We start from the raw sequence: 72,089 nt of genomic DNA on the forward strand, positions 1-72,089 counted from the left end.
GCCCAGCTAGGAGGCAGCCTCCTCCACTACCACCACCTTTAGAGCAGGGCCCAGCTAGGAGGCAGCCTCCTCCACTACTACCACCTTTAGAGCAGGGCCCAGCTAGGAGGCATCCTCCTCCACTACTACCACCTTTAGAGCAGGGCCCAGCCTCCTCCACTACCACCACCTTTAGAGCAGGGCCCAGCCTCCTCCACTACTACCACCTTTAGAGCAGGGCCCAGCTAGGAGGCAGCCTCCTCCACTACTACCACCTTTAGAGCAGGGCCCAGCTAGGAGGCAGCCTCCTCCACTACTACCACCTTTAGAGCAGGGCCCAGCTAGGAGGCAGCCTCCTCCACTACTACCACCTTTAGAGCAGAGCCCAGCCTCCTCCACTACTACCACCTTTAGAGCAGAGCCTAGCTAGGAGGCAGCCTCCTCCACTACTACCACCTTTAGAGCAGGGCCCAGCTAGGAGGCAGCCTCCTCCACTACTACCACCTTTAGAGCAGAGCCTAGCTAGGAGGCAGCCTCCTCCACTACTACCACCTTTAGAGCAGGGCCCAGCTAGGAGGAAGCCTCCTCCACTACTACCACCTTTAGAGCAGGGCCCAGCCTCCTCCACTACTACCACCTTTAGAGCAGAGCCCAGCATCCTCCACTACTACCACCTTTAGAGCAGGGCCCAGCCTCCTCCACTACTACCACCTTTAGAGCAGAGCCCAGCCTCCTCCACTACTACCACCTTTAGAGCAGAGCCCAGCCTCCTCCACTACTACCACCTTTAGAGCAGGGCCCAGCCTCCTCCACTACTACCACCTTTAGAGCAGGGCCCAGCCTCCTCCACTACCACCACCTTTAGAGCAGGGCCCAGCTAGGAGGCAGCCTCCTCCACTACCACCACCTTTAGAGCAGGGCCAAGCTAGGAGGCAGCCTCCTCCACTACCACCACCTTTAGAGCAGGGCCCAGCTAGGAGGCAGCCTCCTCCACTACTACCACCTTTAGAGCAGGGCCCAGCTAGGAGGCAGCCTCCTCCACTACTACCACCTTTAGAGCAGAGCCCAGCTAGGAGGCAGCCTCCTCCACTACCACCACCTTTAGAGCAGGGCCCAGCTAGGAGGCAGCCTCCTCCACTACTACCACCTTTAGAGCAGGGCCCAGCTAGGAGGCAGCCTCCTCCACTACTACCACCTTTAGAGCAGGGCCCAGCTAGGAGGCAGACTCCTCCACTACCACCACCGTTAGAGCAGGGCGCAGCTAGGAGGCAGCCTCCTCCACTACTACCACCTTTAGAGCAGGGCCCAGCTAGGAGGCAGCCTCCTCCACTATCACCTTTAGAGCAGGGCCCAGCTAGGAGGCAGCCTCCTCCACTACCACCACCTTTAGAGCAGGGCCCAGCTAGGAGGCAGCCTCCTCCACTACTACCACCTTTAGAGCAGGGCCCAGCTAGGAGGCAGCCTCCTCCACTACTACCACCTTTAGAGCAGGGCCCAGCCTCCTCCACTACCACCACCTTTAGAGCAGGGCCCAGCCTCCTCCACTACTACCACCTTTAGAGCAGAGCCTAGCTAGGAGGCAGCCTCCTCCACTACCACCACCTTTAGAGCAGGGCCCAGCTAGGAGGCAGCCTCCTCCACTACTATCACCTTTAGAGCAGGGCCCAGCTAGGAGGCAGCCTCCTCCACTACTACCACCTTAAGAGCAGGGCCCAGCTAGGAGGCAGCCTCCTCCACTACTACCACCTTTAGAGCAGGGCCCAGCTAGGAGGCAGCCTCCTCCACTACCACCACCTTAGAGCAGGGCCCAGCTAGGAGGCAGCCTCCTCCACTACTACCACCTTTAGAGCAGGGCCCAGCTAGGAGGCAGCCTCCTCCACTACCACCACCTTTAGAGCAGGGCCCAGCCTCCTCCACTACTACCACCTTTATAACAGGGCCCAGCTAGGAGGCAGCCTCCTCCACTACCACCACCTTTAGAGCAGGGCCCAGCTAGGAGGCAGCCTCCTCCACTACTACCACCTTTAGAGCAGGGCCCAGCTAGGAGGCAGCCTCCTCCACTAATACCACCTTTAGAGCAGGGCCCAGATAGGAGGCAGCCTCCTCCACTACCACCACCTTTAGAGCAGGACCCAGCTAGGAGGCAGCCTCCTCCACTACTACCACCTTTAGAGCAGGGCCCAGCTAGGAGGCAGCCTCCTCCACTACCACCACCTTAGAGCAGGGCCCAGCTAAGAGGCAGCCTCCTCCACTACTACCACCTTTAGAGCAGGGCCCAGCTAGGAGGCAGCCTCCTCCACTACCACCACCTTTAGAGCAGGGCCCAGCTAGGAGGCAGCCTCCTCCACTACCACCACCTTTAGAGCAGAGCCCAGCTAGGAGGCAGCCTCCTCCACTATCACCACCTTTAGAGCAGGGCCCAGCCTCCTCCACTATCACCACCTTTAGAGCAGGGCCCAGCCTCCTCCACTATCACCACCTTTAGAGTAGGGCCCAGCCTCCTCCACTACCACCACCTTTAGAGAAGGGCCCAGTCTCCTCCACTACTACCACCTTTAGAGAAGGGCCCAGCCTCCTCCACTACCACCACCTTTAGAGCAGGGCCCAGCCTCCTCCACTACCACCACCTTTAGAGAAGGGCCCAGCCTCCTCCACTACTACCACCTTTAGAGAAGGGCCCAGCCTCCTCCACTACCACCACCTTTAGAGAAGGGCCCAGCCTCCTCCACTACCACCACCTTTAGAGAAGGGCCCAGCCTCCTCCACTACTATCACCTTTAGAGCAGGGCCCAGCCTCCTCCACTACCACCACCTTTAGAGAAGGGCCCAGTCTCCTCCACTACTACCACCTTTAGAGAAGGGCCCAGCCTCCTCCACTACCACCACCTTTAGAGCAGGGCCCAGCCTCCTCCACTACCACCACCTTTAGAGAAGGGCCCAGCCTCCTCCACTACCACCACCTTTAGAGCAGGGCCCAGCCTCCTCCACTACCACCACCTTTAGAGCAGGGCCCAGCCTCCTCCACTACCACCACCTTTAGAGAAGGGCCCAGCCTCCTCCACTACTACCACCTTTAGAGCAGGGCCCAGCCTCCTCCACTATCACCACCTTTAGAGCAGGGCCCAGCCTCCTCCACTATCACCACCTTTAGAGAAGGAACCAGCAACGCCAGGCTGTATCTTTCACATGGTATCCTCTCTAATCCTGCATCCTAATTCATTAACTGCAGAAGCTGCCCAGCTTTACTGGGACCATTTTCCCTCCCTCCCTCTCTCTCTCTCTCTCTCTCTCTCTCTCTCTCTCTCTCTCTCTCTCTCTCTCTCTCTCCTCTCTCTCTCTCTCTCTCTCTCTCTCTCTCTCTCTCTCTCTCTCTCTCTCTCTCTCTCTCTCTCTCTCTCTCTCTCTCTCTCTCTCTCTCTCTCTCTCTCTCTCTCTCTCTCTCTCTCTCTCTCCCTCCCTCCCTCCCTCCCTCCTCCCTCCCTCCCTCCCTCCCTCCCTCCCTCCCTCCCTCCCTCCCTGCCTGCCTGCCTGCCTGCCTGCCTCCCTCCCCTCCCTCCCTCCCTCCCTCCCTCCCTCCCTCTCTCTCTCTCTCCCTCCCTGCTTACCTACCTACCTACCTACCTACCTACCTTCCTCTCTACCTCCCTACCTCCCTACCGCTTTGCATAGTATGTGCAGGGAATCTGTAGACTGGTATTCTCCACTGTAAAACAACACATCTAAAAAAGGCCCTTTTGATTCAATCTTCCTTCTAGTACTGTAATATATGAAGTGCTATTTCAGTTCAACAGCAGTATAAAGGTAAAGGCTTTGAGGTGAACGGTCTTACGTAAAGGGACCGAGGGCGTTCTCCTTCTTCCTTAATGAAGAGCCGTGTGGTTTCTAATTGTGTTGAAAGCAGCTGTCACGCTGTCACGAAAGCAGCTGTCACGCAACCCTCACAAAGGAGGAAGCCAACATCTAACAGCCAGGTGCAGCTAGCTTCCAGTCATTCCAGTGTAAAGACATGACAGACTGCAGAAAGAAGCTCCTCACCTCTCCTTACATCTCTCCCTCCTCTCCTCTCCCTCACTCTCCTCAACTCTCTCACTCCTATACCTCACATCTCTCCCTCCTATACCTCACTCTCCACACATCTCTCACTCCTATACCTCACATCTCTCACTCCTTTCCTTCACATCTCACTCCTATACCTCACATCTCTCGCATCTCTCACTCCTCTCCCTCACTCTCCTCACGCCTCTTATATATACAGTGTTGTAATGATGTGCAAATAGTTAAAGTACAAAAGGGAATATATATAAACATCAATATAGATTGCATTTTGGGTCAGAGGGTAGTGCGTATGGCCCAGTACATCACCAGGGCTAAGCTTCCTGCCAATCAGGACCTCAATATCAGGCGGTGTCAGCGGAAGGCACTAACAATTGTCAAAGACTCCAGCCACCCTAGTCATAGACTGTTCTCTCTGCTACCGCACGGCAAGCGGTACCGGAGCGCCAAGTCTAGGACCAAGAGGCTTCTAAACTGTTTCTATCCCCAAGCCATCAGACTTCTGAACATCTAATCAAATGGCTATGCATAGTCACTTTAATAACTCTACCTACATGTACATATTAACTCAATTACCTCCACTAACTGGTGCCCCCACATAATGATTCTGTAAAGGTACCCCCTGTATATAGCCTCGCTATTGTTATTTTACTACTTCTCTTTAATTTTTTGCTACTTTTTTTTTTTTTTTTAAATGTGTTTTTCCTGAAACTTCATTGTTGGTTAAAGGCTTGTAAATCAGCACTTCACTGTAAGGTCTACACCTCTTGCTTAGGGGACTTCTCCAGGTTCATCTCTCTGTAGGTGATGGCTATGTTATGGAAGGTTTGGGAATCACTTCCTTTTAGGTGGTTGTACAATTTAACAGCTCTTTTCTGGATTTTGATAATTAGTGGGTATCGGCCTAATGCTCCTTTGCATGCATTATTTTTACAGAATTCTGCATGCAGTCTCAATTTGGTACTTGTCAAATTTTGTGAATTTTTGGTTGATGAGCGGACACCAGACGTCACATTTATAAAGGGCAATGGGTTCTATAACTGATTCAAGTATTTTTAGCCAGATCGTAATTGGTATGTCAAATTTTATGTTCCTTTTTATGGCATAGAAGGCCCTTCCTGCCTTGTCTTTCTGCTCGTTCACAGCTTTGTGGAAGTTACCTGATGTTTAGGCCAAGGTACGTATAGTTGACTGGACCTTTTTTGGAACACCATTATTTTTGTCGAACTGAGATTTACTGTCAGGGCCCAGGTCTGACAGAATCTGTGCAGAAGATCTAGGTGCTGCTGTAGGCCCTCCTTGATTGAGAACAGAATCACCAGATCATCAACAAACAGTAGATATTTGACTTCAGATTCTAGAGGCTGGGGGCTGCAGACTGTTCTAGTGCCCGCGCCAATTCGTTGATATATATATTGAAGAGGGTGGGGCTTAACCTACATCCCTTTCTCACCCCACGGCCCTGTGGAAAGAAATGTGTGTTTCTTGCAAATTTTAACCACACACTTGTTGTTTGTTTACATGGATTTTATAATATTGTATGTTTTTCCCCCAACAACACTTTCCATTAATTTGTAGAGCAGACCCTCATGCCAAATTGAGTCAAAAGCTGTTTTGAAATCAACAAAGCATGAAAAGACTTTGCCTTTGTTGTGGTTTGTTTGTTTGTCAATTAGGGTGTGCAGGGTGAATACGTGGTCTGTCGTACGATAATTTGGTAAAAAGCCATTGTGACATTTGCTCACTGAGGAAATGAACTAGTCTGCTGTTAATGACAATGAAGAGGATTTTCCCAAGGTTGCAGTTGACCCAAGGTTGCAGTTGACGCATATCCCACGGTAGTTATTGGAGTCAAATTTGTCTCCACATTGTGGATTGGGGTGATAAGTCCTTGGTTCCAAATATTGGATGCCAGAGCTGAGGATGATGTTAAAGAGTTTAAGTATAGCCAATTGGAATTTGTCTGTTTATGTTATCATTTCATTGAGGATACCATCAATACCACAGGCCTTTTTGGGTTGGAGGGTTTGTTTTTTGTCCTGTAGTTTATTTGATGTAATTGGATAATCTAGTGCATTCTGGTCGTCTTTAATAGTTGACTCTAAGATTTGTATTTGATCATGTATATTTCTTTACTGTTTGATCGTTGTTGGGCCAAAAAGATTGGAGAAGTGGTTGACCCATTTGGATAGATAACTCTTCGTGTTGCTATTTTTTTAAGTGTTTTTCAATTTTCCCAGAAGTGGTTAGAGTCTATGGATTCTTCAATTACATTGAGCTTATTTCTGACGTGCTGTTCCTTCTTTTTCCGTAGTGTATTTCTGTATTGTTTTAGTGATTCACCATAGTGAAGGCATAGGCTCAGGTTTTCTAGGTCTGCATGTTTTTGGTTGGACAGGTTTCTCAATTCTTTAAGTTTTTGCATACTTCATCATACTAATTGTCATTGTTGTTCATTTTCTTTGGCTTTCTGTTTGAAATGTTGAGATTTATTAGGGAAGCTATGAGGTCAAATATACTGATTACGTTTTCTACTACCTTTACTATTACAGTGGAACGTTTTGTCCAGGACTTTGTTTAAAAGGGATTGAATTTGTTGTTGCCTAATTGTTTTTAATTAGGTTTCTACACTACTTTCCTTCCAGCTATAGCATTTCTTAGTATTATTCAGTTCCTTTGACTTTGATACCTCATGATTGAGTTTTGCTCTGTTCAAGTAGACTGTGGTTTTGCTTTGTGATAGGGGTGTCAGTGGGCTGACTGAACACTGAGAGACTCTGGGTTGAGGTCAGTGATAAAGTAGTCTAGAGTGCTACTGCCAAGAGATGAGCTATAGGTGAACCTACCATAGGAGTCCCCTTGAAGCCTACCATTGACTATGTACATACCCAGCATGCAACAGACTGCAGGAGCTGTGACCTGTTGTTGTTGGTTATGTTGGGCATATGGGGAAAGGAATGCGGTCACCTGCAGGCAGGTGTTTGTCCCCCTGTGTGCTGAGGGTGTCAGGTTCTTGTCCGGTTCTGGCATTCATGTCGCCACAGACTAGTACATGTCCTTGGGCCTGGAATTGATTGATTTCCCCCTCCAGGATGTAGAAGCTGTCTTCATTAAAGTATGGGGATTCTAGTGTGGGGATATTGGTAGCACACAGGAGGACATTTAAGATAATTTCCTTTTGAATTTCTAGCCAAATGTTCCTGTTTTGATTAATTTAATAGAGTGAGTTAGGTCTGCTCTATCTCAAATTAACATACCCCCTGAGTCCCTTCCCTGTTTCACACCTGGTAGTTTGGTGGATGGGACAACCAGCTCTCTGTAAGACAGAGGGCAACCAGTGGGTCCGTCTCCTCTATACCATGTTTCTTGTAGGATGACAATGTCTGTACTTCAAATTTCTTTGATGAAGTCCGGTTTCCTGCTCTTTAGGCCAAAGACAGATGACCTCAGGCCTGGGATATTCCAGGATGAGATGGTGGCTTGTGGTCCATAAAGTTTAACCTAGTCTAACCTCCACATACTGTAACACCAGGGTCTAGTTTAACCTCCACATACTGTAAATCCAGGGTCTAGTTTAACCTCCTCATACTGTAACACCAGGGTCTAGTTTAACCTCCTCATACTGTAACACCAGGGTCTAGTTTAACCTCCACATACTGTAACACCAGGGTCTAGTTTAACCTCCTCATACTGTAACACCAGGGTCTAGTTTAACCTCCACATACTGTAACACCAGGGTCTAGTTTAACCTCCTCATACTGTAACACCAGGGTCTAGTTTAACCTCCACATACTGTAAAACCAGGGACTAGTTTAACCTCCTCATACTGTAACACCAGGGTCTAGTTTAACCTCCACCTCCTCATACTGTAACACCAGGGTCTAGTTTAACCTCCTCATACTGTAACACCAGGGTCTAGTTTAACCTCCTCATACTGTAACACCAGGGTCTAGTTTAACCTCCTCATACTGTAACACCAGGGTCTAGTTTAACCTCCTTATACTGTAACACCAGGGTCTAGTTTAACCTCCTCATATTGTAGCACCAGGGTCTAGTTTAACCTTCACCTCCACATACTGTAACACCAGGGTCTAGTTTAACCTCCTCATACTGTAACACCAGGGTCTAGTTTAACCTCCTCATACTGTAACACCAGGGACTAGTTTAACCTCCACATACTGTAACACCAAGGTCTAGTTTAACCTCCACATACTGTAACACCAGGGTCTAGTTTAACCTCCACCTACTGTAACACCAGGGTCTAGCATGTCCACAGACAGACAAGAGCTACATTCGTCTCTACCATTTCAAGTTTCCAAGGAAAGAGAGGACATACTGTTTTAAACAAGCTGTTTGTCTTAATCCCACACATTTATCTGGAATAATAAAACAGCAGATAGACAAATCAGTTACCACGGAGACATGAGGCTGTTCTATCCCACACAGGAGCTTTCATGGGAAGGGTTTTCTTTTTAGAGCGGAGCGTCATCGTAGCTGACCTGAACAGCGAGAGCTGAAACCTAATGCAGGAAACCCCACTGAGAGACAGAGAGACTCGGGTCAGAGGAGCTAGAGGACTGAATCAGCTTCTAGAGACCAGCCAGGCAGCTCCACAACACACCACATTCCTGACAGGATTTTCTTTCTCGACATGCCGCCATGTCTCTCACCCAATTATTAAAACACACTACCGGTACAGCACAGTGACCTGATTACCTACGAGCCAGCCTGTGTCCCTGTCTGTCTGCTTGCTAGCCAGCCTGTGTCCCTGTATGTCTGCTTACCAGCCAGCCTGTGTCCCTGTCTGTCTGCTTACCATACTGTCTATTTTCCCTGTCTGCCTGCTTACCAGCCTGCCTTTCCCTCTCTCCCTCTTTCTGTGCTTCCTCTCTCCCTGCTTCCTCTCTCCTTCTCTCCCTTTTCCCTCTCTCCCTGCTTCCTCTCTCCCTCTCTCCCTGCTTCCTCTCTCCCTGCTTCCTCTCTCCTTCTCTCCCTGCTTCCTCTCTCCTTCTCTCCCTGCTTCCTCTCTCCTTCTCTCCCTGCTTCCTCTCACCCTCTCTCCCTGCTTCCTCTCTCCCTCTCTCCCTGCTTCCTCTCTCCTCTCCCTTCTCCCCCTCTCTCCCTGCCTCCTCTCTCCCTGCTTCCTCTCTCCTTCTCTCCCTGCTTCCTCTCTCCCTGCTTCCTCTCTCCCTGCTTCCTCTCTCCCTGCTTCCTCTCTCCTTCTCTCCCTGCTTCCTCTCTCCCTCCTCTCTCCTTCTCTCCCTGCTTCCTCTCTCCCTCCCTCTGTGCCCCTCACTCCCTGTTCCCTCTCTCCCTGCTTCCTCGCTCCTTCTCTCCTTGCTTCCTCTCTCCCTGCTTCCTCTCTCCTTCTCTCCCTGCTTCCTCTCTCCCTCCTCTCTCCTTCTCTCCCTGCTTCCTCTCTCCCTCCCTCTGTGCCCCTCACTCCCTGCTCCATCTCTCCCTCTCTCTGTGCTCCCTCTCTCCCTGCATTCTCTCTCCCTCTCTCCCTGCATCCTCTCTCCTTCTCTCCCTCCGTCTGCTCTGCACGGGAGCTAAGCTTCTACTCGCCAGTCATAACACCCCAGACAGAGAGAAACATGCTGTAGTCTATTAAATAACACAAAGAAAGCAGTAGCAGCAGCGGCGGCATTGACGTTAAAGCATTACTTACTTGGATGCTAGCTAGCGATGCAACGATATCACCTCACATCCAGTAGAGAAGATAGGAGAGAGGAATCCTGTTCATAGGTAACCTGGAGCTCCCTGTTCACTCAACACACACAGAGAGAGTCAACGGTTGACCATGGAGTGTGTGTGTGTGTGTGTGTGTGTGTGTGTGTGTGTGATCAGAGAAGTGAGAGAGAATGTCCTCGTCTCACATTGCAATGACAACTCTTCCCCAGGGACTGTGCTGTGAGAGGAGAACCACCACCTGGGAGATAGCTCTTCAGATGGGAAGGAGGGGACGGGGAGGAGAGGGGAGGGAGGAAAGAGGGGGAGAGGGGAGGGAGTGAAGAGGGGAGGGAGTGAAGAGGGGAGGGAGTGAAGACAGGAGAGGGGAAGGGATTGAGAGAGAAGGAGGGAGGGAGGGAGGGAGGGAGGGAGGGAGGGAGGGAGGGACACACACTTGGTCAGAATCATGTCTGTCTGTTCTAAGGCAGGTGCCCAGCTAAGCACAAACGTTCCCACAACTTTAGAGAACGTTCCCTTAAAACCTTTACTTCATACCCATCCCATCCTGCAGAATCACTCCTTTTTTGGGGGTGTCTTGCTAATTGCCTATAATTTCCACCTTTTGTCTATTCCATTTGCACAACAGCATGTGAAATTTATTGTCAATCAGTGTTGCTTCCTAAGTGGACAGTTTGATTTCACAGAAGTGTGATTGACTTGGAGTTACATTGTGATGTTTAAGTGTTCCCTTTATTTTTTTGAGCAGTGTATAATATCATTTTCATGAAATCACAAGTCCAATACAGCAAATGAAAGATAAACATCTTGTGAATCCAGCCTTCATTTCCGATTTTTAAAATGTTTTACAGCGAAAACACAATATGTATTTCTATTAGCTAACCACAATAGCCAAACACACAACCGCATATTTTCACCATGTTTCCACCGCATAGGTAGCTTTCACAAAACCCACAAATAGAGATATAATGAATCACTAACCTTGAACAACTTCATCAGATGACAGTCTTAGAACATCATGTTATACAATACATTTATGTTTTGTTCGAAAATGTGCATATTTAGAGCTGCAAATCGTGGTTATACATTGTGAATACGTAGCAACAATTCACCAAAATCTCCGGAGACATTTTGGACAGTCACCTAATCTGACCAAAGAACTCATCATAAACTTTACTAAAAAATACATGTTGAACAGCAAATGAAAGATACACTAGTTCTTAATGCAACCGCTGTGTTAGATTTAAAAAAATAACTTTACTACAACATACAAAATGGTTATTGTGAGACAGCGCTCACCTATTCTCCGCCGAGTTGGAGTCAACATATTACACAGACATACGAAATAACATCATAAATTGTGTCTTACTTTTGCTGAGCTTCCATCAGAATGTTGTCCTATTTCCAGAATAAATCGTTGTTTGGTTTTAGAATGTCCATTTCTTCTGTCGAATTAGCAACCTTGGCTAGCATTGTGGCGTGCACATGCCCATCATCTCTTGGCGCAAAGAACGGAAAACTCCAAAAGTCCCAATAAACGTTGAATAAACTGATAAAACTCGGTTGAAAAATCCTACTTTATGATGTTTTTCTCATGTATCAAATAAAATCGGAGCCGGAGATATTCGCCGTGTAAACCGAACGCTTTTCAGAAGACAATGTCGAGTTCCCTCGCGCAGACCTGTCTAGAGCTTTAGACACTAACATGCTGCTCTGTGTGTGGACCTGTCTAGAGCTTTAGACACTAACATGCTGCTCTGTGTGGACCTGTCTAGAGCTTTAGACACTAACATGACATGTGCTGCTCTGTGTATGGACCTGTCTAGAGCTTTAGACACTAACATGCTGCTCTGTGTGTGGACCTGTCTAGAGCTTTAGACACTAACATGCTGCTCTGTGTGTGGACCTGTCTAGAGCTTTAGACGCTAACATGCTGCTCTGTGTGTGGACCTGTCTAGAGCTTTAGACACTAACATGCTGCTCTGTGTGTGGACCTGTCTAGAGCTTTAGACACTAACATGCTGCTCTGTGTGTGGACCTGTCTAGAGCTTTAGACACTAACATGACATGTGCTTCTCTGTGTGAAGACCTGTCTAGAGCTTTAGACACTAACATGACATGTGCTGCTCTGTGTGTGGACCTGTCTAGAGCTTTAGACACTAACATGTGCTGCTCTGTGTGTGGACCTGTCTAGAGCTTTAGACACTAACATGTGCTGCTCTGTGTGTGGACCTGTCTAGAGCTTTAGACACTAACATGTGCTGCTCTGTGTGTGGACCTGTCTAGAGCTTTAGACACTAACATGCTGCTCTGTGTATGGACCTGTCTAGAGCTTTAAACACTAACATGCTGCTCTGTGTGTGGACCTGTCTAGAGCTTTAGACACTAACATGCTGCTCTGTGTGTGGACCTGTCTAGAGCTTTAGACACTAACATGCTGCTCTGTGTGTGGACCTGTCTAGAGCTTTAGACACTAACATGCTGCTCTGTGTGTGGACCTGTCTAGAGCTTTAGACACTAACATGCTGCTCTGTGTGTTGACCTGTCTAGAGCTTTAGACACTAACATGCTGCTCTGTGTGTGGACCTGTCTAGAGCTTTAGACACTAACATGACATGTGCTGCTCTGTGTGTGGACCTGTCTAGAGCTTTAGACACTAACATGACATGTGCTGCTCTCTGTGTGGACCTGTCTAGAGCTTTAGACACTAACATGACATGTGCTGCTCTCTGTGTGGACCTGTCTAGAGCTTTAGACACTAACATGTTGCTCTGTGTGTGGACCTGTCTAGAGCTTTAGACACTAACATGTGCTGCTCTGTGTGTGGACCTGTCTAGAGCTTTAGACACTAACATGCTGCTCTGTGTGTGGACCTGTCTAGAGCTTTAGACACTAACATGCTGCTCTGTGTGTGGACCTGTCTAGAGCTTTAGACACTAACATGCTGCTCTGTGTGTGGACCTGTCTAGAGCTTTAGACACTAACATGCTGCTCTGTGTGTGGACCTGTCTAGAGCTTTAGACACTAACATGTGTTGCTCTGTGTGTGGACCTGTCTAGAGCTTTAGACACTAACATGTGTTGCTCTGTGTGTGGACCTGTCTAGAGCTTTAGACACTAACATGCTGCTCTGTGTGTGGACCTGTCTAGAGCTTTAGACACTAACATGATGCTCTGTGTGTGGACCTGTCTAGAGCTTTAGACACTAACATGCTGCTCTGTGTGTGGACCTGTCTAGAGCTTTAGACACTAACATGCTGCTCTGTGTGTGGACCTGTCTAGAGCTTTAGACACTAACATGCTGCTCTGTGTGTGGACCTGTCTAGAACTTTAGACACTGTTGTAGTTGACTGTGTTGTTGTGTATATTAATGTGTGTCTGTTCAATGTGTGTTGTGTATATAGTGTATATTAATGTGTCTGTTCATTGTGTGTTGTTGTGTATATTAATGTGTCTTTTCAATGTGTGTTGTTGTGAATATAGTGTATATTAATGTGTGTCTGTTCAATGTGTGTTGTTGTGAATATAGTGTATATTAATGTGTGTCTGTTCAATGTGTGTTGTTGTGAATATAGTGTATATTAATGTGTGTCTGTTCAATGTGTGTTGTTGTGAATATAGTGTATATTAATGTGTGTCTGTTCAATGTGTGTTGTTGTGAATATAGTGTATATTAATGTGTGTCTGTTCAATATGTGTTGTTGTTAGGGTATCATTACAGGTAAAATAAAAATAAACATTCTCTCTCCCTGTAAATATTAGCTGCAGTACACACACCTGTCACACACACATCTGTCAAACACATACACACACCTGTCACACACACATCTGTCAAACACATACACACATCTGTCACACACACATCTGTCAAACACATACACACACCTGTCACACACAAACAGTTCGGCAGGAGTCTCAAACTCCCCCAGAGCATACCAGTGTGTTCATCTCAGGACACACAGTGAGCACACAGACACACACAGACACACACAAACAGTGAGCACACAGTCACACACAGACACACACACACAGTGAGCACACAGACAAACACACACACACACACAGACGCACACTGACACACACAGACACACACACAGACGCACACTGACACACACAGACACACACAACTAGAAACACAGAAATACACAAACCTGTCATGCCACGTCTCAGTGATATTCATCTGGGCAACATGCCACGTCTCATTGATATTCATCTGGGCAACATGCCACGTCTCAGTGATATTCATCTGGGCAACATGCCACGTCTCAGTCACATTCATCTGGGCAACATGCCACGTCTCAGTGATATTCATCTGGGCAACATGCCACGTCTCAGTGGTATTCATCTGGGCAACATGCCACGTCTCAGTCACATTCATCTGGGCAACATGCCACGTCTCAGTGATATTCATCTGGGCAACATGTCACGTCTCAGTGATATTCATCTGGGCAACATGCCACGTCTCAGTGATATTCATCTGGGCAACATGCCACGTCTCAGTGATATTCATCTGGGCAACATGCCACGTCTCAGTCACATTCATCTGGGCAACATGCCACGTCTCAGTCACATTCATCTAGGCAACATGCCACGTCTCAGTGGTATTCATCTGGGCAACATGCCACGTCTCAGTCACATTCATCTGGGCAACATGCCACGTCTCAGTGATATTCATCTGGGCAACATGCCACGTCTCAGTGATATTCATCTGGGCAACATGCCACGTCTCAGTCACATTCATCTGGGCAACATGCCACGTCTCAGTCACATTCATCTGGGCAACATGCCACGTCTCAGTGATATTCATCTGGGCAACATGTCACGTCTCAGTGATATTCATCTGGGCAACATGCCACGTCTCAGTGATATTCATCTGGGCAACATGCCACGTCTCAGTGATATTCATCTGGGCAACATGCCACGTCTCAGTCACATTCATCTGGGCAACATGCCACGTCTCAGTCACATTCATCTGGGCAACATGCCTCGTCTCAGTGATATTCATCTGGGCAACATGCCACGTCTCAGTGATATTCATCTGGGCAACATGCCACGTCTCAGTGATATTCATCTGGGCAACATGCCACGTCTCAGTGATATTCATCTGGGCAACATGCCACGTCTCAGTGATATTCATCTGGGCAACATGCCTCGTCTCAGTCACATTCATCTGGGCAACATGCCACGTCTCAGTCACATTCATCTGGGCAACATGCCTCGTTTCAGTGATATTCATCTGGGCAACATGTCACGTCTCAGTCACATTAATCTGAGCAACATGCCTCGTCTCAGTCACATTCATCTGGGCAACATGCCACGTCTCAGTGATATTCATCTGGGCAACATGCCACGTCTCAGTCACATTCATCTGGGCAACATGCCTCGTCTCAGTCACATTCATCTGGGCAACATGCCACGTCTCAGTCACATTCATCTGGGCAACATGCCTCGTCTCAGTCACATTCATCTGGGCAACATGCCACGTCTCAGTCACATTCATCTGGGCAACATGCCACGTCTCAGTGATATTCATCTGGGCAACATGCCACGTCTCAGTCACATTAATCTGAGCAACATGCCACGTCTCAGTGATATTCATCTGGGCAACATGCCACGTCTCAGTGATATTCATCTAGGCAACATGCCACGTCTCAGTGATATTCATCTGGGCAACATGCCACGTCTCAGTCACATTCATCTGGGCAACATGCCTCGTCTCAGTCACATTCATCTGGGCAACATGCCACGTCTCAGTCACATTCATCTGGGCAACATGCCACGTCTCAGTGATATTCATCTGGGCAACATGCCACGTCTCAGTGATATTCATCTGGGCAACATGCCACGTCTCATTGATATTCATCTGGGCAACATGCCACGTCTCAGTGATATTCATCTGGGCAACATGCCACGTCTCATTGATATTCATCTGGGCAACATGCCTCGTCTCAGTCACATTCATCTAGGCAACATGCCACGTCTCAGTGATATTCATCTGGGCAACATGCCTCGTCTCAGTCACATTCATCTGGGCAACATGCCACGTCTCAGTCACATTCATCTGGGCAACATGCCTCGTTTCAGTGATATTCATCTGGGCAACATGCCTCGTCTCAGTCACATTCATCTAGGCAACATGCCACGTCTCAGTGGTATTCATCTGGGCAACATAACACGTCTCAGTGATATTCATCTGGGCAACATGCCACGTCTCAGTCACATTCATCTGGGCAACATGCCACGTCTCAGTGATATTCATCTGGGCAACATGCCACGTCTCAGTCACATTCATCTGGGCAACATGCCTCGTCTCAGTCACATTCATCTGGGCAACATGCCACGTCTCAGTCACATTCATCTGGGCAACATGCCACGTCTCAGTCACATTCATCTGGGCAACATGCCACGTCTCAGTCACATTCATCTGGGCAACATGCCTCGTCTCAGTCACATTCATCTGGGCAACATGCCTCGTCTCAGTCACATTCATCTGGGCAACATGTCACGTCTCAGTCACATTCATCTGGGCAACATGCCTCGTCTCAGTCACATTCATCTGGGCAACATGCCACGTCTCAGTCACATTCATCTGGGCAACATGCCACGTCTCAGTGATATTCATCTGGGCAACATAACACGTCTCAGTGATATTCATCTGGGCAACATGCCTCGTCTCAGTGATATTCATCTGGGCAACATGCCACGTCTCAGTCACATTAATCTGGGCAACATGCCTCGTCTCAGTCACATTCATCTGGGCAACATGCCACGTCTCAGTGATATTCATCTGGGCAACATGCCACGTCTCAGTCACATTCATCTGGGCAACATGCCACGTCTCAGTCACATTCATCTAGGCAACATGCCACGTCTCAGTCACATTCATCTGGGCAACATGCCACGTCTCAGTGATATTCATCTGGGCAACATGCCACGTCTCAGTGATATTCATCTGGGCAACATGCCACGTCTCAGTCACATTCATCTGGGCAACATGCCACGTCTCAGTCACATTAATCTGAGCAACATGCCTCGTCTCAGTCACATTCATCTGGGCAACATGCCACGTCTCAGTGATATTCATCTGGGCAACATGCCTCGTCTCAGTCACATTCATCTGGGCAACATGCCACGTCTCAGTCACATTCATCTGGGCAACATGCCTCGTTTCAGTGATATTCATCTGGGCAACATGCCTCGTCTCAGTCACATTCATCTAGGCAACATGCCACGTCTCAGTGGTATTCATCTGGGCAACATAACACGTCTCAGTGATATTCATCTGGGCAACATGCCACGTCTCAGTCACATTCATCTGGGCAACATGCCACGTCTCAGTGATATTCATCTGGGCAACATGCCACGTCTCAGTCACATTCATCTGGGCAACATGCCTCGTCTCAGTCACATTCATCTGGGCAACATGCCACGTCTCAGTCACATTCATCTGGGCAACATGCCACGTCTCAGTCACATTCATCTGGGCAACATGCCACGTCTCAGTCACATTCATCTGGGCAACATGCCTCGTCTCAGTCACATTCATCTGGGCAACATGCCTCGTCTCAGTCACATTCATCTGGGCAACATGTCACGTCTCAGTCACATTCATCTGGGCAACATGCCTCGTCTCAGTCACATTCATCTGGGCAACATGCCACGTCTCAGTGATATTCATCTGGGCAACATGCCACGTCTCAGTCACATTCATCTGGGCAACATGCCTCGTCTCAGTGATATTCATCTGGGCAACATGCCACGTCTCAGTCACATTAATCTGGGCAACATGCCTCGTCTCAGTCACATTCATCTGGGCAACATGCCACGTCTCAGTGATATTCATCTGGGCAACATGCCACGTCTCAGTCACATTCATCTGGGCAACATGCCACGTCTCAGTCACATTCATCTAGGCAACATGCCACGTCTCAGTCACATTCATCTGGGCAACATGCCACGTCTCAGTGATATTCATCTGGGCAACATAACACGTCTCAGTGATATTCATCTGGGCAACATGCCACGTCTCAGTGATATTCATCTGGGCAACATGCCACGTCTCAGTCACATTCATCTGGGCAACATGCCTCGTCTCAGTCACATTCATCTGGGCAACATGCCACGTCTCAGTCACATTCATCTGGGCAACATGCCACGTCTCAGTGATATTCATCTGGGCAACATGCCTCGTCTCAGTCACATTCATCTGGGCAACATGCCACGTCTCAGTCACATTCATCTGGGCAACATGCCACGTCTCAGTCACATTCATCTGGGCAATATGCCACGTCTCAGTCACATTCATCTGGGCAACATGCCACGTCTCAGTCACATTCATCTGGGCAACATGCCACGTCTCAGTCACATTCATCTAGGCAACATGCCACGTCTCAGTGATATTCATCTGGGCAACATGCCACGTCTCAGTGATATTCATCTGGGCAACATGCCACGTCTCAGTCACATTCATCTGGGCAACATGTCACGTCTCAGTCACATTCATCTGGGCAACATGCCACGTCTCAGTGACATTCATCTGGGCAACATGCCACGTCTCAGTGATATTCATCTGGGCAACATGCCTCGTCTCAGTGATATTCATCTGGGCAACATGCCACGTCTCAGTGATATTCATCTGGGCAACATGCCTCGTCTCAGTCACATTCATCTGGGCAACATGCCTCGTCTCAGTCACATTCATCTGGGCAACATGCCACGTCTCAGTCACATTCATCTGGGCAACATGCCACGTCTCAGTGGTATTCATCTGGGCAACATGCCACGTCTCAGTCACATTCATCTGGGCAACATGCCACGTCTCAGTCACATTCATCTGGGCAACATGCCACGTCTCAGTGATATTCATCTGGGCAACATGTCACGTCTCAGTCACATTCATCTGGGCAACATGCCACGTCTCAGTGATATTCATCTGGGCAACATGCCACGTCTCAGTGATATTCATCTGGGCAACATGCCACGTCTCAGTGATATTCATCTGGGCAACATGCCACGTCTCAGTGATATTCATCTGGGCAACATGCCACGTCTCAGTCACATTCATCTGGGCAACATGCCTCGTCTCAGTCACATTCATCTGGGCAACATGCCACGTCTCAGTCACATTCATCTGGGCAACATGCCACGTCTCAGTCACATTCATCTGGGCAACATGCCACGTCTCAGTGATATTCATCTGGGCAACATGCCACGTCTCAGTCACATTCATCTGGGCAACATGCCTCGTCTCAGTGATATTCATCTGGGCAACATGCCTCGTCTCAGTGATATTCATCTGGGCAACATGCCACGTCTCAGTGATATTCATCTGGGCAACATGCCACGTCTCAGTCACATTCATCTGGGCAACATGCCACGTCTCAGTCACATTCATCTGGGCAACATGCCACGTCTCAGTCACATTCATCTGGGCAACATGCCACGTCTCAGTGATATTCATCTGGGCAACATGTCACGTCTCAGTCACATTCATCTGGGCAACATGCCACGTCTCAGTCACATTCATCTGGGCAACATGCCACGTCTCATTGATATTCATCTGGGCAACATGCCACGTCTCAGTGATATTCATCTGGGCAACATGCCACGTCTCAGTCACATTCATCTGGGCAACATGCCTCGTCTCAGTCACATTCATCTAGGCAACATGCCACGTCTCAGTGGTATTCATCTGGGCAACATGCCACGTCTCAGTCACATTCATCTAGGCAACATGCCACGTCTCAGTGATATTCATCTGGGCAACATGCCACGTCTCAGTCACATTCATCTAGGCAACATGCCACGTCTCAGTGGTATTCATCTGGGCAACATGCCACGTCTCAGTCACATTCATCTAGGCAACATGCCACGTCTCAGTGGTATTCATCTGGGCAACATGCCACGTCTCAGTCACATTCATCTGGGCAACATGCCACGTCTCAGTCACATTCATCTGGGCAACATGCCTCGTTTCAGTGATATTCATCTGGGCAACATGCCTCGTCTCAGTGATATTCATCTGGGCAACATGCCACGTCTCAGTCACATTCATCTGGGCAACATGCCACGTCTCAGTGATATTCATCTGGGCAACATGCCACGTCTCAGTGGTATTCATCTGGGCAACATGCCACGTCTCAGTCACATTCATCTGGGCAACATGCCTCGTCTCAGTCACATTCATCTGGGCAACATGCCTCGTCTCAGTCACATTCATCTGGGCAACATGCCACGTCTCAGTCACATTCATCTAGGCAACATGCCACGTCTCAGTGGTATTCATCTGGGCAACATGCCACGTCTCAGTCACATTCATCTGGGCAACATGCCACGTCTCAGTCACATTCATCTGGGCAACATGCCTCGTTTCAGTGATATTCATCTGGGCAACATGCCTCGTCTCAGTGATATTCATCTGGGCAACATAACACGTCTCAGTGATATTCATCTGGGCAACATGCCACGTCTCAGTCACATTCATCTGGGCAACATGTCACGTCTCAGTCACATTCATCTGGGCAACATGCCTCGTTTCAGTGATATTCATCTGGGCAACATGCCACGTCTCAGTGATATTCATCTGGGCAACATGCCACGTCTCAGTGATATTCATCTGGGCAACATGCCACGTCTCAGTCACATTCATCTGGGCAACATGCCTCGTCTCAGTCACATTCATCTGGGCAACATGCCACGTCTCAGTCACATTCATCTAGGCAACATGCCACGTCTCAGTGGTATTCATCTGGGCAACATGCCACGTCTCAGTCACATTCATCTGGGCAACATGCCTCGTTTCAGTGATATTCATCTGGGCAACATGCCTCGTCTCAGTGATATTCATCTGGGCAACATAACACGTCTCAGTGATATTCATCTGGGCAACATGCCACGTCTCAGTCACATTCATCTGGGCAACATGCCACGTCTCAGTCACATTCATCTGGGCAACATGCCTCGTTTCAGTGATATTCATCTGGGCAACATGTCACGTCTCAGTGATATTCATCTGGGCAACATGCCACGTCTCAGTCACATTCATCTGGGCAACATGCCACGTCTCAGTGATATTCATCTGGGCAACATGCCACGTCTCAGTGATATTCATCTGGGCAACATGCCACGTCTCAGTCACATTCATCTGGGCAACATGCCACGTCTCAGTCACATTCATCTGGGCAACATGCCACGTCTCAGTGATATTCATCTGGGCAACATGCCACGTCTCAGTGATATTCATCTGGGCAACATGCCACGTCTCAGTGATATTCATCTGGGCAACATGCCTCGTCTCAGTCACATTCATCTGGGCAACATGCCTCGTCTCAGTCACATTCATCTGGGCAACATGCCACGTCTCAGTCACATTCATCTGGGCAACATGCCACGTCTCAGTGGTATTCATCTGGGCAACATGCCACGTCTCAGTCACATTCATCTGGGCAACATGCCACGTCTCAGTCACATTCATCTGGGCAACATGCCACGTCTCAGTGATATTCATCTGGGCAACATGTCACGTCTCAGTCACATTCATCTGGGCAACATGCCACGTCTCAGTGATATTCATCTGGGCAACATGCCACGTCTCAGTCACATTCATCTGGGCAACATGCCACGTCTCATTGATATTCATCTGGGCAACATGTCACGTCTCAGTCACATTCATCTGGGCAACATGCCACGTCTCAGTGATATTCATCTGGGCAACATGCCACGTCTCAGTCACATTCATCTGGGCAACATGCCACGTCTCAGTGATATTCATCTGGGCAACATGCCACGTCTCATTGATATTCATCTGGGCAACATGCCACGTCTCAGTCACATTCATCTGGGCAACATGCCACGTCTCATTGATATTCATCTGGGCAACATGCCACGTCTCATTGATATTCATCTGGGCAACATGCCACGTCTCAGTCACATTCATCTGGGCAACATGCCACGTCTCAGTGATATTCATCTGGGCAACATGCCACGTCTCAGTGGTATTCATCTGGGCAACATGCCACGTCTCATTGATATTCATCTGGGCAACATGCCACGTCTCAGTCACATTCATCTGGGCAACATGCCTCGTCTCAGTGATATTCATCTGGGCAACATGCCACGTCTCAGTGATATTCATCTGGGCAACATGCCACGTCTCAGTGATATTCATCTGGGCAACATGCCACGTCTCAGTGATATTCATCTGGGCAACATGCCACGTCTCAGTCACATTCATCTGGGCAACATGCCTCGTCTCAGTCACATTCATCTGGGCAACATGCCACGTCTCAGTCACATTCATCTGGGCAACATGCCACGTCTCAGTCACATTCATCTGGGCAACATGCCACGTCTCAGTGATATTCATCTGGGCAACATGCCACGTCTCAGTCACATTCATCTGGGCAACATGCCTCGTCTCAGTGATATTCATCTGGGCAACATGCCACGTCTCAGTCACATTCATCTGGGCAACATGCCACGTCTCATTGATATTCATCTGGGCAACATGCCACGTCTCAGTGATATTCATCTGGGCAACATGCCACGTCTCAGTCACATTCATCTGGGCAACATGCCTCGTCTCAGTCACATTCATCTAGGCAACATGCCACGTCTCAGTGGTATTCATCTGGGCAACATGCCACGTCTCAGTCACATTCATCTAGGCAACATGCCACGTCTCAGTGATATTCATCTGGGCAACATGCCACGTCTCAGTCACATTCATCTAGGCAACATGCCACGTCTCAGTGGTATTCATCTGGGCAACATGCCACGTCTCAGTCACATTCATCTAGGCAACATGCCACGTCTCAGTGGTATTCATCTGGGCAACATGCCACGTCTCAGTCACATTCATCTGGGCAACATGCCACGTCTCAGTCACATTCATCTGGGCAACATGCCTCGTTTCAGTGATATTCATCTGGGCAACATGCCTCGTCTCAGTGATATTCATCTGGGCAACATGCCACGTCTCAGTCACATTCATCTGGGCAACATGCCTCGTCTCAGTCACATTCATCTGGGCAACATGCCACGTCTCAGTCACATTCATCTAGGCAACATGCCACGTCTCAGTGGTATTCATCTGGGCAACATGCCACGTCTCAGTCACATTCATCTGGGCAACATGCCACGTCTCAGTCACATTCATCTGGGCAACATGCCTCGTTTCAGTGATATTCATCTGGGCAACATGCCTCGTCTCAGTGATATTCATCTGGGCAACATAACACGTCTCAGTGATATTCATCTGGGCAACATGCCACGTCTCAGTCACATTCATCTGGGCAACATGTCACGTCTCAGTCACATTCATCTGGGCAACATGCCTCGTTTCAGTGATATTCATCTGGGCAACATGCCTCGTCTCAGTGATATTCATCTGGGCAACATGCCACGTCTCAGTCACATTCATCTGGGCAACATGCCTCGTCTCAGTCACATTCATCTGGGCAACATGCCACGTCTCAGTCACATTCATCTAGGCAACATGCCACGTCTCAGTGGTATTCATCTGGGCAACATGCCACGTCTCAGTCACATTCATCTGGGCAACATGCCTCGTTTCAGTGATATTCATCTGGGCAACATGCCTCGTCTCAGTGATATTCATCTGGGCAACATAACACGTCTCAGTGATATTCATCTGGGCAACATGCCACGTCTCAGTCACATTCATCTGGGCAACATGCCACGTCTCAGTCACATTCATCTGGGCAACATGCCTCGTTTCAGTGATATTCATCTGGGCAACATGTCACGTCTCAGTGATATTCATCTGGGCAACATGCCACGTCTCAGTCACATTCATCTGGGCAACATGCCACGTCTCAGTGATATTCATCTGGGCAACATGCCACGTCTCAGTGATATTCATCTGGGCAACATGCCACGTCTCAGTGATATTCATCTGGGCAACATGCCACGTCTCAGTCACATTCATCTGGGCAACATGCCACGTCTCAGTGATATTCATCTGGGCAACATGCCACGTCTCAGTCACATTCATCTGGGCAACATGCCACGTCTCAGTGATATTCATCTGGGCAACATGCCACGTCTCAGTGATATTCATCTGGGCAACATGCCACGTCTCAGTGATATTCATCTGGGCAACATGCCACGTCTCAGTGATATTCATCTGGGCAACATGCCACGTCTCAGTCACATTCATCTGGGCAACATGCCTCGTCTCAGTCACATTCATCTAGGCAACATGCCACGTCTCAGTGGTATTCATCTGGGCAACATGCCACGTCTCAGTCACATTCATCTGGGCAACATGCCACGTCTCAGTCACATTCATCTAGGCAACATGCCACGTCTCAGTGGTATTCATCTGGGCAACATGCCACGTCTCAGTCACATTCATCTGGGCAACATGCCACGTCTCAGTCACATTCATCTGGGCAACATGCCTCGTTTCAGTGATATTCATCTGGGCAACATGCCTCGTCTCAGTGATATTCATCTGGGCAACATAACACGTCTCAGTGATATTCATCTGGGCAACATGCCACGTCTCAGTCACATTCATCTGGGCAACATGTCACGTCTCAGTCACATTCATCTGGGCAACATGCCTCGTTTCAGTGATATTCATCTGGGCAACATGCCTCGTCTCAGTGATATTCATCTGGGCAACATGCCACGTCTCAGTCACATTCATCTGGGCAACATGCCACGTCTCAGTGATATTCATCTGGGCAACATGCCACGTCTCAGTGATATTCATCTGGGCAACATGCCACGTCTCAGTGATATTCATCTGGGCAACATGCCACGTCTCAGTGATATTCATCTGGGCAACATGCCACGTCTCAGTCACATTCATCTGGGCAACATGCCACGTCTCAGTGATATTCATCTGGGCTGTGAGAATGTGTGTAACAGTTTGTATTAGCTAAGCATCATTCCTCTCTCCATCCCTCTCTCCCTCCTTTCTTCCCCTTGCCTGTGTATTGACACTGCTTGGGCAAACACTCTTCCTCTCTCCCTCCTTTCTTCCCCTTGCCTGTGTATTGACACTGCTTGGGCAAACACTCTTCCTCTCTCCCTCCTTTCTTCCCCTTGCCTGTGTATTGACACTGCTTGGGCAAACACTCTTCCTCTCTCCCTCCTTTCTTCCCCTTGCCTGTGTATTGACACTGCTTGGGCAAACACTCTTCCTCTCTCCCTCCTTTCTTCCCCTTGCCTGTGTATTGACACTGCTTGGGCAAACACTCTTCCTCTCTCCCTCCTTTCTTCCCCTTGCCTGTGTATTGACACTGCTTGGGCAAACACTCTTCCTCTCTCCCTCCTTTCTTCCCCTTGCCTGTGTATTGACACTGCTTGGGCAAACACTCTTCCTCTCTCCCTCCTTTCTTCCCCTTGCCTGTGTATTGACACTGCTTGGGCAAACACTCTTCCTCTCTCCCTCCTTTCTTCCCCTTGCCTGTGTATTGACACTGCTTGGGCAAACACTCTTCCTCTCTCCCTCCTTTCTTCCCCTTGCCTGTGTATTGACACTGCTTGGGCAAACACTCTTCCTCTCTCCCTCCTTTCTTCCCCTTGCCTGTGTATTGACACTGCTTGGGCAAACACTCTTCCTCTCTCCCTCCTTTCTTCCCCTTGCCTGTGTATTGACACTGCTTGGGCAAACACTCTTCCTCTCTCCCTCCTTTCTTCCCCTTGCCTGTGTATTGACACTGCTTGGGCAAACACTCTTCCTCTCTCCCTCCTTTCTTCCCCTTGCCTGTGTATTGACACTGCTTGGGCAAACACTCTTCCTCTCTCCCTCCTTTCTTCCCCTTGCCTGTGTATTGACACTGCTTGGGCAAACACTCTTCCTCTCTCCCTCCTTTCTTCCCCTTGCCTGTGTATTGACACTGCTTGGGCAAACACTCTTCCTCTCTCCCTCCTTTCTTCCCCTTGCCTGTGTATTGACACTGCTTGGGCAAACACTCTTCCTCTCGCTCTCCTCACTCTAACGCTACTGGTGTGCACACAGGCAACTATCTGTAGACAAGATCCCACAAAGCACAATGAGGAAATGGCTACCTAAATATGATCCCCAATCAGAGACAACGATAAACAGCTGCCTCTGATTGGGAACCATATCAGGCCAACATAGAAATACAAAATCACCTAGATGACCCACCCTAGTCACTATCACGCCCCAACCAACATAGAGAATAAACAGCTCTCTATGTTCAGGGTGTGAGTGAGTGAGTGAGTGAGTGAGTGAGTGAGTGAGTGAGTGAGTGAGTGAGTGAGTGAGTGAGTGAGTGAGTGAGTGAAAGTGAGTAAACTGTAAATCTTGAAATAGGTCTAACTTTGGATTTCATTCAAGGTCAAGGTCTGAAGAGCAGGAACACAGATTTTTATCAGAGAAATAGGTAATTCAGATGATATTTTTTTATATTTTATTTACAAGGAGACGGTTTCCCCCTCTTGTCCACTAGGGTACAGGGAGATGGTTTCCCCCTCTTGTCCACTAGGGTACAGGGAGATGGTTTCCCCCTCTTGTCCACTAGGGTACAGGGAGATGGTTTCCCCCTCTTGTCCACTAGGGTACAGGGAGATGGTTTCCCCCTCTTGTCCACTAGGGTACAGGGAGATGGTTTCCCCCTCTTGTCCACTAGGGTACAGGGAGATGGTTTCCCCCTCTTGTCCACTAGGGTACAGGGAGATGGTTTCCCCCTCTTGTCCACTAGGGTACAGGGAGATGGTTTCCCCCTCTTGTCCACTAGGGTACAGGGAGATGGTTTCCCCCTCTTGTCCACTAGGGTACAGGGAGATGGTGGTCCCATCCATCGAACTGAGAGGAGTCACCCGAGGGAGGGAATCAGGGGGAATACTGATGTTTTTCTAAAACAAAGCTAATAATGGAACTGATCAAAACAAGAGGAGGAGGCTACTAATCTCCACAACGGGGAGACAAACACATACCCACGGACATCAGCATTCCTCTGTCCTCGCGTCACACACACCCCCCCCCCCCCCCCCCCCCCACCAGGAAGATCTTTGATAAGTACAACAACAGAAAGGAGAACCAACTACTGCAGTTATGTGGAACACTGGGTCTGTACATAGTCAATGGGAGGCTATGAGGGGACTGGAACACTGGGTCTGTACATAGTCAATGGGAGGCTATGAGGGGACTGGAACACTGGGTCTGTACATAGACAATGGGAGGCTATGAGGGGACTGGAACACTGGGTCTGTACATAGTCAATGGGAGGCTATGAGGGGACTGGAACACTGGGTCTGTACATAGACAATGGGAGGCTATGAGGGGACTGGAACACTGGGTCTGTACATAGTCAATGGGAGGCTATGAGGGGACTGGAACACTGGGTCTGTACATAGTCAATGGGAGGCTATGAGGGGACTGGAACACTGGGTCTGTACATAGTCAATGGGAGGCTATGAGGGGACTGGAACACTGGGTCTGTACATAGACAATGGGAGGCTATGAGGGGACTGGAACACTGGGTCTGTACATAGTCAATGGGAGGCTATGAGGGGACTGGAACACTGGGTCTGTACATAGTCAATGGGAGGCTATGAGGGGACTGGAACACTGGGTCTGTACATAGTCAATGGGAGGCTATGAGGGGACTGGAACACTGGGTCTGTACATAGTCAATGGGAGGCTATGAGGGGACTGGAACACTGGGTCTGTACATAGTCAATGGGAGGCTATGAGGGGACTGGAACACTGGGTCTGTACATAGACAATGGGAGGCTATGAGGGGACTGGAACACTGGGTCTGTACATAGTCAATGGGAGGCTATGAGGGGACTGGAACACTGGGTCTGTACATAGTCAATGGGAGGCTATGAGGGGACTGGAACACTGGGTCTGTACATAGTCAATGGGAGGCTATGAGGGGACTGGAACACTGGGTCTGTACATAGACAATGGGAGGCTATGAGGGGACTGGAACACTGGGTCTGTACATAGACAATGGAAGGCTATGAGGGGACTGGAACACTGGGATAAAATACACAGACTCAAAATTAGCACGGCGATACACAAACTACTTAACATAGTGTTGAGAATAGGCTATTTCCCTTACATACTGTCTTAAACCAGGGACTAATAACACCCCCCCCCCCCAAAAAAAATATGTGGACAACAGCAACCCTAGGGAAATATACTGCGCCATCATGAACAGCAGATTACTGCACTTTCTCAGTGAACGTAATGTCCTGAGCAAACGACAAAATGGATTCCTACCAAAATACCCTACACATCCTAAATGTATGCAGATGACCTGGTGTTGCTGTCTCCTGTACAAGAGGGGCTACTGCATCAACTAGATAATCCGCAACAGTTCTGTCAGACCTGGGACCTGACGGTCAATCACAACAATACTAAAACACTGATATTATGATTTGATGTTTCTACTGGGCGTCCCTGATATAGAACACCTCAAATAATGGGACTAACAATGAGCTCCAACCTGGCCATGAAAAACACAACGCAATGAGGGCTTTCCATGCTAACTAGTGAGTCTAGAATATTCCCTGTCCAGTCAGTGAGTATATTAATGTTTATTCTAGTCAGTCTCGTATATTTCTGTCTATAGAAATGCTATAGATGGAAGGAAAGTAGTGTGGAAACCTACCAAAAAACTTTTAGGCAACAAAAATTCAATCCCTTTTAGACAACTTCCTGGACAAAACGTGTCACTGGAATAATGAAGGTGTAAACTTGGCAGTAGAAAACCAAAACAGCATATTTGACCTATCAGCTTCTTTATCAAATACAAAAAAATTGAGCGGAAGACCTAAGAAAATGAACCGCAATAACAAATGGTTTGATAACGAATGCAAAATCCTAAACAAGAAATTGAGAAACCTATTCAACCAAAAACGAAGAGCACGGCTTCACTATGGTGAATCACAAATACAATACATAAGTAACTACGGAAAAAGAATGAACAGCACATCAGAAATCAGCTCAATGTAATTGAAGAATCCTTAGACTCTAACCATGTCACGACCTGACCATAGTTTGCGTTGTAGGTTTCTATGTTTTGTTTGGTCAGGGTGTGATCTGAGTGGGCATTCTATGTTGTATGTCTAGTTTGTCTGTTTCTATGTGTTTGCCTGATATGGTTCTCAATCAGAGGCAGGTGTTTGTCGTTGTCTCTGATTGGGAGCCGTATTTAGGTAGCCTGTTTTGTGTTGTGGGTGATTGTTCCTGCTCCTGTGTTTAGTGTTCACTATTTCAGGACTGTTGCGTCTTCGTTTATTTTGTCAGTTTATTGTTTTTGTTCCTTATTGAAAGTATTGTAATAAATATGAAAACTCACCACGCTGCGTATTGGTCCGATATCTCCTACTCCTCCTCAGACGAGGAGGACGAAGAATGTGACAAACCACTTCTGGGAAAACTGCAAAACACTAAACAACAACAGGAAAAGTTGTGTGGATAAACCACTTATCTAATCTTTTTGTCTCTATAACAAAGAACAAACAGCAAAAACCTATACAGTTGAAGTAGGAAGTTTACTTACACTTAGGTTGGAGTCATAAAAACTTGTTTTTCAACCACTCCACAAATTTCTTGGTAACAAACTAAAGTTTTGGCAAGTCGGTTAGGACATCTACTTCGTGCATGACACAAGTCGTTTTTACAACAATTGTTTACAGACAGATTATTTCACTGTATCACAATTCCAGTGGGTCAGAAGTTTACATACACTAAGTTGACTGTGCTTTTAAACAACTTGGAAAATTCCAGAAAATTATGTCATGGCTTTAGAAGCTTCTGATAGTCAATTGGAGGTGTACCTGTGGATGAATTTCAAGGCCTACCTTCAAAGTCAGTGCCTCTTTGCTTGACATCATGGGAAAATCAAAAGAAATCAGCCAAGACATCAGAAACAAATTGTAGACCTGCACAAGTCTGGTTCATCCTTGGGAGCAATTTCCAAACACCTAAAGGTACCACGTTAATCTGTACAAACAATAGTATGCAAGTATAAACACCATGGGACCACGCAACCGTCATACCGCTCAGGAAGGAGATGCGTTCTGTCTCCTAGAGATGAACGTACTTTGGTGCGAAAAGTGCAAATCAATCCCAGAACAACAGCAAAGGACCTTGTGAAGATGTTGGAGGAAACAGGTGCAAAAGTATCTATATCCACAGTAAAACGAGTCCTATATTGACATAACCTGAAAGGCCGCTCAGCATGGAAGAAGCCACTGCTCCAAAACCACCATAAAAAAGCCAGACTACGGTTTGCAACTGCACATGGGGACAAAGATCGTACTTTTTTTGGAGAAATGTCCTCTGGTCTGTTGAAACAACAATAGAACTGTTTGGCCATAATGACCATCGTTATGTTTGGAGGAAAAAGGGGGAGGCTTGCAAGCTGAAGAACGCCATCCCAACCGTGAAGCACGGGGGTGGCAGCATCATGTTGTGTGGGTGCTTTGCTGCAGGGGGGACTGGTGCACTTCACAAAATAGATAGCATCATGAGGCATCATGAGGAGGGACCATTATGTCGATATATTGAAGCAACATCTCAAGACATCAGTCAGGAAGTTAAAGCTTGGTCGCAAATGGGTCCTCTAAATGGACAATGACCCCAAACATACTTCTAAAGTTGTCTCAAAATGGCTTAAGGACAACAAAGTCAAGGTATTGGAGTGGCCATCACAAAGCCCTGACCTCAATCCTATAGAACATTTGTGGGCAGAACTGAAAAAGCATGTGCGAGCAAAGAGGCCTACAAACCTGACCCAGTTACACCAGCTCTGTCAGGAGGAATGGAACAAAATTCTCCCAATTTATTGTGGGAAGCTTGTGGAACGCTACCCGAAACATTTGACCCAAGTTAAACAATTTAAAGGCAATGCTACCAAATACTAATTGAGTGTATGTAAACTTCTGACCCACTGGGAATGTGATGAAAGAAATAAAAGCTGAAAGAAATCATTCTCTCTACTATTATTCTGATATTACACATTCTTAAAATAAAGTGGTGATCCTAACTGACCTAAGACAGGGAATTTTTACTAGGATTAATTAATAGGATTAAGGAATTGTGAAAAACTGAGTTTAAATGTATTTGTCTAAAGTGTATGTAAACTTCCGACTTCAACTATACATGATCAAAAGCAAATCTTAGAATCAACTATTACCAGAACCCACTGGATTCTCGAATTACATATCATGAAACACAGGACAAAATACAAACCCTTCAACCCAAAAAGGCCTGTGGTGTTGATGGTATCCTCAATGAAATGTTAAACTATACACACCACAAATTCCATTTGGCTATACTTACGCTCTTCAACATCATCCTTAGCTCTGGCATCTTCCCCAATATTCCCAACCAAGGACTGATCACCCCAATCCACCAAAGTGGAGACAAATTTGACTCCAATAACTACCGTGGGATATGCGTCAACAGCAACCTTGGGGAAATCCTCTTCATTATCATTAACAGCAGACTAGTTCATTTCCTCATTGAAAACAATGTTTCTGAGCAAATGTCAAATTTGGCTTTTTACCAAATTACCGTACGACAGACCACGTATTCACCCTGCACACTCTAATTGACAAGCAAACAAACCAAAACAAAGGCAAAGTCTTCTCAAGATTTGTTGATTTCTAAAAGCTTTTGAGTCAATTTGGCATGAGGGTCTGCTCTACAAATTGATAGAGAGTGGTGTTGGGGGAAAAAACATACAAAATTATAAAATCCATGTAAACAAACAACAAGTGTGTGGTTAAAATTGGCAAAAAACACATACATTTCTTTCCACAGGGCCGGGGAGGGGGGGGGGGGGGGGGGGGGGGGGAGACAGGGATGCAGCTTAAGCCCCACCCTCTTCATCATATATATCAACGAATTGGCAAGGACTCTAGAATGATCTGTAGCACCAGGCCTCAACTTGAATCTGAAATAAAATGTCTACTGTTTGCTGATGATCTGGTGCTTCTGTCACCAACCCAGGAGGACCTACAGCAGCACCTAGAAAGGCTGTACAGATTCTGTCAGACCTGGGCCCTGACAGACCTGGGCCCTGTCAGACCTGGGCCCTGATAGACCTGGGCCCTGACAGACCTGAGCCCTGTCAGACCTGAGCCATGTCAGACCTGGGCCCTGACAGACCTGGGCCCTGACAGACCTGGGCCCTGACAGACCTGGGCCCTGACAGACCTGGGCCCTGACAGACCTGAGCCCTGTCAGACCTGGGCCCTGACAGACCTGGGCCCTGTCAGACCTGGGCCCTGTCAGACCTGGGCCCTGACAGACCTGGGCCCTGACAGTAAATCTCAGTAAGACAAAACTAATGGTGTTCCCGAAAAAGGTCCAGTTGCCATGACCACACATACAAATTCCATATGGACACCATTGCCCTGGAGCACACAAAAAAACTATACATACCTCGGCCTAAACATCAGCGCCACAGGTAACTTCCACTAATCTGTGAATGATCTAAGAGACTAGGCAAGAAGGACGATCTATGTCATCAAAAGGAACTTAAAAATTGACATACTAATTAGGATCTGGCTAAAAATACTTGATTCAGTTATAGAACCCATTGCCCTTTATGGTTGTGAGGTCTGGGGTCCGCTCACCAACCAAGACTTCACAAAATGGCACAAACACCAAATTGAGACTCTGCATGCAAAATTCTGCAAAAATATCCCCTGTGTACAACGTAGAACACCAAATAATGCATGCAGAGCAGAATTAAGCCGATACCCACTAATTATCAAAATCCAGAAAAGAGCCGTTAAATTCTACAACCACCTAAAAGGAAGTGATTCCCAAACCTTCCATAACAAAGCCATCACCTACAGAGAGATGAACCTGGAGAAGAGTCCCCTAAGCAAACTGGTCCTGGGGCTCTGTTCACAAACACAAACACACCCCACAAAGCCCCAGGACAGCAACACAATTAGACCCAAACAAATCATGAGAAAACAAAAAGATAATTACTTGACATATTGGAGAGATTTAACAAACAGAGCAAACTAGAATGTTATCTGTCCCTAAACAGAAAGTACACAGTAGCAGAACACCTGACCACTGTGACTGACCCAAACTTAAGGAAAGCTTTGACTATGTACAGACTCAGTGAGCATAGCCTTGCTATGGAGAAAGGCCACCGCATTAATGACAGCAAAGACATGACACAGGCTGTGTGTCCCTGCCCACTAAATGAGTTGGAAACTGAGCTGCACTTCCTAACATCCTGCTAAATGTATGACCATATTACAGACACATTATTCCTTCAGATTACACAGATCCACAAAGAATTAAAAACAAATCGAATTTTGATAAACTCCCGTATCTACTGGGTGAAATACCACAGTGTGTCATCACAGTAGCAAGATTTGTGACCTGTTGCCACAAGAAAAGGGCAACCAGTGAAGAACAAACACCATTGTAAATACAACCCATAATTACGTTGGTTAATTTTCCCTTTTGTACTTTAACTATTTGCACATCGTTACAACACTGTATATAGAGAAACAGAGGGAGAGAGGGAGAGAGGGAGAGAGGGAGAGAGGGAGAGAGAGAGAGAGAGAGAGAGAGAGAGAGAGAGAGAGAGAGAGAGAGAGAGAGACAGAGAGAGAGACAGAGAGAGAGACAGAGAGAGAGACAGAGAGAGAGACAGAGAGAGAGACAGAGAGAGAGACAGAGAGAGAGACAGAGACAGAGAGAGACAGAGACAGAGAGAGACAGAGAGAGAGAGAGAGAGAGAGAGAGAGAGAGAGAGAGAGAGAGAGAGAGAGAGAGAGAGAGAGAGAGAGAGAGAGAGAGAGAGAGAGAGAGAGAGAGAGACAGAGAGAGACAGAGAGAGAGAGAGACAGAGAGAGACAGAGAGAGAGAGAGAGAGAGACAGAGAGAGACAGAGAGAGAGGGACAGAGAGAGACAGAGAGAGAGGGACAGAGAGAGAGAGAGGGACAGAGAGAGAGAGAGAGACAGAGAGACAGAGACAGAGAGACAGAGACAGAGAGAGACAGAGAGAGAGACAGGAGTATGGAGAGTACACAGAGAGAGAGAGAGAGCAAGACAGGAGTATGGAGAGTACAGAGAGAGAGAGAGACAGGAGTATGGAGAGTACACAGAGAGAGAGAGAGAGAGAGAGGAGTATGGAGAGCACACTGAGAGAGAGAGACAGGAGTATGGAGAACACACAGAGAGAGAGAGACAGGAGTATGGAGAGTACAGAGAGAGAGAGAGAGAGAGAGACAGGAGTATGGAGAGTACACAGAGAGAGAGACAGGAGTATGGAGAGACAGCGAGAGAGAGAGAGAAGTCATGCAGAGGAACAGCTCCTGACTTGTTATAACTTTTTGGTTGTTAAGAGCGAGATTGACACGATTCAATTAGCAAAAATGTATAGGTAATCAAATTGTACAACTGAAGATCAACACAGGAGGAAAAGATTGAGAGAGAGTGAGTTAAAAGACCAATCTTTATCGTGGTAGCTAGCCAAATTCAAATCGGTCAGCTAGCTTACCGTCTAGATCTAACTGTTTACTGGTGGTAACCATAGCAACATGGCCACTGAGGCAGCGCTAGCAGCGTTAGCAGCGACAGAAACTGAGAGACTTTCCTCACTTTTTTTTGAATACCCAGCAGAAATCAAATCAGAGAAAGGAAGAATCATTTTTTAACACAGAATTCTGAGGGAGAACCCAGAAACTTTGTTTGCCGACTGCTCACAAAACAGGACTGTTACAAACCTGTTATTTTACACAGACCACACTACTGCCTGGCATGCAGCTGTAACCAGGCATTTCAGCTATACCACGAAGAAAGGCATCTGCAAGGGAAGGCAAATCCACATTTTTGAGGACAGCGATAAGGACCAGGAAAACAGGTTTCTGACGGTAAATATGTATCAGAACGGCACTGTCATGGTCCAGGGCAGTGAGGCTGCACTCAGCTCTTTGTGCAGGACTTCCCCACCCTAACGAAGACAGCGGAAAGCAACAAAGAAAAGGACAGCACCCCGACCTCTCCCCTCACCTCAGACACCCCAACAGCAGGACCATCCTCCCCCCTGCCTGCCTACAACCACCAGAGCCAAGACCACACTACCATCAGCCTGTTGAGAGACAGGCTGGCTGTGATAGAGGTATGGGTTACTGAGCTGAAGGAGCAGCCCCTCAGCTACACCACCACCAGCCCAGACACAGAGCTTCTACAGGACCAGATCAACCAGTGCAGGACCCAGCTGAAGAACTCTGTCCAGGAGCTGAGAGAGAGCCTTACCACAGCGCTTGAGGAGGTAAAGGCCACCATGAGGAGAGAGCTGGTGCAGGTAAAGGAGGAGATGGCAAAGGAGTTGTCTGGCATCAAGAGGGTGCTGCAGCACAGAGAGCAGACTGTAGAGACTCCTAGAGAGAAGCTGCAGCCCCCCACCACCCCTAACAACCCCACCACCCCTAACACCCCCACCTTTACCCACAACCCCCCCCATACCGACAACACTTTACCCACACCCCCAGTCAACAAGAAGGCTCACATGGAAACACCTACTACAGAGAGAAGCTCTCTGGCCCCCCCTGACACACCCCCCTCCATGTACACAGGCCCTGTGTACTCCAGCCCCAGACCGTAAACCCACTAATCTGGTAAAACCCGCTTAGGTGGCCATCCTCATTGACTCAAATGGGAAATTCCTCCAAGAAGATAAACTCTTCCCACAACACAAGGTGCGCAAAATATGGTGCCCAAAAACACAGGATGCACTCCACATCCTGTCCCAGCCTGACTTTGGCACACCAGGCCACATTATTATTCACACCGGCACCAACAACCTGCGAGAGGAGCAGGAGAGAGTAGGCAGCCTGGTCAACAGAATAGCAGAGAGGGCCTCTGAGCGGTTCCCCAACTCCCACATCACCATCTCCACTCTGCTGCCCCGCAAAGACTTTCATCCCCATACCATTCAGAAAGTCAACGCTGACATCACCAGAGGGTGTGGCCTACTCCCAAACGTACATGTTGCTCACCACCCAACAATCACCCCAGAGCATCTGCACGACCACTCCCATCTGAGGAAACAGACATTAGGGATGTTTACCAAGTCTCTAAAGGACGTGGCACTTGGTAGACAAACACCCCATGCCGTATTGGACAGAGGACCACCCAGAGACCCCTACCAGACCACTGCACCAACAAGGAGCCCCAGGCCCCTTCAACGCCACACCAGACTCAGCGCACCCCACAGGCCCCACCCACCACCAGACCATCACCACTTCCATCGGCTTAGCCAGACCGGACCGGGCCCAGCCTACTACCCCGCATCAGACCACCACCCCTACCAGACCAGAGAGGAAGCCCCACGGCCCAGACCTGGTCCCCCTCCACTCCACAGGGCCCAACAGCAGGACCAGCGCAGCTACGCAGAGGTCGTCAGAGGACAGGAGAACCTTGTAGGATTAAGTGAGATTAAACAGCTCCTCCAATACATCTGCACTAAACTGCACTAAACACACACACACGGACGCATGCACACACACACACACACACACACACACACACACACACACACACACACACCTATTGTACTCAAATGTACTTGTTCAATGAATAGGAATGTTTATATATATAACAGAAAGAATGTTGGCTGTTATCCTGTTTATCTCGCTCTTAACAACTTAATAGTTGGTAGTCACAGTATTTCTGACTGCTATTCTTTCTTTTGTAACATGACATCGCTATCAGTTAGCATGTGGAACATTCAGGGCCTAAACTCATCAACCTTTGGACTGAAGAGTTTGGCACTGGAGTACAACAAAAACCTTAAAGATGTTGATGTCATCATTCTTCAGGAGACATGGTGTAAGGCTGACATTGTCACTCACTGTCCCACAGGTTACAGAGAGGTAATTGTACCGTCACAGAAACACAGCTCTGTCAATAGAGGCAGAGACTCTGGAGGACTGATCATTTGGTACAAATCCGAACTACAACATCTAATTGACCCCCTCAAAATTGGCAAATATCACATTTGGTTAAAACTGAAAAAAGAACTTGTACTGACAGAAAAAGATGTGTTCCTTTGCGCAATTTATATCCCCCCCTCAGAATCCCCATATTACTCAGAGGAGATCTTCCCCACCCTTGAGGAAGAGACGTGCCATTTCCAGGCCCAGGGAAATGTGCTCATCTGTGGGGACACAAATGCACGCACAGGAACACTACCTGATCTAACGAGCACACGAGGGGACAGCTTTATTACAGGCCATACTGTTTCTAACTGCCTTAATCTCCCCCATAGAAACAACAGTGACAGCACCGTTAACAAAAACGGAAGGGATCTGTTGCAGCTCTGTAGAAGCCTGGGTCTGTACTTTGTCAATGGTAGGTTACGGGGGGACTCTTTGGGGAGATTCACCTACTGCTCACCTCTTGGCCACAGTACAGTAGACTATATGATCACAGACATTGACCCTTTCTCTCTCAGCTCATTCACTGTCAAGCCACTAACACCTCTGTCTGATCACAGACAGAGAGAGAGACAGAGACAGAGACAGAGACAGAGAGAGACAGAGACAGACAGAGACAGAGACAGAGAGAGACAGAGACAGAGACAGACAGAGACAGAGACAGAGAGAGACAGAGACAGAGAGACAGAGAGAGACAGAGACAGAGAGACAGAGAGAGACAGAGACAGAGAGAGAGACAGAGAGAGAGAGAGAGGGACAGAGAGAGAGAGAGAGAGAGACAGAGAGAGAGAGAGAGGGACAGAGAGAGAGAGAGAGGGACAGAGAGAGAGAGAGAGGGACAGAGAGAGAGAGAGAGAGACAGAGAGAGAGAGAGAGGGACAGAGAGAGAGAGAGGGACAGAGAGAGAGAGAGAGAGAGAGACAGAGAGAGAGAGAGAGAGACAGAGAGAGAGAGAGAGAGAGAGAGAGAGAGAGAGAGAGAGAGACAGGGATTAGAAGCAGTGATGAGGATCTGAGTCTGTCTCTGAATATCAATGCAGTGTCCTCCCCAGCCCAGCCAGGCTCGGCTCTCAGCTCAGGGCTGCAGTGCACCAAAATCAGCCATGTACAACAACACAACTACAGTAAGTATCTCAAGAGGAACTTGTGTAGCAATACAACATCAGGACGGTCGTTTGCACAGTTTCCTAACATGATAAACAACACTGTTGTTAGTAAAAGACAGCATGTGGTGGTTCAGAGTATTGTATACTAGTTGATGGTATTAATCTATGTACAGGTCACTCTAACTAAACAACATCCATCCTTGACTAACCTGGACCCCCCGCACATTGACTCAGTACCGGTGTATATAGCCTCATAATTCCTAGTATATAGTGTTACTTTTTGTTTTTACTATAATTTTTATTTTTTTATTTTTCTGAACTCTATTTCTTAACTGCATTGTTGGTTATTAAGGGCTTGTAAATAATCATTTCAATGACCTCCAGCAGGCCACAAATGTGCATGTGTCTGCTCAAACGGTCAGAAACAGACTCCATGAGGGTGGTATGAGGGCCCGACGTCCACAGGTGGGGGTTGTGCTTACAGCCCAACACCGTGCAGGACGTTTGGCATTTGCCAGAGAACACCAAGATTGGCAAATTCGCCACTGGCGCCCTGTGCTCTTCACAGATGAAAGCAGGTTCACACTGAGCACATGTGACAGACGTGACAGAGTTTGGAGACGCCGTGGAGAACGTTCTGCTGCCTGCAACATCCTCCAGCATGACCGGTTTGGCGATGGGTCAGTCATGGTGTGGGGTGGCATTTCTTTGTGGGGCCGCACAGCCCTCCATGTGCTCGCCAGAGGTAGCCTGACTGCCATTAGGTACCGAGATGAGATCCTCAGACCCCTTGTGAGACCATATGCTGACACATGCACATTTGTGGCCTGCTGGAGGTCATTTTGCAGGGCTCTGGCAGTGCACCTCCTTGCACAAAGGCGGAGGTAGCGGTCCTGCTGCTGGGTTGTTGCCCTCCTACGGCCTCCTCCACGTCTCCTGATGTACTGGCCTGTCTCCTGGTAGCGCCTGCATGCTCTGGACACTACGCTGACAGACAAAGCAAACCTTTTTGCCACAGTTCGCATTGATGTGCCATCCTGGATGAGCTGCACTACCTGAGCCACTTGTGTGGGTTGTAGACTCCATCTCATGCTACCACTACAGTGAAAGCACCGCCAGCATTCAAAAGTGACCAAAACATCAGCCAGGAAGCATAGGAACTGAGAAGTGGTCTGTGGTCACCACCTGCAGAATCACTCCTGTTTTGGGGGGTGTCTTGCTAATTGCCTATAATTTCCACCTTTTGTCTATTCCATTTGCACAAAGCATGTGAAATTTATTGTCAATCAGTGTTGCTTCCTAAGTGGGCAGTTTGATTTCACAGAAGTGTGATTGACTTGGAGTTACATTGTGTTGTTTAAGTGTTCCCTTTATTTTTTTGAGCAGTGTATATATATCTATATGCCATTTATCCAAAGCAACTTACAGTCATGCGTGAATACATGATGTGTAGGTGGCCGTGGGAATCGAACCCATTATGCAGGCGTTTCAAGCACCACGCTCTACCGTCTGAGCCACGAGAGTAAGAGCTCTAATTTACGTGACTGTTCGTTTTTCTGCAGGTCTGTTATGTGGAGAGTGAGCAGCCATGCAGAGGCGTTGGTAGCTATAATCTCATTTGGTGTTTGGATCGTCACAGGGGTGTTTGGACAGTCAGAGGGGTGTTGGGACAGTCACAGATGTCTTGGGACTGTCTCAGGGGCGTAGCTACAGTTTCAGGTGTTTTGGGATAGTCTCAGTGCTGTAAGAACAATTTCAAGGGCATCACTACAGTCTCAGGGGTGTTGGGTCAGGTTTAGGGGCATAGCTACCATTTGAGACAGTCTCTGGGGTGTTAGAGCAGTCTCAATAGCGTTGGGACAGTCTCAGGGGCATAGCTACAGTCTCAGGGGTGTTGGGACAGTAACAGGGGTGTTGGGACAGTAACAGGGGTGTTGGGACAGTCTCAGTAACTGTCTGTCAGTAAGGAGATGTAAGAAGGACATAGGTGAACACGATAGAGAACCTGCTGTTAGAGAGGAGGAGGAGAGAGGACCTCGGTAGAGATACTGCTGTCAGTGAGGAGAGGGGACCTAAGTAGAGATACTGCTGTTAGTGAGGAGGAGAGAGGACCTCAGTAGAGATACTGCTGTCAGTGAGGAGGAGAGAGGACCTCAGTAGAGATACTGCTGTCAGTGAGGAGGAGAGAGGACCTCAGTAGAGATACTGCTGTTAGTGAGGAGGAGAGAGGACCTCAGTAGAGATACTGCTGTCAGTGAGGAGGAGAGGGGACCTCGGTAGAGATACTGCTGTCAGTGAGGAGGAGAGAGGACCTCGGTAGAGATACTGCTGTCAGTGAGGAGGAGAGAGGACCTCAGAAGAGATACTGCTGTCAGAGAGGAGGAGAGAGGACCTCAGTAGAGATACTGCTGTTAGAGAGGAGGAGAGAGGACCTCAGTAGAGGTACTGCTGTCAGAGAGGAGGAGAGGGGACCTCGGTAGAGATACTGCTGTCAGTGAGGAGGAGAGAGGACCTCAGTAGAGATACTGCTGTCAGTGAGGAGGAGAGAGGACCTCAGTAGAGATACTGCTGTCAGTGAGGAGGAGAGAGGACCTCAGTAGAGATACTGCTGTCAGTGAGGAGGAGAGAGGACCTCAGTAGAGATACTGCTGTCAGTGAGGAGGAGAGGGGACCTCAGTAGAGATACTGCTGTCAGTGAGGAGGAGAGAGGACCTCAGTAGAGATACTGCTGTTAGAGAGGAGGAGAGAGGACCTCAGTAGAGATACTGCTGTCAGTGAGGAGGAGAGAGGAACTCGGTAGAGATACTGCTGTTAGAGAGGAGGAGAGAGGACCTCAGTAGAGATACTGCTGTCAGTGAGGAGGAGAGAGGACCTCAGTAGAGATACTGCTGTCAGTGAGGAGGAGAGAGGACCTCGGTAGAGATACTGCTGTTAGAGAGGAGGAGAGAGGATCTCAGTAGAGATACTGCTGTCAGTGAGGAGGAGAGAGGACCTCGGTAGAGATACTGCTGTCAGTGAGGAGGAGAGAGGACCTCGGTAGAGATACTGCTGTTAGAGAGGAGGAGAGAGGATCTCAGTAGAGATACTGCTGTCAGTGAGGAGGAGAGAGGACCTCGGTAGAGATACTGCTGTCAGTGAGGAGGAGAGAGGACCTCAGTAGAGATACTGCTGTCAGTGAGGAGGAGAGAGGACCTCAGTAGAGGTACTGCTTTTAGAGAGGAGGAGAGGGGACCTCAGTAGAGATACTGCTGTTAGAGAGGAGGAGAGAGGACCTCAGTAGAGATACTGCTGTCAGTGAGGAGGAGAGAGGACCTCGGTAGAGATACTGCTGTCAGTGAGGAGGAGAGAGGACCTCAGTAGAGATACTGCTGTCAGTGAGGAGGAGAGAGGACCTCAGTAGAGGTACTGCTTTTAGAGAGGAGGAGAGAGGACCTCAGTAGAGGTACTGCTGTTAGAGAGGAGGAGAGAGGACCTCGGTAGAGATACTGCTGTCAGTGAGGAGGAGAGGGGACCTCGGTAGAGATACTGCTGTCAGTGAGGAGGAGAGGGGACCTCGGTAGAGATACTGCTGTCAGTGAGGAGGAGAGGGGACCTCAGTAGAGATACTGCTGTCAGTGAGGAGGAGAGAGGACCTCAGTAGAGATACTGCTGTCAGTGAGGAGGAGAGAGGACCTCAGTAGAGATACTGCTGTCAGTGAGGAGGAGAGAGGACCTCAGTAGAGGTACTGCTTTTAGAGAGGAGGAGAGAGGACCTCAGTAGAGATACTGCTGTCAGAGAGGAGGAGAGAGGACCTCAGTAGAGATACTGCTGTCAGTGAGGAGGAGAGAGGACCTCAGTAGAGAGGAGAGGAGGAGAGGGGACCTCAGTAGAGGTACTGCTGTCAGTGAGGAGGAGAGGGGACCTCAGTAGAGATACTGCTGTCAGTGAGGAGGAGAGGGGACCTCGGTAGAGATACTGCTGTCAGAGAGGAGGAGAGAGGACCTCAGTAGAGGTACTGCTTTTAGAGAGGAGGAGAGGGGACCTCAGTAGAGATACTGCTGTCAGAGAGGAGGAGAGGGGACCTCAGTAGAGGTACTGCTGTTAGAGAGGAGGAGAGAGGACCTCGGTAGAGATACTGCTGTCAGAGAGGAGGAGAGAGATGGACATATGGGAAATCAATAGAGGTTCTGCTGCTGTTGCAGGAAGTCATCAGCTCCCTCCTCACTCTCCTCACCTCCCCATCTCTCTTCCCTCCCCATCTCTCTTCCCTCCCCCATCTCTCTTCCCTCCCCATCTCTCTTCCCTCCCCATCTCTCTTCCCTCCCCATCTCTCTTCCCTCCCCCATCTCTCTTCCCTCCCCATCTCTCTTCCCTCCCCATCTCTCTTCCCTCCCCATCTCTCTTCCCTCTCCATCTCTCTTCCCTCCCCATCTCTCTTCCCTCCCCATCTCTCTTCCCTCCCCCATCTCTCTTCCCTCCCCATCTCTCTTCCCTCCCCATCTCTCTTCCCTCCCCCATCTCTCTTCCCTCCCCATCTCTCTTCCCTCCCCATCTCTCTTCCCTCCCCATCTCTCTTCCCTCCCCATCTCTCTTCCCTCCCCATCTCTCTTCCCTCCCCATCTCTCTTCCCTCCCCCATCTCTCTTCCCTCCCCCATCTCTCTTCCCCCCCCATCTCTCTTCCTTCCCCAATCTCTTGTCTTCTCCTCCATCTCTCTTTCCTCCCCATCTCTCTTCCCTCCTCATCTTTCTTCCCTCCCCATCTCTCTTCCCTCCCCCATCTCTATTCCCCCCATCTCTCTTCCTTCCCCAATCTCTTGTCTTCTCCTCCATCTTTCTTCCCTCCCCATCTCTCTTCCCTCCCCATCTCTCTTCCCTCCCCCATCTCTCTTCCCCCCCATCTCTCTTCCTTCCCCAATCTCTTGTCTTCTCCCCATCTCTCTTCCCTCCCCATCTCTCTTTCCTCCCCATCTCTCTTTCCTCCCCATCTCTCTTTCCTCCCCATCTCTCTTCCCTCCCCATCTCTCTTCCCTCCCCATCTCTCTTCCCTCCCCCATCTCTCTTCCCCCCATCTCTCTTCCTTCCCCAATCTCTTGTCTTCTCCCCCATCTCTCTTCCCTCCCCATCTCTCTTTCCTCCCCATCTCTCTTTCCTCCCCATCTCTCTTTCCTCCCCATCTCTCTTTCCTCCCCATCTCTCTTCCCTCCCCCATCTCTCTTCCCCCCCATCTCTCTTCCTTCCCCAATCTCTTGTCTTCTCCCCCATCTCTCTTCCCTCCCCATCTCTCTTTCCTCCCCATCTCTCTTTCCTCCCCATCTCTCTTCCCTCCCCATCTCTCTTTCCTCCCCATCTCTCTTTCCTCCCCATCTCTCTTTCCTCCCCATCTCTCTTCCCTCCCCATCTCTCTTTCCTCCCCATCTCTCTTCCCCCCCATCTCTCTTCCCTCCCCATCTCTCTTCCCTCCCCATCTCTCTTCCCTCCCCATCTCTCTTCCCTCCCCATCTCTCTTCCTACCCCATCTCTTGTCTTTCTCCCCAATCTCTTGTCTTCTCCTCCATCTCTCTTTCCTCCCCATCTCTCTTCCCTCCCCATCTCTCTTCCCTCCCCATCTCTCTTCCCGCCCCATCTCTCTTCCTTCCCCAATCTCTTGTCTTCTCCTCCATCTCTCTTCCCTCCCCATCTTTCTTCCCTCCCCATCTCTCTTCCTACCCCAATCTCTTGTCTTTCTCCCCAATCTCTTGTCTTTGTCCCTCTGCTCTTCTCTCTTTTCTACTCTCCTACCTCTCCCATCACACACCACCAGGTAGGGCACTTGATAAATTGATAGATAAAGCAATGGAAAGGAATTTGCTCTCTCGCTCTCCATTAATCCAGGGCCATTAGGTACAAATCAAACAAAACATAATAGAATTCCATTCTGTTTGAGTTCTTACCGTTATTGGTGTAATACTACTCTACTAAACAGACTGTATTACTGTAGGTAGTAGAGCCCTAATACTACTCTACTAAACAGACTGTATTACTGTAGGTAGTAGAGCCCTAATACTACTCTACTAAACATACTGTATTACTGTAGGTAGTAGAGCCCTAATACTACTCTACTAAACAGACTGTATTACTGTAGGTAGTAGAGCCCTAATACTACTCTACTAAACAGACTGTATTACTGTAGGTAGTAGAGCCCTAATACTACTCTACTAAACAGACTGTATTACTGTAGGTAGTAGAGCCCTAATACTACTCTACTAAACAGACTGTATTACTGTAGGTAGTAGAGCCCTAATACTACTCTACTAAACAGACTGTATTACTGTAGGTAGTAGAGCCCTAATACTACTCTACTAAACAGACTGTATTACTGTAGGTAGTAGAGCCCTAATACTACTCTACTAAACAGACTGTATTACTGTAGGTAGTAGAGCCCTAATACTACTCTACTAAACAGACTGTATTACTGTAGGTAGTAGAGCCCTAATACTACTCTACTAAACAGACTGTATTACTGTAGGTAGTAGAGCCCTAATACTACTCTACTAAACAGACTGTATTACTGTAGGTAGTAGAGCCCTAATACTACTCTACTAAACAGACTGTATTACTGTAGGTAGTAGAGCCCTAATACTACTCTACTAAACAGACTGTATTACTGTAGGTAGTAGAGCCCTAATACTACTCTACTAAACAGACTGTATTACTGTAGGTAGTAGAGCCCTAATACTACTCTACTAAACAGACTGTATTACTGTAGGTAGTAGAGCCCTAATACTACTCTACTAAACAGACTGTATTACTGTAGGTAGTAGAGCCCTAATACTACTCTACTAAACAGACTGTATTACTGTAGGTAGTAGAGCCCTAATACTACTCTACTAAACAGACTGTATTACTGTAGGTAGTAGAGCCCTAATACTACTCTACTAAACAGACTGTATTACTGTAGGTAGTAGAGCCCTAATACTACTCTACTAAACAGACTGTATTACTGTAGGTAGTAGAGCCCTAATACTACTCTACTAAACAGACTGTATTACTGTAGGTAGTAGAGCCCTAATACTACTCTACTAAACAGACTGTATTACTGTAGGTAGTAGAGCCCTAATACTACTCTACTAAACAGACTGTATTACTGTAGGTAGTAGAGCCCTAATACTACTCTACTAAACAGACTGTATTACTGTAGGTAGTAGAGCCCTAATACTACTCTACTAAACAGACTGTATTACTGTAGGTAGTAGAGCCCTAATACTACTCTACTAAACAGACTGTATTACTGTAGGTAGTAGAGCCCTAATACTACTCTACTAAACAGACTGTATTACTGTAGGTAGTAGAGCCCTAATACTACTCTACTAAACAGACTGTATTACTGTAGGTAGTAGAGCCCTAATACTACTCTACTAAACAGACTGTATTACTGTAGGTAGTAGAGCCCTAATACTACTCTACTAAACAGACTGTATTACTGTAGGTAGTAGAGCCCTAATACTACTCTACTAAACAGACTGTATTACTGTAGGTAGTAGAGCCCTAATACTACTCTACTAAACAGACTGTATTACTGTAGGTAGTAGAGCCCTAATACTACTCTACTAAACAGACTGTATTACTGTAGGTAGTAGAGCCCTAATACTACTCTACTAAACAGACTGTATTACTGTAGGTAGTAGAGCCCTAATACTACTCTACTAAACAGACTGTATTACTGTAGGTAGTAGAGCCCTAATACTACTCTACTAAACAGACTGTATTACTGTAGGTAGTAGAGCCCTAATACTACTCTACTAAACAGACTGTATTACTGTAGGTAGTAGAGCCCTAATACTACTCTACTAAACAGACTGTATTACTGTAGGTAGTAGAGCCCTAATACTACTCTACTAAACAGACTGTATTACTGTAGGTAGTAGAGCCCTAATACTACTCTACTAAACAGACTGTATTACTGTAGGTAGTAGAGCCCTAATACTACTCTACTAAACAGACTGTATTACTGTAGGTAGTAGAGCCCTAATACTACTCTACTAAACAGACTGTATTACTGTAGGTAGTAGAGCCCTAATACTACTCTACTAAACAGACTGTATTACTGTAGGTAGTAGAGCCCTAATACTACTCTACTAAACAGACTGTATTACTGTAGGTAGTAGAGCCCTAATACTACTCTACTAAACAGACTGTATTACTGTAGGTAGTAGAGCCCTAATACTACTCTACTAAACAGACTGTATTACTGTAGGTAGTAGAGCCCTAATACTACTCTACTAAACAGACTGTATTACTGTAGGTAGTAGAGCCCTAATACTACTCTACTAAACAGACTGTATTACTGTAGGTAGTAGAGCCCTAATACTACTCTACTAAACAGACTGTATTACTGTAGGTAGTAGAGCCCTAATACTACTCTACTAAACAGACTGTATTACTGTAGGTAGTAGAGCCCTAATACTACTCTACTAAACAGACTGTATTACTGTAGGTAGTAGAGCCCTAATACTACTCTACTAAACAGACTGTATTACTGTAGGTAGTAGAGCCCTAATACTACTCTACTAAACAGACTGTATTACTGTAGGTAGTAGAGCCCTAATACTACTCTACTAAACAGACTGTATTACTGTAGGTAGTAGAGCCCTAATACTACTCTACTAAACAGACTGTATTACTGTAGGTAGTAGAGCCCTAATACTACTCTACTAAACAGACTGTATTACTGTAGGTAGTAGAGCCCTAATACTACTCTACTAAACAGACTGTATTACTGTAGGTAGTAGAGCCCTAATACTACTCTACTAAACAGACTGTATTACTGTAGGTAGTAGAGCCCTAATACTACTCTACTAAACAGACTGTATTACTGTAGGTAGTAGAGCCCTAATACTACTCTACTAAACAGACTGTATTACTGTAGGTAGTAGAGCCCTAATACTACTCTACTAAACAGACTGTATTACTGTAGGTAGTAGAGCCCTAATACTACTCTACTAAACAGACTGTATTACTGTAGGTAGTAGAGCCCTAATACTACTCTACTAAACAGACTGTATTACTGTAGGTAGTAGAGCCCTAATACTACTCTACTAAACAGACTGTATTACTGTAGGTAGTAGAGCCCTAATACTACTCTACTAAACAGACTGTATTACTGTAATACTACTCTACTAAACAGACTGTATTACTGTAGGTAGTAGAGCCCTAATACTACTCTACTAAACAGACTGTATTACTGTAGGTAGTAGAGCCCTAATACTACTCTACTAAACAGACTGTATTACTGTAGGTAGTAGAGCCCTAATACTACTCTACTAAACAGACTGTATTACTGTAGGTAGTAGAGCCCTAATACTACTCTACTAAACAGACTGTATTACTGTAGGTAGTAGAGCCCTAATACTACTCTACTAAACAGACTGTATTACTGTAGGTAGTAGAGCCCTAATACTACTCTACTAAACAGACTGTATTACTGTAGGTAGTAGAGCCCTAATACTACTCTACTAAACAGACTGTATTACTGTAATACTACTCTACTAAACAGACTGTATTACTGTAGGTAGTAGAGCCCTAATACTACTCTACTAAACAGACTGTATTACTGTAGGTAGTAGAGCCCTAATACTACTCTACTAAACAGACTGTATTACTGTAGGTAGTAGAGCCCTAATACTACTCTACTAAACAGACTGTATTACTGTAGGTAGTAGAGCCCTAATACTACTCTACTAAACAGACTGTATTACTGTAGGTAGTAGAGCCCTAATACTACTCTACTAAACAGACTGTATTACTGTAGGTAGTAGAGCCCTAATACTACTCTACTAAACAGACTGTATTACTGTAGGTAGTAGAGCCCTAATACTACTCTACTAAACAGACTGTATTACTGTAGGTAGTAGAGCCCTAATACTACTCTACTAAACAGACTGTATTACTGTAGGTAGTAGAGCCCTAATACTACTCTACTAAACAGACTGTATTACTGTAGGTAGTAGAGCCCTAATACTACTCTACTAAACAGACTGTATTACTGTAGGTAGTAGAGCCCTAATACTACTCTACTAAACAGACTGTATTACTGTAGGTAGTAGAGCCCTAATACTACTCTACTAAACAGACTGTATTACTGTAGGTAGTAGAGCCCTAATACTACTCTACTAAACAGACTGTATTACTGTAGGTAGTAGAGCCCTAATACTACTCTACTAAACAGACTGTATTACTGTAGGTAGTAGAGCCCTAATACTACTCTACTAAACAGACTGTATTACTGTAGGTAGTAGAGCCCTAATACTACTCTACTAAACAGACTGTATTACTGTAGGTAGTAGAGCCCTAATACTACTCTACTAAACAGACTGTATTACTGTAGGTAGTAGAGCCCTAATACTACTCTACTAAACAGACTGTATTACTGTAGGTAGTAGAGCCCTAATACTACTCTACTAAACAGACTGTATTACTGTAGGTAGTAGAGCCCTAATACTACTCTACTAAACAGACTGTATTACTGTAGGTAGTAGAGCCCTAATACTACTCTACTAAACAGACTGTATTACTGTAGGTAGTAGAGCCCTAATACTACTCTACTAAACAGACTGTATTACTGTAGGTAGTAGAGCCCTAATACTACTCTACTAAACAGACTGTATTACTGTAGGTAGTAGAGCCCTAATACTACTCTACTAAACAGACTGTATTACTGTAGGTAGTAGAGCCCTAATACTACTCTACTAAACAGACTGTATTACTGTAGGTAGTAGAGCCCTAATACTACTCTACTAAACAGACTGTATTACTGTAGGTAGTAGAGCCCTAATACTACTCTACTAAACAGACTGTATTACTGTAGGTAGTAGAGCCCTAATACTACTCTACTAAACAGACTGTATTACTGTAGGTAGTAGAGCCCTAATACTACTCTACTAAACAGACTGTATTACTGTAGGTAGTAGAGCCCTAATACTACTCTACTAAACAGACTGTATTACTGTAGGTAGTAGAGCCCTAATACTACTCTACTAAACAGACTGTATTACTGTAGGTAGTAGAGCCCTAATACTACTCTACTAAACAGACTGTATTACTGTAGGTAGTAGAGCCCTAATACTACTCTACTAAACAGACTGTATTACTGTAGGTAGTAGAGCCCTAATACTACTCTACTAAACAGACTGTATTACTGTAGGTAGTAGAGCCCTAATACTACTCTACTAAACAGACTGTATTACTGTAGGTAGTAGAGCCCTAATACTACTCTACTAAACAGACTGTATTACTGTAGGTAGTAGAGCCCTAATACTACTCTACTAAACAGACTGTATTACTGTAGGTAGTAGAGCCCTAATACTACTCTACTAAACAGACTGTATTACTGTAGGTAGTAGAGCCCTAATACTACTCTACTAAACAGACTGTATTACTGTAGGTAGTAGAGCCCTAATACTACTCTACTAAACAGACTGTATTACTGTAGGTAGTAGAGCCCTAATACTACTCTACTAAACAGACTGTATTACTGTAGGTAGTAGAGCCCTAATACTACTCTACTAAACAGACTGTATTACTGTAGGTAGTAGAGCCCTAATACTACTCTACTAAACAGACTGTATTACTGTAGGTAGTAGAGCCCTAATACTACTCTACTAAACAGACTGTATTACTGTAGGTAGTAGAGCCCTAATACTACTCTACTAAACAGACTGTATTACTGTAGGTAGTAGAGCCCTAATACTACTCTACTAAACAGACTGTATTACTGTAGGTAGTAGAGCCCTAATACTACTCTACTAAACAGACTGTATTACTGTAGGTAGTAGAGCCCTAATACTACTCTACTAAACAGACTGTATTACTGTAGGTAGTAGAGCCCTAATACTACTCTACTAAACAGACTGTATTACTGTAGGTAGTAGAGCCCTAATACTACTCTACTAAACAGACTGTATTACTGTAGGTAGTAGAGCCCTAATACTACTCTACTAAACAGACTGTATTACTGTAGGTAGTAGAGCCCTAATACTACTCTACTAAACAGACTGTATTACTGTAGGTAGTAGAGCCCTAATACTACTCTACTAAACAGACTGTATTACTGTAGGTAGTAGAGCCCTAATACTACTCTACTAAACAGACTGTATTACTGTAGGTAGTAGAGCCCTAATACTACTCTACTAAACAGACTGTATTACTGTAATACTACTCTACTAAACAGACTGTATTACTGTAGGTAGTAGAGCCCTAATACTACTCTACTAAACAGACTGTATTACTGTAGGTAGTAGAGCCCTAATACTACTCTACTAAACAGACTGTATTACTGTAGGTAGTAGAGCCCTAATACTACTCTACTAAACAGACTGTATTACTGTAGGTAGTAGAGCCCTAATACTACTCTACTAAACAGACTGTATTACTGTAGGTAGTAGAGCCCTAATACTACTCTACTAAACAGACTGTATTACTGTAGGTAGTAGAGCCCTAATACTACTCTACTAAACAGACTGTATTACTGTAGGTAGTAGAGCCCTAATACTACTCTACTAAACAGACTGTATTACTGCCTAATACTACTCTACTAAACAGACTGTATTACTGTAGGTAGTAGAGCCCTAATACTACTCTACTAAACAGACTGTATTACTGTAGGTAGTAGAGCCCTAATACTACTCTACTAAACAGACTGTATTACTGTAGGTAGTAGAGCCCTAATACTACTCTACTAAACAGACTGTATTACTGTAGGTAGTAGAGCCCTAATACTACTCTACTAAACAGACTGTATTACTGTAGGTAGTAGAGCCCTAATACTACTCTACTAAACAGACTGTATTACTGTAGGTAGTAGAGCCCTAATACTACTCTACTAAACAGACTGTATTACTGTAGGTAGTAGAGCCCTAATACTACTCTACTAAACAGACTGTATTACTGTAGGTAGTAGAGCCCTAATACTACTCTACTAAACAGACTGTATTACTGTAGGTAGTAGAGCCCTAATACTACTCTACTAAACAGACTGTATTACTGTAGGTAGTAGAGCCCTAATACTACTCTACTAAACAGACTGTATTACTGTAGGTAGTAGAGCCCTAATACTACTCTACTAAACAGACTGTATTACTGTAGGTAGTAGAGCCCTAATACTACTCTACTAAACAGACTGTATTACTGTAGGTAGTAGAGCCCTAATACTACTCTACTAAACAGACTGTATTACTGTAGGTAGTAGAGCCCTAATACTACTCTACTAAACAGACTGTATTACTGTAGGTAGTAGAGCCCTAATACTACTCTACTAAACAGACTGTATTACTGTAGGTAGTAGAGCCCTAATACTACTCTACTAAACAGACTGTATTACTGTAGGTAGTAGAGCCCTAATACTACTCTACTAAACAGACTGTATTACTGTAGGTAGTAGAGCCCTAATACTACTCTACTAAACAGACTGTATTACTGTAGGTAGTAGAGCCCTAATACTACTCTACTAAACAGACTGTATTACTGTAGGTAGTAGAGCCCTAATACTACTCTACTAAACAGACTGTATTACTGTAGGTAGTAGAGCCCTAATACTACTCTACTAAACAGACTGTATTACTGTAGGTAGTAGAGCCCTAATACTACTCTACTAAACAGACTGTATTACTGTAGGTAGTAGAGCCCTAATACTACTCTACTAAACAGACTGTATTACTGTAGGTAGTAGAGCCCTAATACTACTCTACTAAACAGACTGTATTACTGTAGGTAGTAGAGCCCTAATACTACTCTACTAAACAGACTGTATTACTGTAGGTAGTAGAGCCCTAATACTACTCTACTAAACAGACTGTATTACTGTAGGTAGTAGAGCCCTAATACTACTCTACTAAACAGACTGTATTACTGTAGGTAGTAGAGCCCTAATACTACTCTACTAAACAGACTGTATTACTGTAGGTAGTAGAGCCCTAATACTACTCTACTAAACAGACTGTATTACTGTAGGTAGTAGAGCCCTAATACTACTCTACTAAACAGACTGTATTACTGTAGGTAGTAGAGCCCTAATACTACTCTACTAAACAGACTGTATTACTGTAGGTAGTAGAGCCCTAATACTACTCTACTAAACAGACTGTATTACTGTAGGTAGTAGAGCCCTAATACTACTCTACTAAACAGACTGTATTACTGTAGGTAGTAGAGCCCTAATACTACTCTACTAAACAGACTGTATTACTGTAGGTAGTAGAGCCCTAATACTACTCTACTAAACAGACTGTATTACTGTAGGTAGTAGAGCCCTAATACTACTCTACTAAACAGACTGTATTACTGTAGGTAGTAGAGCCCTAATACTACTCTACTAAACAGACTGTATTACTGTAGGTAGTAGAGCCCTAATACTACTCTACTAAACAGACTGTATTACTGTAGGTAGTAGAGCCCTAATACTACTCTACTAAACAGACTGTATTACTGTAGGTAGTAGAGCCCTAATACTACTCTACTAAACAGACTGTATTACTGTAGGTAGTAGAGCCCTAATACTACTCTACTAAACAGACTGTATTACTGTAGGTAGTAGAGCCCTAATACTACTCTACTAAACAGACTGTATTACTGTAGGTAGTAGAGCCCTAATACTACTCTACTAAACAGACTGTATTACTGTAGGTAGTAGAGCCCTAATACTACTCTACTAAACAGACTGTATTACTGTAATACTACTCTACTAAACAGACTGTATTACTGTAGGTAGTAGAGCCCTAATACTACTCTACTAAACAGACTGTATTACTGTAGGTAGTAGAGCCCTAATACTACTCTACTAAACAGACTGTATTACTGTAGGTAGTAGAGCCCTAATACTACTCTACTAAACAGACTGTATTACTGTAGGTAGTAGAGCCCTAATACTACTCTACTAAACAGACTGTATTACTGTAGGTAGTAGAGCCCTAATACTACTCTACTAAACAGACTGTATTACTGTAGGTAGTAGAGCCCTAATACTACTCTACTAAACAGACTGTATTACTGTAGGTAGTAGAGCCCTAATACTACTCTACTAAACAGACTGTATTACTGTAGGTAGTAGAGCCCTAATACTACTCTACTAAACAGACTGTATTACTGTAATACTACTCTACTAAACAGACTGTATTACTGTAGGTAGTAGAGCCCTAATACTACTCTACTAAACAGACTGTATTACTGTAGGTAGTAGAGCCCTAATACTACTCTACTAAACAGACTGTATTACTGTAGGTAGTAGAGCCCTAATACTACTCTACTAAACAGACTGTATTACTGTAGGTAGTAGAGCCCTAATACTACTCTACTAAACAGACTGTATTACTGTAGGTAGTAGAGCCCTAATACTACTCTACTAAACAGACTGTATTACTGTAGGTAGTAGAGCCCTAATACTACTCTACTAAACAGACTGTATTACTGTAGGTAGTAGAGCCCTAATACTACTCTACTAAACAGACTGTATTACTGTAGGTAGTAGAGCCCTAATACTACTCTACTAAACAGACTGTATTACTGTAGGTAGTAGAGCCCTAATACTACTCTACTAAACAGACTGTATTACTGTAGGTAGTAGAGCCCTAATACTACTCTACTAAACAGACTGTATTACTGTAGGTAGTAGAGCCCTAATACTACTCTACTAAACAGACTGTATTACTGTAGGTAGTAGAGCCCTAATACTACTCTACTAAACAGACTGTATTACTGTAGGTAGTAGAGCCCTAATACTACTCTACTAAACAGACTGTATTACTGTAGGTAGTAGAGCCCTAATACTACTCTACTAAACAGACTGTATTACTGTAGGTAGTAGAGCCCTAATACTACTCTACTAAACAGACTGTATTACTGTAGGTAGTAGAGCCCTAATACTACTCTACTAAACAGACTGTATTACTGTAGGTAGTAGAGCCCTAATACTACTCTACTAAACAGACTGTATTACTGTAGGTAGTAGAGCCCTAATACTACTCTACTAAACAGACTGTATTACTGTAGGTAGTAGAGCCCTAATACTACTCTACTAAACAGACTGTATTACTGTAGGTAGTAGAGCCCTAATACTACTCTACTAAACAGACTGTATTACTGTAGGTAGTAGAGCCCTAATACTACTCTACTAAACAGACTGTATTACTGTAGGTAGTAGAGCCCTAATACTACTCTACTAAACAGACTGTATTACTGTAGGTAGTAGAGCCCTAATACTACTCTACTAAACAGACTGTATTACTGTAGGTAGTAGAGCCCTAATACTACTCTACTAAACAGACTGTATTACTGTAGGTAGTAGAGCCCTAATACTACTCTACTAAACAGACTGTATTACTGTAGGTAGTAGAGCCCTAATACTACTCTACTAAACAGACTGTATTACTGTAGGTAGTAGAGCCCTAATACTACTCTACTAAACAGACTGTATTACTGTAGGTAGTAGAGCCCTAATACTACTCTACTAAACAGACTGTATTACTGTAGGTAGTAGAGCCCTAATACTACTCTACTAAACAGACTGTATTACTGTAGGTAGTAGAGCCCTAATACTACTCTACTAAACAGACTGTATTACTGTAGGTAGTAGAGCCCTAATACTACTCTACTAAACAGACTGTATTACTGTAGGTAGTAGAGCCCTAATACTACTCTACTAAACAGACTGTATTACTGTAGGTAGTAGAGCCCTAATACTACTCTACTAAACAGACTGTATTACTGTAGGTAGTAGAGCCCTAATACTACTCTACTAAACAGACTGTATTACTGTAGGTAGTAGAGCCCTAATACTACTCTACTAAACAGACTGTATTACTGTAGGTAGTAGAGCCCTAATACTACTCTACTAAACAGACTGTATTACTGTAGGTAGTAGAGCCCTAATACTACTCTACTAAACAGACTGTATTACTGTAGGTAGTAGAGCCCTAATACTACTCTACTAAACAGACTGTATTACTGTAGGTAGTAGAGCCCTAATACTACTCTACTAAACATACTGTATTACTGTAGGTAGTAGAGCCCTAATACTACTCTACTAAACAGACTGTATTACTGTAGGTAGTAGAGCCCTAATACTACTCTACTAAACAGACTGTATTACTGTAGGTAGTAGAGCCCTAATACTACTCTACTACACAGACTGTATTACTGTAGGTAGTAGAGCCCTAATAATACTCTACTACACAGACTGTATTACCAGTCAGCTGTTCTAGTACTCTACTGGGGTTTAACCAGTCAGCTGTTCTAGTACTCTACTGGGGTTTAACCAGTCAGCTGGTCTAGTACTCTCTACTGGGGTTTAACCAGTCAGCTGTTCTAGTACTCTCTACTGGGGTTTAACCAGTCAGCTGGTCTAGTACTCTCTACTGGGGTTTAACCAGTCAGCTGTTCTAGTACTCTCTACTGGGGTTTAACCAGTCAGCTGTTCTAGTACTCTCTACTGGGTTTTAACCAGTCAGCTGGTCTAGTACTCTCTACTGGGGTTTAACCAGTCAGCTGGTCTAGTACTCTCTACTGGGATTTAACCAGTCAGCTGTTCTAGTACTCTCTACTGGGGTTTAACCAGTCAGCTGTTCTATTACTCTCTACTGGGGTTTAACCAGTCAGCTGTTCTAGTACTCTCTACTGGGGTTAACCAGTCAGCTGGTCTAGTACTCTCTACTGGGTTTTAACCAGTCAGCTGGTCTAGTACTCTCTACTGGGGTTTAACCAGTCAGCTGGTCTAGTACTCTCTACTGGGGTTTAACCAGTCAGCTGTTCTAGTACTCTCTACTGGGGTTTAAACAGTCAGCTGGTCTAGTACTGGTTACTGGGGTTTAACCAGTCAGCTGTTCTAGTACTCTACTGGGGTTTAACCAGTCAGCTGTTCTAGTACTCTACTGGGGGTTAACCAGTCAGCTGGTCTAGTACTCTCTACTGGGGTTTAACCAGTCAGCTGGTCTAGTACTCTCTACTGGGGTTTAACCAGTCAGCTGGTCTAGTACTCTCTACTGGGGTTTAACCAGTCAGCTGTTCTAGTACTCTACTGGGGTTTAACCAGTCAGCTGGTCTAGTACTCTCTACTGGGGTTTAACCAGTCAGCTGGTCTAGTACTCTCTACTGGGGTTTAAACAGTCAGCTGTTCTATTACTCTCTACTGGGGTTTAACCAGTCAGCTGTTCTAGTACTCTACTGGGGTTTAACCAGTCAGCTGTTCTAGTACTCTCTACTGGGGTTTAACCAGTCAGCTGTTCTAGTACTCTACTGGGGTTTAACCAGTCAGCTGGTCTAGTACTCTCTACTGGGGTTTAACCAGTCAGCTGGTCTAGTACTCTCTACTGGGGTTTAACCAGTCAGCTGTTCTAGTACTCTCTACTGGGGTTTAACCAGTCAGCTGTTCTAGTACTCTCTACTGGGGTTTAACCAGTCAGCTGGTCTAGTACTCTCTACTGGGGTTTAACCAGTCAGCTGTTCTAGTACTCTCTACTGGGGTTTAACCAGTCAGCTGTTCTAGTACTCTCTACTGGGTTTAACCAGTCAGCTGTTCTAGTACTCTCTACTGGGGTTTAACCAGTCAGCTGGTCTAGTACTCTCTACTGGGGTTTAAACAGTCAGCTGTTCTAGTACTCTCTACTGGGGTTTAACCAGTCAGCTGTTCTAGTACTCTACTGGGGTTTAAACAGTCAGCTGGTCTAGTACTCTACTGGGGTTTAAACAGTCAGCTGGTCTAGTACTCTCTACTGGGTTTAACCAGTCAGCTGGTCTAGTACTCTCTACTGGATTTAACCAGTCAGCTGTTCTAGTACTCTCTACTGGGTTTTAACCAGTCAGCTGGTCTAGTACTCTCTACTGGGGTTTAACCAGTCAGCTGTTCTAGTACTCTCTACTGGGGTTTAAACAGTCAGCTGGTCTAGTACTGGTTACTGGGGTTTAACCAGTCAGCTGTTCTAGTACTCTACTGGGGTTTAACCAGTCAGCTGTTCTAGTACTCTACTGGGGTTTAACCAGTCAGCTGGTCTAGTACTCTCTACTGGGGTTTAACCAGTCAGCTGTTCTAGTACTCTCTACTGGGGTTTAACCAGTCAGCTGTTCTAGTACTCTACTGGGGTTTAACCAGTCAGCTGTTCTAGTACTCTCTACTGGGGTTTAACCAGTCAGCTGGTCTAGTACTCTCTACTGGGGTTTAACCAGTCAGCTGGTCTAGTACTCTCTACTGGGGTTTAACCAGTCAGCTGTTCTAGTACTCTCTACTGGGGTTTAACCAGTCAGCTGTTCTAGTACTCTCTACTGGGGTTTAAACAGTCAGCTGTTCTATTACTCTCTACTGGGGTTTAACCAGTCAGCTGTTCTAGTACTCTACTGGGGTTTAACCAGTCAGCTGTTCTAGTACTCTCTACTGGGGTTTAACCAGTCAGCTGTTCTAGTACTCTCTACTGGGGTTTAAACAGTCAGCTGTTCTATTACTCTCTACTGGGGTTTAACCAGTCAGCTGTTCTAGTACTCTACTGGGGTTTAACCAGTCAGCTGTTCTAGTACTCTCTACTGGGGTTTAACCAGTCAGCTGTTCTAGTACTCTACTGGGGTTTAACCAGTCAGCTGGTCTAGTACTCTCTACTGGGGTTTAACCAGTCAGCTGTTCTAGTACTCTCTACTGGGGTTTAACCAGTCAGCTGTTCTAGTACTCTCTACTGGGGTTTAAACAGTCAGCTGGTCTAGTACTCTCTACTGGGGTTTAAACAGTCAGCTGGTCTAGTACTCTCTACTGGGGTTTAACCAGTCAGCTGGTCTAGTACTCTCTGCTGGTGTTTTTTGTCAGGCAGCTCAGTCCCCATTTCAGAAGGTCCTAAAATTATTTGAGTTCTTATTTGTCAAGGTCATGCCAGTCAGTATTATGTCAGCCTATCAGCAGTCAGCATTCCCGTGACATTCAGTGTAAGACCCCATGATAATGGTGTTTAAATTGTGTAGACCTTGATACATTATTGTATAGTTTAAGTACACGTATCAGAGTTTCTTATGTGTACAAGTCCACTAGGTCCTACGCCTGCTGAATTGAATAGCCTGCTATGGTTCTGTAGGCTACTTACACTGTGCTAGCTTGTACAGTAATCAAATGCATATTGTAACAGTGCCAGCTGGACCTCTTTCGTTACAGAACCACAATCGTTCTCAGACACATTTCTTTGCGGTCACCAGTCACACTCGGAGTGGTGTTGGATCTGTGGGAGGGGGATCATCATTAACCTGGCGATAATGCCTCCTCGTTGTTCTATCATTAACCTGGCGATAATGCCTCCTCGTTGTTCTATCATTAACCTGGCGATAATGACTCCTTGTTGTTATATCATTAACCTGGCGATAATGCCTCCTCGTTGTTCTATCATTAACCTGGCGATAATGCCTCCTTGTTGTTCTATCATTAACCTGGCGATAATGCCTCCTCGTTGTTCTATCATTAACCTGGCGATAATGCCTCCTTGTTGTTCTATCATTAACCTGGCGATAATGCCTCCTTGTTGTTCTATCATTAACCTGGCGATAATGCCTCCTTGTTGTTCTATCATTAACCTGGCGATAATGCCTCCTCGTTGTTCTAACACGCTGTGGTGGTTACGCTCGGGGTCGTTGGATGTGTGGGAGGGGGATCATCATTAACCTGGCGATAATGCCTCCTCGTTGTTCTATCATTAACCTGGCGATAATGCCTCCTCGTTGTTCTAACACGCTGTGGTGGTTACGCTCGGGGTCGTTGGATGTGTGGGAGGGGGATCATCATTAACCTGGCGATAATGCCTCCTCGTTGTTCTATCATTAACCTGGCGATAATGCCTCCTCGTTGTTCTAACACGCTGTGGTGGTTACGCTCGGGGTCGTTGGATGTGTGGGAGGGGGATCATCATTAACCTGGCGATAATGCCTCCTCGTTGTTCTATCATTAACCTGGCGATAATGCCTCCTCGTTGTTCTATCATTAACCTGGCGATAATGCCTCCTTGTTGTTCTATCATTAACCTGGCGATAATGCCTCCTCGTTGTTCTAACACGCTGTCGTGGTTACGCTCGGGGTCGTTGGATGTGTGGGAGGGGGATCATCATTAACCTGGCGATAATGCCTCCTCGTTGTTCTATCATTAACCTGGCGATAATGCCTCCTCGTTGTTCTATCATTAACCTGGCGATAATGCCTCCTTGTTGTTCTATCATTAACCTGGCGATAATGCCTCCTCGTTGTTCTAACACGCTGTCGTGGTTACGCTCGGGGTCGTTGGATGTGTGGGAGGGGGATCATCATTAACCTGGCGATAATGCCTCCTCGTTGTTCTATCATTAACCTGGCGATAATGCCTCCTCGTTGTTCTAACACGCTGTCGTGGTTACGCTCGGGGTCGTTGGATGTGTGGGAGGGGGATCATCATTAACCTGGCGATAATGCCTCCTCGTTGTTCTATCATTAACCTGGCGATAATGCCTCCTCGTTGTTCTATCATTAACCTGGCGATAATGCCTCCTCGTTGTTCTATCATTAACCTGGCGATAATGCCTCCTCGTTGTTCTAACACGCTGTCGTGGTTACGCTCGGGGTCGTTGGATGTGTGGGAGGGGGATCATCATTAACCTGGCGATAATGCCTCCTCGTTGTTCTATCATTAACCTGGCGATAATGCCTCCTCGTTGTTCTAACACGCTGTCGTGGTTACGCTCGGGGTCGTTGGATGTGTGGGAGGGGGATCATCATTAACCTGGCGATAATGCCTCCTCGTTGTTCTATCATTAACCTGGCGATAATGCCTCCTCGTTGTTCTAACACGCTGTCGTGGTTACGCTCGGGGTCGTTGGATGTGTGGGAGGGGGATCATCATTAACCTGGCGATAATGCCTCCTCGTTGTTCTATCATTAACCTGGCGATAATGCCTCCTCGTTGTTCTAACACGCTGTCGTGGTTACGCTCGGGGTCGTTGGATGTGTGGGAGGGGGATCATCATTAACCTGGCGATAATGCCTCCTCGTTGTTCTAACACGCTGTCGTGGTTACGCTCGGGGTCGTTGGATGTGTGGGAGGGGGATCATCATTAACCTGGTGATAATGCCTCCTCGTTGTTCTAACACGCTGTCGTGGTTACGCTCGGGGTCGAAAACCACCACTTAAATTCTCACCCTGTTATTAATGGTCCTTCGAATCTACAAGCTTTCCTTATTTTTTCAAACACCATATACCATATAGAAATACCTTTCTATAGATTATATAGATTATACAGATTATACAGATTATACAGATTATACAGATTATACAGATTATACAACTAGAAATACCTTTCTATAGATTATATAGATTATACAGATTATACAGATTATACAGATTATATAGATTATATAGATTATACAGATTATACAGATTATACAGATTATACAGATTATACAGATTACATAGATTATACAGATTATATAGATTATACAGATTATAGAGATTATATAGATTATACAGATTATACAGATTATATAGATTATACAGATTATACAGATTACATAGATTATATAGATTATACAGATTATATAGATTATACAGATTATACAGATTATACAAATGATATAGATTATATAGATTACACAGTTTATATAGATTATATTTCTACAAAGCCAGATGTAATCTACAAGAAAGGACTCTTTCATGGTTTTGAAAGCATACACAAGCATACATTGCATACACATCTATGAGTACATCATGAATGCAATAGAAACACAGAAACACCCACAAACTAAACGTGAAACCCCGGCTGCCTAAATATGATTCTCAATCAGGGACAACGATTGACAGCTGCCTCTGATTGAGAATCATACCAGGACGAACACAAAAATCCCAACATAGAAAACACACATAGACAACCCACCCCAACTCACGCCCTGACCAACTAAATCAATAACAAAACAAGGGAAAACAGGTCAGGAACATAACACCGTCCTCTCTCTCAGAGCAGCGTGATCTCTGTCCTCTCTCTCAGAGCAGCGTGATCTCCGTCCTCTCTCTCAGAGCAGCGTGATCTCCGTCCTCTCTCTCAGAGCAGCGTGATCTCTGTCCTCTCTCTCAGAGCAGCGTGATCTCTGTCCTCTCTCTCAGAGCAGCGTGATCTCTGTCCTCTCTCTCAGAGCAGCGTGATCTCTGTCCTCTCTCTCAGAGCAGCGTGATCTCTGTCCTCTCTCTCAGAGCAGCGTGATCTCTGTCCTCTCTCTCAGAGCAGCGTGATCTCTGTCCTCTCTCTCAGAGCAGCGTGATCTCTGTCCTCTCTCTCAGAGCAGCGTGATCTCTGTCCTCTCTCTCAGAGCAGCGTGATCTCTGTCCTCTCTCTCAGAGCAGCGTGATCTCTGTCCTCTCTCTCAGAGCAGCGTGATCTCTGTCCTCTCTCTCAGAGCAGTGTGATCTCTGTCCTCTCTCTCAGAGCAGTGTGATCTCTGTCCTCTCTCTCAGAGCAGTGTGATCTCTGTCCTCTCTCTCAGAGCAGTGTGATCTCTGTCCTCTCTCTCAGAGCAGTTCATTCATTCTTCAGCCAACTGTACTTAAACCTTAGAGACTAAACCAATCAAGTCAACTTCTTCCCTGCAGGTTTAATCTCCAACGAGCAACGGTTAATGTTCTCAACAAAGGATTAGTATCAATGTCAAGAATGATTTGTTGACCTAAATAGCTTCCTTTGATCTCGTCAGCTGCTATTAGTGAATTAGAAAATCTGTTACTGAGACACTTCCCATTGCTCAACATTTAAATCACTGACCGATTCCTTCAACATGTCCTCATTGTTAGTCCATTTCAAAACTCATATGAAACTGTCCGACAGTCATTGTTGCATTGTTGGTTTAAGTTTAGGAGATTGGAGGACTATCCTGTTCCTACTGGGGCATTGTGGTAAAGACTGTTCTAGAATACTATCCTGTTCCTACTGGGGCATTATGGTAAAGACTGTTCTGGAAGACTATCCTGTTCCTACTGGGGCATTGTGGTAAAGACTGTTCTAGAATACTATCCTGTTCCTACTGGGGCATTGTGGTAAAGACTGTTCTAGAATACTATCCTGTTCCTACTGGGGCATTGTGGTAAAGACTGTTCTAGAATACTATCCTGTTCCTACTGGGGCATTGTGGTAAAGACTGTTCTGGAAGACTATCCTGTTGCTACTGGAGCATTGTGGTAAAGACTGTTCTGGAAGACTATCCTGTTCCTACTGGGGCATTGTGGTAAAGACTGTTCTGGAAGACTATCCTGTTCCTACTGGGGCATTGTGGTAAAGACTGTTCTAGAAGACTATCCTGTTCCTACTGGGGCATTGTGGTAAAGACTGTTCTAGAAGACTATCCTGTTCCTACTGGGGCATTGTGGTAAAGACTGTTCTAGAAGACTATCCTGTTCCTACTGGGGCATTGTGGTAAAGACTGTTCTGTTCTGCAAACACCCACATGCCCTCATGCACACACACACACACACACACACACACACACACACACACACACACACACACACACACACACACACACACACACACACACACACACACACACACACACACACACACACACACACACGTCTCTGCGATAGCCACCACCAGCCTGGTTTGATAAGATAGAATTAGAGAGTAGTGAGTCACTCACACAGCTTTTAAATTAACAATGAAACTCACTGTGCTTCTTCTATCTTCCAAATAGAACTACTTCTCAACACCACCATTCACAATTTAACCTTTCAAACATATCAAGATGTTGTCGAAGCAAAGAAATCAATATATTCATGCTCTGTAATTTAACAAATGTTTCATTTTAATTATTGTAATAATCACACAGTCCACAGTTCTCCACCTATAGAGGAGATTCAATGTTGCAAGAAGAGAAGACTACAGTGTAGCTGCCCCTCATAGAGAAGACTGCAGTGTAGCTGCCCCTCATAGAGAAGACTGCAGTGTAGCTGTCCCTCATAGAGAAGACTGCAGTGTAGCTGCTCCTCATAGAGAAGACTGTAGTGTAGCTGCCCCTCATAGAGAAGACTGCAGTGTAGCTGCCCCTCATAGAGAAGACTGCAGTGTAGCTGCCCCTTCTGTCTCATAGAGAAGACTGCAGTGTAGCTGCCCCTCATAGAGAAGACTGCAGTGTAGCTGCCCCTCATAGAGAAGACTGCAGTGTAGCTGCCCCTCATAGAGAAGACTGCAGTGTAGCTGCCCCTCATAGAGAAGACTGCAGTGTAGCTGCCCCTCATAGAGAAGACTGTAGTGTAGCTGCCCCTCATAGAGAAGACTGCAGTGTAGCTGCCCCTCATAGAGAAGACTGCAGTGTAGCTGCTCCTCATTGAGAAGACTGCAGTGTAGCTGCCCCTCATAGAGAAGACTGCAGTGTAGCTTCCCCTCATAGAGAAGACTGCAGTGTAGCTGCTCCTCATAGAGAAGACTGTAGTGTAGCTGCCCCTCATAGAGAACACTGCAGTGTAGCTGCCCCTCATAGAGAAGACTGTAGTGTAGCTGCCCCTCATAGAGAAGACTGTAGTGTAGCTGCTCCTCATAGAGAAGACTGCAGTGTAGCTGCTACTTCTGTCTCATAGAGAAGACTGTAGTGTAGCTGCCCCTCATAGAGAAGACTGCAGTTTAGCTGCCCCTTCTGTCTCATAGAGAAGACTGTAGTGTAGCTGCCCCTCATAGAGAAGACTGCAGTGTAGCTGCTCCTCATAGAGAAGACTGCAGTGTAGCTGCCCCTCATAGAGAAGACTGCAGTGTAGCTGCCCCTCATAGAGAAGACTGTAGTGTAGCTGCCCCTCATAGAGAAGACTGCAGTGTAGCTGCTCCTCATAGAGAATACTGTAGTGTAGCTGCCCCTCATAGAGAAGACTGCAGTGTAGCTCCCCCTTCTGTCTCATAGAGAAGACTGTAGTGTAGCTGCCCCTCATAGAGAAGACTGCAGTGTAGCTGCCCCTCATAGAGAAGACTGCAGTGTAGCTGCCCCTCATAGAGAAGACTGTAGTGTAGCTGCCCCTCATAGAAAAGACTGTAGTGTAGCTGCCCCTCATAGAGAAGACTGCAGTGTAGCTGCCCTCATAGAGAAGACTGCAGTGTAGCTCCCCCTTCTGTCTCATAGAGAAGACTGCAGTGTAGCTGCTACTTCTGTCTCATAGAGAAGACTGTAGTGTAGCTGCCCCTCATAGAGAAGACTGTAGTGTAGCTGCTCCTCATAGAGAAGACTGCAGTGTAGCTGCCCCTCATAGAGAAGACTGCAGTGTAGCTGCCCCTCATAGAGAACACTGCAGTGTAGCTGCCCCTCATAGAGAAGACTGCAGTGTAGCTCCCCCTTCTGTCTCATAGAGAAGACTGCAGTGTAGCTGCCCCTCATAGAGAAGACTGCAGTGTAGCTGTCCCTCATAGAGAAGACTGTAGTGTAGCTGCCCCTCATAGAGAAGACTGCAGTGTAGCTGCCCCTCATAGAGAAGACTGTAGTGTAGCTGCTCCTCATAGAGAAGACTGTAGTGTAGCTCCCCCTTCTGTCTCATAGAGAAGACTGTAGTGTAGCTGCTCATTCTGTCTCATAGAGAAGACTGCAGTGTAGCTGCCCCTCATAGAGAAGACTGCAGTGTAGCTGCCCCTCATAGAGAAGACTGTAGTGTAGCTGCCCCTCATAGAGAAGACTGCAGTGTAGCTCCCCCTTCTGTCTCATAGAGAAGACTGTAGTGTAGCTGCCCCTTCTGTCTCATAGAGAAGACTACAGTGTAGCTGCACCTCATAGAGAAGACTGTAGTGTAGCTGCTCCTCATAGAGAAGACTGCAGTGTAGCTGCCCCTCATAGAGAAGACTGCAGTGTAGCTGCTCCTCATAGAGAAGACTGCAGTGTAGCTGCCCCTCATAGAGAAGACTGTAGTGTAGCTGCCCCTTCTGTCTCATAGAGAAGACTGCAGTGTAGCTGCCCCTCATAGAGAAGACTGTAGTGTAGCTGCTCCTCATAGAGAAGACTGTAGTGTAGCTGCCCCTCATAGAGAAGACTGTAGTGTAGCTGCCCCTTCTGTCTCATAGAGAAGACTGCAGTGTAGCTGCTCCTCATAGAGAAGACTGTAGTGTAGCTGCCCCTTCTGTCTCATAGAGAAGACTGCAGTGTAGCTGCCCCTCATAGAGAAGACTGCAGTGTAGCTGCTCCTCATAGAGAAGACTGTAGTGTAGCTGCCCCTTCTGTCTCATAGAGAAGACTGCAGTGTAGCTGCCCCTCATAGAGAAGACTGCAGTGTAGCTGCCCCTCATAGAGAAGACTGTAGTGTAGCTGCCCCTCATAGAGAAGACTGCAGTGTAGCTGCCCCTCATAGAGAAGACTGCAGTGTAGCTGCCCCTCATAGAGAAGACTGTAGTGTAGCTGCCCCTTCTGTCTCATAGAGAAGACTGCAGTGTAGCTGCCCCTCATAGAGAAGACTGCAGTGTAGCTGCCCCTCATAGAGAAGACTGTAGTGTAGCTGCCCCTCATAGAGAAGACTGCAGTGTAGCTGCCCCTCATAGAGAAGACTGCAGTGTAGCTGCCCCTCATAGAGAAGACTGTAGTGTAGCTGCCCCTCATAGAGAAGACTACAGTGTAGCTGCTCCTCATAGAGAAGACTGCAGTGTAGCTGCTCCTCATAGAGAAGACTGCAGTGTAGCTGCCCCTTCTGTCTCATAGAGAAGACTGCAGTGTAGCTGCTCCTCATAGAGAAGACTGTAGTGTAGCTGCCCCTTCTGTCTCATAGAGAAGACTGCAGTGTAGCTGCCCCTCATAGAGAAGACTGCAGTGTAGCTGCCCCTCATAGAGAAGACTGCAGTGTAGCTGCCCCTCATAGAGAAGACTGCAGTGTAGCTGCCCCTCATAGAGAAGACTGTAGTGTAGCTGCTCCTCATAGAGAAGACTGCAGTGTAGCTGCTCCTCATAGAGAAGACTGTAGTGTAGCTGCCCCTCATAGAGAAGACTGCAGTGTAGCTGCCCCTCATAGAGAACACTGCAGTGTAGCTGCCCCTCATAGAGAACACTGCAGTGTAGCTGCCCCTCATAGAGAAGACTGCAGTGTAGCTGCCCCTCATAGAGAAGACTGCAGTGTAGCTGCCCCTCATAGAGAAGACTGTAGTGTAGCTGCCCCTCATAGAGAAGACTGCAGTGTAGCTGCCCCTCATAGAGAAGACTGTAGTGTAGCTGCCCCTCATAGAGAAGACTGCAGTGTAGCTGCTCCTCATAGAGAAGACTGTAGTGTAGCTGCCCCTCATAGAGAAGACTGCAGTGTAGCTGCTCCTCATAGAGAAGACTGCAGTGTAGCTGCTCCTCATAGAGAAGACTGTAGTGTAGCTGCCCCTCATAGAGAAGACTGCAGTGTCTTTAAACAATGCCACTTTATATAATGTTTACATACCCTACATTACTCATCTCATATGTATATACTGTACTCTATACCATCTACTGCATCTTGCCTATGTCATTCGGCCATCGATCATCCATATATTTATATGGACATATTCTAATTCATTCCTTTACACGTGTGTGTATAAGGTAGTTGTTGTGAATTTGTTAGATTACTTGTTAGATATTACTGCACGGTCAGAACTAGAAGCACAAGCATTTCACTACACTCGCACTAACATCTGCTAACCATGTGTATGTGACAAATACAATTTGATTTCATTAGATTTATTTTGCAGGCATTTCAGCACTCACTCCTCCTATACAGAGGGCCAGATCAGGAAGTGACTGCTGCCTGTCCGGCCGTTATTGGTAACTTTATCAGTTCAACCAATAGGAACTGTCAACAGGATCAGGATGCTAACTCTAGAACTGACAGGGGTGGCACTCTATTTCCTGTCTAGTGCACTACTTTTGACCAGGGCCAATGGAATAGGTTGCCATTTTGGGCACACCTAGGGTCTTCACTGTGATAGTCTGTCAGCATGGGGACAAGGCCATGCCGGCTCTACAATGACACAGGACTATGGTCCAGTTTCCTTATATTCTCAGCTACTGGTAGGCTACTGGATGAAGTGTTTCTAGGGTAGGTATGTATAACATATGGAATAGAATGGCCAGAGATCCTCAGAGTCACTCATCAACATTATTTTAGCATTATTCTACTGCAGCTTTATATCGCCAACAAACTTACCCTTCTATCTCCCTATGTCACTCTCTCTTTTTTACTCTGTCTGCCTGTCTGCCTGTCTGCCTGTCTGCCTGTCTGCCTGTCTGCCTGTCTGCCTGTCAGGACAACGTGACAGCGCAGTCACACCGACAGGTGTGTGTGAGGGTTTCCGCTAGGACAATGTGGCGCCTGCAGCATTTTAATTGACCAGACATTTGAGAAATGTACCAGACCAATATGCATTGGTTGCTGAACCTGATTAGGGAGTCCACCCACAGTCCTCAGAATGACAGAAATCACATTTAGAATATGGTCATTCGTATTAACAGAACATGCAAAGTCCAGCAAAATCAGTAGCCTATGTCAATCTACTATCCCCTATAGTAGAAACGTTGACCTATTCTATTGGTCAGCTTGTCGACAAAGAAATAGCCGGTTCCGAACAGACTCTGGGACAGTTGTGGGACGAGATCCCAAATTCATATAACCAGCAGGAATATGCTACATAAAATAACATCAAAAAGGAAAGAACAAATGTGACGGAAATACACAGAGAGAGAGAGAGAGAGAGAGAGAGAGAGAGAGAGAGAGAGAGAGAGAGAGAGAGAGAGAGAGAGAGAGAGAGAGAGAGAGAGAGAGAGAGAGAGAGAGAGAGACCGTAGTGCCCACCCCAATCTCATCACTAAACCCTGACCCTGTGCAACTCGGTCCTGGACTTCCTGACGGGCCAACCAGCAGGTGGTGAAGGTATGAAACAACACCTCTTCAGTCTCCAGCCTCCTCCTGTCCTCCCTGTTCACCCATGACTGTGGCTACGCACATCTCCAACTCAAACAAAGTTTTGCTGATGACACAACAGTGGTAGGCCTGATTACCAACAACGACGAGACGGGAGGAGGTGAAGGCCCTGGCGAAGTGGTGCCAGGAAAATATCCTCTCCATCAACGTCAGCAAAACGAAGGAACAGACCACGGACTGCAGGAGACTGCAGAGAGAGAGAGAGCACGCCCCCATCGACCGGGCTGCAGTGGTAAGGGTCAAAAGCATCAAAATCAGTGTGGACCAAGAGCGACCTTAACACTTCCCTTTACACCGAGAGCGTGGTGAAGAATGCGCCACAGTGTCTCTTCAACCTCAGGAGGCCGAAGAAATTCGTCATGGCCCTTTAAGAGGCTCACAAACTTCTACAGGTGCACCAGGGAGAACATTCTGTGTGGCTGTATCATAAATTGGCCAGGCAATATGAATGAAGTTTATAGCTCTCCACACACGCATACTCTAGTCATTAAGCTGACACTCTTATCCAGAGCGGCTTACAGAGAGTAATTAGGGTTATAAGTGCCTTGCTCCAGGGCACATCAGCAGAATTTTAATCTAGTCGGCTCAGGTCTTCGAACCAGCGACCTTTCAGTTCTTGCCCCAACGCTCTGAACCACTAGGCTACCTGCCGTCTCTTCCAGGTCACACTGGAACAGATTCTGACTATGTTAAAGAAAGCACAAGGGGTTGTGGGGCAGTGCATTCGGGAAAGTATTCAGACCTCTTGACTTTTCCCACATTTTATTACGTTACAGCCTCATTCTAAAATATATTTTTTTTTTAAAGATATAGAATTCTCATCAATCTACACACAATACCCCATGATGACAAAGCAGAAACAGGTTTTTAGAAATGTGTGCAAATTTAAAAAACTGAAGTATGACATTTACATAAGTATTCAGACCCTTTACTCAGTACTTTGTTGAAGCACCTTTGGCAGCGATTAGAGCCTCGAGTCTTCTTGGGTATGACACTTAAAGGCTTGGCACACCTGTATTTGGGGAGTTTCTCCCATTCTTCTCTGCAGATCCTCTTAAGCTCTGTCAGGTTGGATGGGGAGCGTCACTGCACAGCTATTTTCAGGTCTCTCCAGAGATGTTCGAGCGGGTTCAAGTCTGGGCTCTGGCTGGGCCACTGAAAGACATTCAGAGACCTGCCCCGAAGCCACTCCTGCGTTGTCTTGGCTGTGTGCTTAGGGTCGTTGTCCTGTTGGAAGGTGAACCTTCGCCCCTCACTGAAGTCCTGAGTGCTCTGGAGCAGTTTTTATCAAGAATCTTTCTCTACTTTGCTCCATTCATCTTTCCCGCGGTCCTGACTAGTCTCCCAGTCCCTGCCACTAAGAAACATCCCCACAGCATGATGCTGCCACCGCCAGTTGACCAGATTGACTAGGTATATTACATACTAGACTAGTTGACCGGATTGACTAGGTATATTACATACTAGACTAGTTGACTAGGTATATTACATATTTTTATTTTATTTTTATTTAACCTTTATTTAACCAAGTAGGCAAATTGAGAACACGTTCTCATTTACAATTGCGACCTGGCCAAGATAAAGCAAAGCAGTTCGACACATACAACAACACATAGTTACACATGGAGTAAAAACAAACATATAGTCAATAATACAGTGAAAAAGATAAAAAAATAAGTCTATATACAATGTGAGCAAGTGAGGTGAGATAAGGGAGGTGAAGGCAAACAGATATATGTATAAATAAATAAAAATATAAAAAGGCCATGGAGGCGAAGTGAGTACAACACAGCAAGTAAAATAAAAACTAAAAAAAAAAACACTGGAATGGTTGGTTTGCATTGGAAGAAAGTGCAAAGTAGAGACAGAAATAATGGGGTGCAAAGGAGCAAAATAAATTAATAAATAAATACAGTAGGTAAAGAGGTAGTTGTTTGGGCTAAATTGTAGATGGGTTATGTACAGGTGCAGTAATCCAAGAGCTGCTCTGACAGCTGGTGCTTAAAGCTAGTGAGGGAGATAGGTGTTTCCAGTTTCAGAGATTTTTGTAGTTCGTTCCAGTCATTGGCAGCAGAGAACTGGAAGGAGAGGCGTCCAAAGGAAGAATTGGTTTTGGGGGTGACTAGAGAGATATACCTGCTGGAGCGCGTGCTACGGGTAGGTGCTGCTATGGTGACCAGCGAGCTGAGATAAGGGGGGACTTTACCTAGCAGGGTCTTGTAGATGACCTGGAACCAATGGGTTTGGCGACGAGTATGAAGCGAGGGCCAGCCAACGAGAGTGTACAGGTCGCAGTGGTGGGTAGTATATGGGGCTTTGGTGACAAAACGGATGGCACTGTGATAGACTGCATCCAATTTATTGAGTAGGGTTTTGGAGGCTATTTTGTAAATGACATCACCGAAGTCGAGGATTGGTAGGATGGTCAGTTTTACAAGGGTATGTTTGGCAGCATGAGTAAAGGATGCTTTGTTGCGGAATAGGAAGCCAATTCTAGATTTGACTTTGGATTGGAGATGTTTGATGTGGGTCTGGAAGGAGAGTTTACAGTCTAACCAGACACCTAGGTATTTGTAGTTGTCCACATATTCTAAGTCAGAGCCGTCCAAAGTAGTGATGTTGGACAGGCGGGCAGGAGCAGGCAGCGATCGGTTGAAGAGCATGCATTTGGTTTTACTTGTATTTAAGAGCAGTACTAGACTAGTTGACCGGATTGACTAGGTATATTACATACTAGACTAGTTGACTAGGTATATTACATACTAGACTAGTTGACCGGATTGACTAGGTATATTACATACTAGACTAGTTGACTAGGTATATTACATACTAGACTAGTTGACCGGATTGACTAGGTATATTACATACTAGACTAGTTGACCAGATTCAGACTAGGTATATTACATACCAGACTAGTTAAACAGACTGACTAGGTATATTACATACTAGACTAGTTGACCAGATTGACTAGGTATATTACATACCAGACTAGTTAAACAGACTGACTAGGTATATTACATACTAGACTAGTTGACCGGATTGACTAGGTATATTACATACTAGACCAGTTGACCAGATTCAGACTAGGTATATTACATACTAGACTAGTTGACCAGATTCAGACTAGGTATATTACATACTAGACCAGTTGACCAGATTCAGACTAGGTATATTACATACTAGACTAGTTGACCAGATTCAGACTAGGTATATTACATATTAGACTAGTTGACCAGAGTGTATATTACATACGTTATATGGATGATCGATGGCCAGAATACAGTACGTACAACAGTAGTTATATAAATGATGAGTTCTTTCCAGGATACATTATTTACAGCAGTAGTTATATATATTTAGAGCTATGTCCAGGATACAGTATTTGCAGCAGTAGTTATATATATTTAGAGCTATGTCCAGGATACAGTATTTACAGCAGTAGTTATATATATTTAGAGCTATGTCCAGGATACAGTATTTACAGCCGTAGTTATATATATTTAGAGCTATGTCCAGGATACAGTATTTACAGCCGTAGTTATATATATTTAGAGCTATGTCCAGGATACAGTATTTACAGCCGTAGTTATATATATTTAGAGCTATGTCCAGGATACAGTATTTACAGCAGTAGTTATATATATTTAGAGCTATGTCCAGGATACAGTATTTACAGCAGTAGTTATATATATTTAGAGCTATGTCCAGGATACAGTATTTACAGCAGTAGTTATATATATTTAGAGCTATGTCCAGGATACAGTATTTACAGCAGTAGTTATATATATTTAGAGCTATGTCCAGGACACAGTATTTACAGCAGTAGTTATATATATTTAGAGCTATGTCCAGGATACAGTATTTACAGCAGTAGTTATATATATTTAGAGCTATGTCCAGGATACAGTATTTACAGCAGTAGTTATATATATTTAGAGCTATGTCCAGGATACAGTATTTACAGCCGTAGTTATATATATTTAGAGCTATGTCCAGGATACAGTATTACAGCCGTAGTTATATATATTTAGAGCTATGTCCAGGATACAGTATTTACAGCCTTAGTTATATATATTTAGAGCTATGTCCAGGATACAGTATTTACAGCCGTAGTTATATATATTTAGAGCTATGTCCAGGATACAGTATTTGCAGCCGTAGTTATATATATTTAGAGCTATGTCCAGGATACAGTATTTACAGCAGTAATTATACATATTTAGAGCTATGTCCAGGATACAGTATTTACAGCCGTAGTTATATATATTTAGAGCTATGTCCAGGATACAGTATTTACAGCCGTAGTTATATATATTTAGAGCTATGTCCAGGATACAGTATTTACAGCCGTAGTTATATATATTTAGAGCTATGTCCAGGATACAGTATTTACAGCAGTAGTTATATATATTTAGAGCTATGTCCAGGATACAGTATTTACAGCAGTAGTTATATATATTT

Source organism: Salvelinus fontinalis, chromosome 3 (genome assembly GCF_029448725.1).
Source record: "Salvelinus fontinalis isolate EN_2023a chromosome 3, ASM2944872v1, whole genome shotgun sequence".
Classification (NCBI taxonomy): domain Eukaryota; kingdom Metazoa; phylum Chordata; class Actinopteri; order Salmoniformes; family Salmonidae; genus Salvelinus; species Salvelinus fontinalis.